Source organism: Solanum dulcamara, chromosome 4 (assembly GCF_947179165.1).
Source record: "Solanum dulcamara chromosome 4, daSolDulc1.2, whole genome shotgun sequence".
In the NCBI taxonomy this organism is placed as follows: domain Eukaryota; kingdom Viridiplantae; phylum Streptophyta; class Magnoliopsida; order Solanales; family Solanaceae; genus Solanum; species Solanum dulcamara.
The window spans coordinates 764046-835142 of NC_077240.1; the positions used below are offsets into that span (position 1 = coordinate 764046).

At 33.5% G+C, this 71097-nt stretch overlaps 7 protein-coding genes and 1 pseudogene across 9 annotated transcripts in view; 4 read left to right on the forward strand and 4 right to left on the reverse strand.

Annotated features, from left to right (window-relative positions):
• The first annotated feature begins 14403 nt into the window (after window positions 1–14403).
• LOC129885295 (probable polyamine transporter At1g31830) lies at window positions 14404–16354 on the forward strand (annotated as a pseudogene).
• Window positions 16355–16918: 564 nt separating this feature from the next.
• On the forward strand, window positions 16919–18820 carry LOC129887315 (serine/threonine protein phosphatase 2A 57 kDa regulatory subunit B' kappa isoform-like). The gene is made up of 2 exons (XM_055962369.1): window positions 16919–18206; window positions 18386–18820. The coding sequence occupies exons 1-2, from the start codon at window positions 17136–17138 to the stop codon at window positions 18677–18679; spliced, it is 1365 nt and encodes a 454-aa protein (XP_055818344.1). The 5' UTR covers window positions 16919–17135; the 3' UTR covers window positions 18680–18820.
• A 277-nt stretch (window positions 18821–19097) lies between these two features.
• LOC129885294 (transportin-1) lies at window positions 19098–36237 on the reverse strand. 2 transcript variants are annotated; one of them, XM_055959524.1, is made up of 29 exons: window positions 35950–36237; window positions 35052–35339; window positions 34632–34721; window positions 34411–34488; window positions 34246–34326; window positions 33464–33514; window positions 32782–32867; window positions 30477–30543; window positions 30323–30379; window positions 30198–30227; window positions 30031–30090; window positions 29825–29938; window positions 29114–29227; window positions 28806–28904; window positions 28000–28125; window positions 27851–27925; window positions 27698–27769; window positions 27441–27551; window positions 26491–26574; window positions 25779–25886; window positions 25480–25581; window positions 25241–25303; window positions 25083–25160; window positions 22395–22466; window positions 22147–22271; window positions 21117–21168; window positions 20384–20452; window positions 20230–20289; window positions 19098–19850 (listed from the first exon to the last, which is right to left on the reverse strand). In XM_055959524.1, exons 1-29 carry the CDS (start codon window positions 36124–36126, stop codon window positions 19767–19769), a joined length of 2673 nt encoding a protein of 890 aa, XP_055815499.1. In that variant the 5' UTR covers window positions 36127–36237; the 3' UTR covers window positions 19098–19766. The 2 variants fall into 2 exon arrangements, with proteins under 2 accessions (XP_055815499.1, XP_055815498.1); XM_055959523.1 differs by having other exon boundaries at window positions 22147–22274.
• A 2939-nt stretch (window positions 36238–39176) lies between these two features.
• Window positions 39177–43009, forward strand: LOC129885296 (probable hexosyltransferase MUCI70). The gene is made up of 8 exons (XM_055959525.1): window positions 39177–39483; window positions 39579–39711; window positions 39988–40164; window positions 40540–40608; window positions 40690–40889; window positions 41435–41850; window positions 42233–42417; window positions 42549–43009. Exons 2-8 carry the CDS (start codon window positions 39636–39638, stop codon window positions 42923–42925), a joined length of 1500 nt encoding a protein of 499 aa, XP_055815500.1. The 5' UTR covers window positions 39177–39483; window positions 39579–39635; the 3' UTR covers window positions 42926–43009.
• Window positions 43010–43797: 788 nt separating this feature from the next.
• On the reverse strand, window positions 43798–50375 carry LOC129885297 (V-type proton ATPase subunit B 2). Of its 2 annotated transcripts, none has more exons than XM_055959526.1 (15): window positions 50227–50375; window positions 49688–49753; window positions 48348–48403; window positions 48138–48236; window positions 47576–47635; window positions 47063–47174; window positions 46762–46970; window positions 46114–46242; window positions 45869–46006; window positions 45541–45691; window positions 45356–45438; window positions 44823–44870; window positions 44682–44735; window positions 44493–44576; window positions 43798–44405 (listed from the first exon to the last, which is right to left on the reverse strand). In XM_055959526.1, the coding sequence occupies exons 2-15, from the start codon at window positions 49743–49745 to the stop codon at window positions 44220–44222; spliced, it is 1467 nt and encodes a 488-aa protein (XP_055815501.1). In that variant the 5' UTR covers window positions 49746–49753; window positions 50227–50375; the 3' UTR covers window positions 43798–44219. The 2 variants fall into 2 exon arrangements, with proteins under 2 accessions (XP_055815501.1, XP_055815502.1); XM_055959527.1 differs by having other exon boundaries at window positions 50103–50313.
• Window positions 50376–54542: 4167 nt separating this feature from the next.
• On the forward strand, window positions 54543–57690 carry LOC129885298 (protein CHAPERONE-LIKE PROTEIN OF POR1, chloroplastic). Its single transcript, XM_055959528.1, has 3 exons — window positions 54543–54976; window positions 55665–56022; window positions 57355–57690. Exons 1-3 carry the CDS (start codon window positions 54626–54628, stop codon window positions 57528–57530), a joined length of 885 nt encoding a protein of 294 aa, XP_055815503.1. The 5' UTR covers window positions 54543–54625; the 3' UTR covers window positions 57531–57690.
• A 606-nt stretch (window positions 57691–58296) lies between these two features.
• Window positions 58297–62450, reverse strand: LOC129885299 (protein ALTERED PHOSPHATE STARVATION RESPONSE 1-like). Its single transcript, XM_055959529.1, has 4 exons — window positions 60995–62450; window positions 60114–60334; window positions 59379–59602; window positions 58297–59285 (listed from the first exon to the last, which is right to left on the reverse strand). Exons 1-4 carry the CDS (start codon window positions 61908–61910, stop codon window positions 58445–58447), a joined length of 2202 nt encoding a protein of 733 aa, XP_055815504.1. The 5' UTR covers window positions 61911–62450; the 3' UTR covers window positions 58297–58444.
• Window positions 62451–69236: 6786 nt separating this feature from the next.
• LOC129885300 (probable protein phosphatase 2C 46) overlaps window positions 69237–71097 on the reverse strand; it is a 6296-nt gene continuing 4435 nt past the window's right edge. The window contains exons 4-5 of the mRNA XM_055959530.1: window positions 70510–70746; window positions 69237–69873 (exon numbers count right to left, since the gene is read on the reverse strand). Of these exons, the coding sequence (XP_055815505.1) occupies window positions 69634–69873; window positions 70510–70746 (477 nt within the window). The 3' untranslated portion in view covers window positions 69237–69633. The remainder of the gene's footprint in view (window positions 69874–70509; window positions 70747–71097) is intronic.

The following is a 71097-nucleotide window of genomic DNA, read 5'->3' on the forward strand; positions in this document are numbered from 1 at the left end:
TGAAATATTCTATAACTAATGTCCTAAAGGTAAGACTTTTTAGTCTAATATCTTTCAAAGAACAAGTTAATTTTCATGGGCAAGATTTGATACTATCACATAATGTATTAATTTATAAGATGTTCTATAACTATTACTTTAGAGACAAGATTTAACTCAAAAATTTCAAAGAACAAGTTGAACAGAATGGGCAACATTTTACATCATTTTACTACATCTAAATTTTGGGGAACGCAATGAGGTTAAAACAAATATATGCCTCATTGGCAAAAGTTTACATTATTTCACTATGTCTAAATTATTAGATGTTCTATAACTCTTCCTTTATAGGCAAGACTTAGATCAAGATCTTCAAAATAACAAGTTACTCCTTATTGTGCTGGTGGAATTCCTTATTTATTTATCAAAGTGGGTCGCTTTTGAATTCATTTGTTTTTTTGCTTTCTAATTAACGTGAATGGGGAACCAAATTTTGATACTACCACATTGTGTCTTGATTTATGAGATGTTCTTGCATAAAAAGCAAGATTTAGCCCAAGGACTTTCAAATAACAAATTGCGCTCCATGGACAATAATAGAAGTTAAAAAAAAATGAAAAGAAAAAAGATGAAAAAATAATAAATAAAAGGAAAATAGAGAAAGAGAAAAATGAAAAAAAAAAAAAGAAGAAGAAGAAGAAAAAAGTTGAGAGACATTTGAGCTTGGAGAGTTATTTAAAAAGTATTTAAGGTGTAGAGGGGCAAATATATACTTTGACTCAACTTAAAGTAGATGGGAGACCATGTTTGTAAGACTTCTTTTATGGGGGACAAAAAATCAAAACCACCATATGTAATTTCCTAAGCCTTTTCGAGTTCTCATTATTGACAATTCGGGTGGACATGATACGGTAGATATTAGATATCTATATTAAAATTTTAAAAAAACTGCTATTGTAATTTTGATAGTATGATATTTAGTATGTGTTCTTTTAAATTTTGATATTTGATATTTATAAAAAAATTGTTAAATATTATATTGAAATTAAATTTTTAATATTGTGATTTTGATTGTATGATATTTGATTTGAGTTTTAAATTTTTTTATATTCAATACGATATGCGTATTTATAAGAAGAATATCGAATATCATATTGAAGTACATAGCTATATATATAATTTTAATAAATATTATAATACTAGCAAATATATAAAATATTATGGGTATGTCTTTATACGTTAAAATTTTGACGACTTAATCTTGATTGAAGTATCTTTTTGCGAAATTGAATAACGAAGGAAATTGCATGCTTGACATTTCTTTTGAATATTTATACGCGTTTGTAAGATGTTAGTATGATTAATTGAGATATTTCATGAAAAGTCGAAGTCATAATTCTCTATTATATAAGTAAATGTAAATCCAAATTGAACAGATTAGATTATGAAATAATCGTACCACAAATTATCAAAAATTAAACTTTGAAATATTGAACTAAGCCTTATTAATTTGATATAATAATGATATAGTATTTTTAAATATGATAACCCGAAATTACCGAATAGTAATTTGCAGAATAAAAAAAGAAAATAGTGACAACACGCGATTTTTATGCGAAAAACATCTGACTTATAAGAGTGAAAAAAATCACATCCTATACTTATGCTGAATTTAATCCAAACTTCTTTAAAATCGTGAGCCACTAAGCCTTAACAGAATTAAGATTACAAACACTTGCAACTTGAAAAATTACCTCTAATCCCTTGCCTCTAAAATCACTAGATTGAATTGAACATCTGTCTCTATCTAATGTTAGTCTTTAAATTTTTTTTACTTTAACTTTTGATATGATAGGTATAAAATCATAAGATTCATATGCATTTTAGTGTATGATCACACAATTCGAAAATATCTTTTAATTATATAAATTTATATCAAGTTAAAATCAGTTAAATAAATTAAAATGAAGAGAGTGTTTGTTAGTATAAAAAAACTAGTTTATGAGAGTCTTATACTTCCTCCGTTTTAAAAAGAATGACCTACTTTTCTTTTTAGTTTATTTTTAAAAAAATGATCTTTTTTTCTTTTTTGGCAACACTTTAGTTCCAACTTTTACAGGTGACATGTTTAAGGCCACAAGATTAAAGGATATTTTGATGCATTTAACATAACTTTAATTTAGGATCACAAGAATAAAAAATCTTCTTATTTTTTTTAAATTTTATGTTAAGTCAAACTATATCATGCTTTTTGAAATTAAAGGAGTATTATATAACAGACGTAGCGTTCAACTTAGTAAAAGGTAGGCAGGGGCGCAGGGCGGCCGCGTTCGTAATGATTAATTGGTAGCTGCTGCCTGCTCCTCCATATCAGGATTTGCATGTGAGGCGTTGGTGTACATTCATTCAAACAAATTAGGATAACAGCTTATCAATAATACGTGTTCTCGTCATAACTTGTGCTACTCTCTCTCTCTTTTTGGTTCAACAACATCTTGCTTTCTTCAATGTCAACCTACAAAATATTATGTTTTCCCCTTTGATTAATTGATCAGAAGCGGAAAAATAGGTTCACAAATTTATACGGTCCATTCATTACTAATCAGAAGTCTCAAATTTGAGCTTTGTATGTTGTGAACACCGAATTCTGTAAACTCCGTTAACAAGGGTCAAATTAGGGGATATCCAATTATTCATGCGAGAATAATTAACACAAACTTTGTTCATATTCTATATACACTTGTTTAATTTAAACATCAAATTGAGCTGCTTCAGCTTCTTTTTTTGCAGCAAATATCATAACTTCTTTAAAAAAATAAAATCAAAGGAATCGCAGCTAGCATTTTATGAATTACTCCCTCCTTTTTAATCTGTGGTCTTGCTTCTTTTTTTTTAAGTCCGTTTAAAAAAAAGTTTTTTTTTTTCATTTTTGACAACTCGTTAATTATGCCGTATTTTTTTATGACATGTTTAAGACCACAAGATTAAAGAACATTTTGGTACATTAAACATATCTTTAATTTAAGATCATAAGATTCAAAAGTCTTCTTTAGTTTCTTAAACTTTATGTCAAATCAAAATCCAGACACATAAATTGAAACGGTGGGAGTAAAATTTTCAACGACTAGCATCTTATGATTCACATTTGGATGTATATTCGCGTTTGAGAATAGTTGACATAATGATCATCTACAAAGTCAAAATGTTTGGATATCTCAGAATGTGCTGTATTTATAAAACATACTATTAAATTAATTTTAATCAACAGACTTCGCTTTTTTTTGAATATTTTTATAGGTATTATTTATGTTTATTCCTACGAAATCTTCACGTTATATATAAGCTGTACCACTTAATCATATTCATTATTACAAGACGAAAATGGAAGTAAAATTTGCAGAAGATAGATGCGCGTGGCCAAGGAGATCATCAGAATCAAAAATCTTAAGAACAAGGAGCCAAAAAGCTAACATGATGAGCAATATTTTGGATGCAATTGCAAAAGTTAATAGAGATTTTTCGAGTCAAGAAAATGAAGGGGAGGTGGTGAGGATGAAAATTGTGGTGAAAAAAGAAGATTTAAAGCAAGTTATTGAAGCATTAGGAAATGGTAACAATATGAATGAACATAGATCAAGTCAAATTTCTTCTTCTTTGGAACAACGCTTGAATTTCATGAGGAAAAGGCAGTTAATTAGAAAAGCCAATCAAATCAAGGTGAGAAATAATTCTTCTTGGATGCCTGTGCTTCAAAGCATCCCCGAGGAATTTTAATCCTCGATTAATATACTCTTCTGCTTTTTTGAGAGGAGTCTCAAAGTAACAGTAAAGTTGTCTTTATTGTCTATAAGTCACGGGTTTGAGCTGTGGAAGAAACCATTAATGCTTGCATATAATAGGTTGTCTACATAATACTCTTTTCCAGACCTTCTAATATGGGATATTTTGTGCAGCGGATTGTCCTATCCTGTAATTCTTTTTTTGTTGTTGTTGGTTATTCATTTTTAATCTCTATTCTTTTTTGTACTTAAATGACTTATTCTCTACAATTACTGACTAAAAAAGAGTTGCACATTTTTATGTAGAGCTCTTTTTTTCCGTTATTAATTCTCTTTGCACTATTTTTTTTTTGTCATTGTCTTTGTCTTTCCATTAAATAAAATCGTTAGCAGGATATTCATTTTCTACAGTTTTCAGCATTTTGAAGAGAGATTTAGTTTGTGATTCCTTCTTCTGATTCCTTGATTGATCTTAATTTAGATATTTCATTCACTACTAAAAATACGAATTATCGATGGAATAATATTGCGAAATATTGGATGACGATAATATTAGATCCGATGCCTTCCCTTCAAAAGTTCGTCGGAATTAGTTATCTTTCTTAGTAGTGATTTCATCATCATTCAAATTAAGTTCCTCTTGATGCTATTTTTATTACATCCTTGCTTCTAAGTTGAGTGGATTCTTCTTAATTTATAACATTAACATTAAGTCACGAATATTTAAAGATTAACATAGAAGACAAGAGTAATCCTCAACACAAGTTAGTTTTTCAAAAAATTTCAAAATAAGGTTATATAATCGATCAAGTAGCTAATTTGATTGACTATTTGAACTATTTTCTTATTGGTGAAAATTCGATTCTCCTTCTTATAATCGCCCTACCCCAAAAAGAGGACTAGTCCTTGGTGTGATTAAACTCGGATAAAAGATGTACTTTTGGTTAATACTTACACTAACTTCATAATTAGGCAAGCATATATATGGGATAATTACATGCTTGAATCATTTAATTTAATTTACAAAATATGTACAATATATATATATATATATCAGTACTGATTGGCCAATTAATATATATCAGTAACTTTCCCAAATTATATCTCAAGACCAGTCTTGAATAGTTGCTCAGGCAATAGTCATTATAATATCCATAATCTAATTTACTATAGAAGAGGAGGTTACTTATAAAGAACTTAATTTTCCTTTTCTTTTACATTTTTTTAAACCTTATCCTTCTACTGGTGGGGTTTGTAATTATGATCGTACGAATTCATTATGCAATTCACTTTTTCGTTGCAGTTTATGCTTCTGCATTAGCTAAGTTCTTTTAACTAGGATTGCAATTTTCTAATCCCGATAACCAAGCAACTAATTAATATTCACAAAGTTTAGTTGATTTTTACTTCAAGAGCTACTATTGAACAATTAATTAGAAAACTATTTTTGGTAAGGTACTTAAATGACTAAATTAGGTACTTATGATTGAAAAGTTATTAATTGACATCACCCTTTTTATGCACTAAAAGTTTTGTTTTTGCCCAGTGCATTTTTGCAAAGATAATTTGACGTCGAAAAAGAGTTACTATTTGAAATTTATTCATTTCCAAATGAATTTCATTTGAGAAAAAACAAGAGAAATAATATTTTGTGAGTGAAATAATTATTTGACTTGAAATACCATTCGAATAACTTTTTAAACAAATTGGTCCCATTTCCAGAATATCTAAGATGTGTACATACATGGCTGAAGTAGACGCCTAAAAAACATATAAAGCTGGCTGAGCTAGCGCTGTAGACAAATTCTTGTCCTCTTAGGGCTCGTTATGGTACGCCGGATAAAATGGAATATCTCAAAATAAAAAAATTATTATAAATTAAATTAACTTAGCAATTTAATAACAAAGAGGAATAGTTAAAGAAAGAAAGAAATTGAGATAATTTCGTGTTCTTCTGTGTATGTGTGTTTTCATTGCCAGAAAATGGCAATTTATAGGACAGCCACTTGCTCTTCCACTTGCTTTCTAACACTCCCTCTTGGATGTCCACGTGAAATGTGTCTCATTAAAAACTTTACAAGAAATAATATACATAATTATCGTAAACATCCATAAATATGGTGCCTTGTTAAAACCTTACTAGAAAAAATCCAGTGGGAAAAACCTAGTGAAAGAAAAAGAGTACACACATCTGCTAATATGCCTTGAGTGCTGCCTTATTAAAAACTTTACCACAAAAAACTCAGTGGGACAAAACCTTGGTTAAGAAAAAAAGAGTTCAATGCGTATTTTACTCCCCATGATGAAAACTTCATTTGATATTTTAGAGACGACACATTCCAACCTTATAGCGTAGCTTCTCAAAAGTGGATGTTGGTAATGCCTTTGTGAATAAATCTGCAAGATTATCACTTGAACGAACTAGTTATACATCAATATTACCATTCTTCTGGAGATCATGTGTGAACAATAATTTTGGTGAAATATGTTTCATTCTTTCTCTTTTTATGAAGCCACCTTTCAATTGAGTTATACACGCGACATTGTCTTCGAATATAATTGTGGGTACTTTAACATCATTTTCCAGGCTGCATCTTTATTTGATGAACTGTATCATCAATCTCAACTACACACACTTTCTACTTGCTTCATATATTGCTATTATTTCAGCATGATTTGAAGAAATAGCAACAATAGACTGCTTCGAAGATCGCCATGGTATAGCAGTTCTTTCGTGTGTAAATAGATAGCTTGTCTGAGATCGAACTTTTTGTGGGCCTGATAAATAACTTCCATCTACATAATCAATAAGGTCTGCACAACCTTTGCTAGTATAAAATAGACCCATATCAACAGTACCTTTTAGGTAGCACAAAATATACTTGATACCGTTTCAATGTCTTCGCGTTGTGGATAAACTATACCTTGCCAACAAATTTACATCCACCCTCGCCGAAGGCTCCGCAACACGTTGGAGAGCTTTTAGATCTCGCCTTACCCTAAAACGCCCATTCCCCTAGAGTTCCGAAGTGATTCTCATTCTCACCGCAGCCTTCTTAAGCTGAAAGAAAGCCGGGCAAGAATCTCATGGTAGTACGAAGGGGGAGCAGAATCGTATCTGGGAGTGGTTCTTCGGATCGATCACAGATTCTCAGCCCCGTCTTTTGGCTTCCACTCCAGTTGACCTCTCTTGTTTCCGTCCCACCGTGAGAAGGTGTATATATATATATATATATATATATATATATATATATATATATACATATACTTTGTGCTTAAAATGCTATGTTTAATAAGTTGAACTCATTGATTGTGTTCGACCAATATTGATGTTTTCATTGAGTGGCTGCGTGCTAACATGAAAAGTCATTAAAATTTGAATCTATAATTGTAAAATCGTAATGAGCTCAACAACAAAAATCTAAAGGTTGAACTATCAAATTTAAATTCTGAATTTGTCTTTGCATACACTACTTAGATGATGTGTTAAAATTACCAAATGGCAATAATGAAAAAAACTATGTTAGGATTTTAAGGAATACGGTTGGTGTGAGATCTCGATGATTCATAGGTAAAACTACTCTAGCAAAACAAAAAAGTGACATTAATTATCTCCAGATATTACAATGGTTTTTGCTATTACTAATTATTGTATCTTGTCATTTTGCACTATTCTGGCCATTAGGGACTATGCATTTGTCGTTTAACATTATAAGAATGGACCCATTGTACATGTGTTGAGTGGAATTCCTGGTCAACATTGTTTTGTCTTTCTATCAATTTTTGTAATACAACCAATATCCATTATGGATATACTATTTGATTGGTTATTGAACTGATACAAAACCAATTTGGGACAAACATCAAATTTAGCTTGAGAATATTAAATGGATTTGAAGAGAAATGTTGGTGAGAATGATCCACATCGGACTGGGAAGAAAATTCTGGGCTTCTTGAAATGCTTGAATGATCCTCTTTCATTTGAGCTAGCTTTAGAATTGAGAGTTAAACTTAAATCCTAATTTAATATGGAATCAGATTGGACAGTGAGTCCTCCTTATAAAGTTTGAGCAATCCTCCTGATCCCTTTGAGCTAGCTATCTAGCTTTTGGTCGGTGAATTAGGCGTAAAGCCTACTATATATGACAAAAACACCGATTCATTTCGTTATCACTATTCACCGGTATTTCTTTTGTTGTATTTTATTTTTCGCTTGTTTTTAGATGAAACGAAAAATTCTAATTGTGCATCCTGTGAGCCTGCTTAATATATATTGCCGATTCCAAATCGATATGGAGGAGAAGGGTAGTGGAACACTAACCGCTAATGTAAAGCTAGTCAATTTATATGAATTGCCAACGAACATAATATAGTCCCCAAAGGGGTTATGTAAAAGAAAATACAAATATGAGTGACAAGGATACATGTGCAAAACTATCGTTGAAGTTTAATTATGTATCACATCATTAATAGACAAACATCAAGACATTTAATAGAGAAAGTATAATAACTGGCTAAAGCTGGGTTCCAGCTCCCAGGCTGGCCATTTTCTCATCCATTTCTATCTTTGGTTACAACTTACAAGCCAGCCTGGTAGAGAAGAAGCAACATTTTGCAGATTAAAGGAATTTTAATTAATTTGCATTTATTGTGGTTGACACTTATTTGTCTACAAGATAAGACTCAAGAACAAGGATAAAAATGTACAATTATTAAACCAAAAGAAGATAAACGATTAACAGTTGAAAGATCATATTAATCAAGATGACATCACCTTCTCGTGCCACCAAACTAATAAATAATGGTGCTATCCGAGCTACTTTGTGCATGTCCGGGTTATTGCACCAGATATCTGCTATCTTTCACTAAAACATGTATCCAATAATTTTGTCTATCAGAATTTAAAGAAATTAGCCGCTTTATTTTCTTTTGATCTATAGTTGAAATTTGACCTCTGGTCTTCAAGATTTGCATCAACTTTGCATGAGAGAGTCACATAAAGTAAAGTAAAATTGAAGATTGTTGACGAAAATCTCACTTTATCACGATTATTGACTACTAGATCGCACTTTCCCAATGATATCAAAATTATTAGAGTACCACTACCACCCAACAAGACACAAATTGGAGAAGATGGCATTTGATCAAGACAAAGTCGAAATTTTAAGTCAGTGAATACGAGAAACACCAGATTTAATATTTTTTATGATAATTAATATGACCAAAACAACAACAATATATTTAATTTATTTTTATGAGTGAGGACTAAAAAGGATAGTACATAGATCTTATTTCTACCTCGTGAATATAAAGAAACTATATGTAAACTTTCGGCTCAAATAACATATTACTTAGCAATTTGAGCCTGTAATATATATATATTTCAAATACTTTTAGACAGAAGATTACGTCTGAAAATGGAGTTTGTCATTGCAGCATTGAATGTTCCAACAATATAATAGAAAATGATAAATAGATAAATTAACTTATCCATCAGACAAAAGCAACATTGCTTCTTTTCAATTGATAAACAAATAATACACATGGAGTGTCCAAAATCCCTAGCTATTGCAACTTTAACATAGAAATATTGTCCAAACTGACCCTGTTTGGTTTAACTTATTTAAAAGCAACTTAAGATAAACTAAGTCAAACAGACTTAATTATATTTTTGAGTTTATTTTAAGTATAAAATGAATTTAAGTTGATCAATCAAACACTCAAAAAATTGAAAACAACTTATAAGCTAAGATAGAATTGATGACACGAAATCAAGAAAAAAACAATACTACTATGTCACAATATCTCTGTATACTAAGTAAACATAATATAATGTCATTTTCTGCAACATATTTTATCATATTAAAGTAACGAACAACCTATTTGTTCAGCTGAAGAAGAAAACTGAAACCTACTTCTGTCAGTTTTCTATTTCAAACCAAATAACAACACTTGGCTATCCACGAATAATTAATTACGTTAAAGTATAATTCAATTATCTTCTCCTTTTTAATGTCATGATGGCAGTCTATCTAACAAGAAATAATTAGCAATTATCTGTTTCAAAAGATTGACCACCTTTAAAGTACAAGTCCACAAGAAAAATATACACAAGACAATGATTTGCCTTGTAAGCACTACAAATTATTTTCTTTTGTTTTTTTAAGAATTCAGACATTTTTGACAAAATCGTGGAGGGGAGCCGTGTAAAAAGGAAGTCGGGATTTAATCCGTGAAAACAGTCTCCTGCATAATTGAAAAGTAAGGTTAGTGTACCACGCAACTCTTTATTTGATAAAATCATTTAAAGATAAATTTGTTTGACTTCTGGCATAAATAATATTCCCTTTTATTGAAATGCAACATTCATCAATCAATTAATCGCATTTCTATTTCATACTAATTTAGATTGATTATACATAAATCATCTATGGGAAAGAGTAGAGAATCGAATTAATCCTCATCAACAAATTGATCGAAAATTCAATAGACAACCAACTGAGCTTTTAAATAAATTTTTCCTCCTTTTCCATAAAACAAAGTTTTAGAGAAGAAGGTATATACATGAATTGAGCAGCCTAACACCCACTCACACAAAAACCCACTCACACAAAAAATGCCGCTTTTTTGCTAAATCAAAATCTGCTGACCGTCCACTATATCTTCTCCATTCCGATTCTCCGATTCTGTTGACGGTGAAAACAGACCCCTAAACATGGCGAAAATGACATCATTGAAGCAATCAAACAAGCCAAAACACTTCTCCTTCATTTTCTCAGAGAAACTCTGATCAGCCTCTGCTACCACCGAGGGCTGAAGGTATGCCCATGCCGCGTGCTGTAACAGCGGGTCCTTCATCGGGATCTCCCGCCAGCTGTCTTTACGGCCATTCTTCGGCGACATAATTGACGGCGGTGACCCCGGCAAGAGATCCTTGAGGCTGGTGTATGTTAGGGACTTCATAGTGACCATTTCTACGTCGGAAAACTGGAATTGGAGAATGCCTTTTTGTATAGGATCATACATGTACTTAATTAAAGTACCTTCCATATTTGCAAGAGATTATACTTTCCATACAAAACACAATTCTAATTAAGGAAAAAATTTAGAGGTGTTTAATTAGATGAGTGTGTATCCATTTTTTTATTTTGGGTTGAAGGGAGAAATATTTTATGGATGTGAAAAGCTGCTTTATAGGAAAAAAATGAAGGTTCATACTGAAATATTCTAAATTATTTATCCTGTTTATTTATTCATGCTCTTGGCATCTCCAAAAGTTTTTTTAATGAGGTCTTAGCATCAAGGGCGTTGCTCAATAGAATAAAGATAATAATTATGACGTGCTTTATCAGACCGTTTTATTCGGTATTTGATTTGATAGTAACTATTAATTAGTATTGAGATTATTTTTATTTTATATAAAAGTTAAATTGAAATAATTTCATGACATATTATTTATCCATTCCACCAACCAAACAATCTATAGGATGGAGTCAATCACTTTAAATTTTCAAACAAAATATCTATTTTGAATTTAAACTTGTACTTCTATTACTCTTATGGACTTTAGTTGTTTAAAATTAAGATCAATTTTTTTTTAAAGTTGATTCAATATTTATATTAGAATTTAATTAAATTTAAATTTATATTAAAAAATTATAATAACAATAAATCATTTTCTACTAAAAACAACTTTATACTTAATAAGAAATTCCATTTAGAAATGAAAATTGCTTAAATACGATGATATACGTGTGTATATATATATATATATATATATATATATGCAATTTGGACACCTTTTACTTGTTACATTTTTAAACAATGAAAAACGAGTAAAATGAGTGACGTAGCATAGCGTTTTAGGTGTGATTGTGGAATGATGTGGGGACCACGTCCAATGTGAAAAGGGTAAATTTAAACAGGACAGGTAGCGAGTGAAATTATGCCATGACCAATGGAGTAAATTCTTGTCCTCTATTGCAAATTGTGCCACGTCAAAACTTGTCACCTTGCTAAATTAGTTGACAAAATTAGACCACTTTTCTTTAAGCAAATGAGTTATTTTATTAAGTTAATAATTTAATCCATTTATTATTATAAAAGTTACAGGTGTAGATGTGAATAACTAATTAAGAAAATAAATAAATGAGCTGAGCAGGAATCGTGCATTAGTGTAATTATTTAAATTAATTAATCATTTTAAGAGGAACTTCTTAATCTTATCTGACCTTTTTTTATGCTTTTATTGAATCGAGGATCTCTCGAAAACAGTCGTCCTACCTTGGTAGGAGTAAGGTCTGCGTACACTTTACTCTCCTCAAACCCCACATTGTGGGATTTCACTGGATTGTTATTGTTGTTGTAGCCATTTTAAGAGGAAATTACAAACAAGGATGTGTCAATAAAATTAGCGATTTAAAATCAAATTACAATAAAAAGTCTTAAATTATATATATATACACAAAAATAATACTTACATATGAACTGTTCTTAGTTAGTATTTTTAAAGGACGTTTACTTTACATAGTAATATTATCATTTATAAAAATAAATATTATTTTAATTAATAAGAGGTCAGCCATTTATTTGTAATACTGATATTTGGATGTTGTTGTAAGAAGTTTATATATTAGTATAAAAATTTGAGATGTTTAATTTAAAGTTCTAAAATACTTATGATAAAAAGTTGATAGTTCTTTTCTTCTTTCTTTTTTTCTTTTAAACAAAAATTATATCTTTTTTGAATAATGTTCAATATTGTTTCAAGAGAAATTAAAATTATTAAATTCGTTATTAAAATCTTTTGGGGCCTTAAAATTTTGGAGGTCCAAGTAATGTTTTACTAGTCTCACTCTTGAGTCATCTCTGATTATGAAGTGGGGATTCGAATTCACACTAATAAGATGAATATTTAGACAATCAACTGGACTATTAAGATTTTCAATACTCTCTCTATCTTAAACTATTTACCGTTATTTTCAAAAATATTTTTTTAAAATTATTTGTATGGGTTCAATACAAAATAAATTATTCCTATCTCATTTTATCATTAATAGTTGTTCTTGAAAAGTACAATCACCTCAATACAATAAATATTTAATGAAGAGAGATTGTAAATTAAAATAATAATATAGGTAAAATATTCAAAAATCCCTCCCAATTAACGATTTCATAAAGAGCATGTAAAAGAGAAACATGATGGATAATTTAAGATAAAAAAAATAATATTTATGATTTCTTATTTATTGATAAATTATAATTTTAGTTCGTGTGATAATTCTAAACACATTAAATCTTCAAATAGTATTTGTATGCAATTTTGTTATCTTTACTGGTGAATATTCATAAACTTACTATAGTTATTAATTATTTCACCACTTAATTATTCCTCTATTATGTTTAATTTGTACTTCATATTTGACGAATAGTTCTATAAATAATCAAATATAATATATTTTCCACCCAAAGAGATCAAAATACACATTTAAATAATTAAAATTTTAAATGTGTTAAATTCATATATTACAGGGATTTAAAATAAAATTTACTAATAATTTAAGGATCAAAAGTGCAATTATACCTTTTAAGAATATAATGTACCAATTTTTGACAACACGATTTTGTATAATAGAATATGGATTTTTTGGAGTTGACTAATTATCGTAATTTCTCTTCCATATCAATTTGGTTCGAATTATTTTCGTTAGACTATCATTAAAGAGTCACATAAATATTGTTCAACTAAAATATTTTATTTGTATGGTGAACAAAATTAAATCGAAAATATTATTAATTGTAAATTGAGAAAAATTGATTAGTGATTTGGCTTGACTTAATTTGGCATTGAAAAAAACTCGACTATATTGGGTTGGTTTGGTTTTAACTTTAAAAAGTCAACCAGGAACCAAACCAATCCGACATTATATATATAATTTTTAAAAATTATTTTATACATAAAAATATTTACTTTGATATAATTTATAAATATTTTCTTATACTCTTTCATAGTTTTTATCTTTTAACAATAGCATTCAAGTTTGATTAGAATTTTGAATAATCCAATAAAAGTTATATTCCATAGATATTAGTAACTCTAATAAATCAAAATAAAATTAATTCTATTGCCAAAAAAAATAAATCAACTCACTACTACGAATGACAATAATTAATGTTGAATATTTGTTCTTTAGATAATTGCATTTGCATATGATTAAAGAATATTATATCTGTATAAATATTTTAGTGAAAAAATTCGAATTCAAAGTCTAAGTTGAAAAATCCGAATTTTTTATTAGTTTGATTATATCGAACATAAATTCTTTCTATCGAATTTTTTCAAGCTAACGTCATTTCTTAAATAAATCTTTAAGCGGAGATAGAAATTCAAAATCAGAGACATTACGTGTAATTTCTTTGATTTAAGTAAATGTTTATTAACCACATGATAAGATTCATCAAATTTCAACATGTGCTTATTCTTCCTATGACATAATCCGGGAACCTAGAGACCGTGATACATTTAACACTCCTCGCCGATAACTGACACGTGTCCCGATACTTAAAAATCACAACCGTCTATACTCCACGAGATTCACGATCCCCTTTGTGCAAAAATTCTTATCTTCTTTTTCTTCACATTATTTTTTTTACTACTAATAATTCTCAATTATGAACAGTTGACTTTGCTCTACTAGTGTGTGGATTTTCACAGGTAAAAATTTCATCTCTTTCTCTCTTCACGTGAATTCGTTATAGGAATTCAAATCCTGAATCCGATCTCTTTTAAGTAACCATTTGATAGTAGTTGATGGAAATTTGAAAATCTCTATACAGAAACAACGATTTCAAAGAGGGTGAAAAAAAATTGATCAAATGGGAGAAGTTGAATATTCGAGTTTAGATAGAGGAACTTCTTCAAATGTGAAGAACTTCACAAAGGTTTCATTGGTTCCTCTTACATTCCTTATATTCTACGGTGTCTCTGGTGGTCCTTTTGGTGTTGAAGATTCTGTACGTGCAGCTGGTCCATTTTTAGCACTTGTTGGTTATTTAATCTTTCCTATTATATGGAGCATTCCAGAATCGTTAATAACTGCAGAATTATGCTCTATGTTCCCCGAAAATGGAGGATATGTTGTTTGGGTATCGACCACTTTAGGTCCTTATTGGGGATTTCAATTAGGATGGGTCAAATGGTTGGGTGGTGTAGTTGATAACGCGTTGTACCCGGTTTTGTTTTTAGACTACATTAAATCTGATGTTCCAGTATTGGCCAATGGTTTACCAAGAACGATCGCGATTCTTGCTTTGATTATAGCACTCACATATTTGAACTATAGAGGTTTAACTATTGTTGCTTGGGTTGCTACCGCATTAGCCATATTTACTCTCCTTCCTTTTGTAATTATGGGACTTATCGCGCTTCCTAAGTTAGAGCCGTCGAGATGGTTTGTTGTAGATTTGGAAAATGTATAATGGGGGTTGTATCTAAATACGCTATTTTGGAATTTGAACTATTGGGATTTAGTGAGTACTATGGCAGGGGAAGTAGATAATCCTGGTAAAACAATTCCTAAGGCTTTGTTCTTTGCACTTCCTTTAGTTGTCTCTGTTTATATTTTCCCTCTTTTAGTTGGCACGGGAGCTGTTCCGTTGCATCGTGATCTTTGGAGTGATGGTTATTTCTCGGATATTGCTAAGATCATCGGAGGAGTATGGTTAAGATTTTGGGTACAAGGGGCTTCGGCTGTGTCAAATATGGGAATGTTTTTGGCTGAGATGAGCGGTGATTCATTTCAGCTTTTGGGAATGGCAGAACGGGGGATGCTTCCTGATTTTTTCGCGAAGAGATCGCGTTATGGAACCCCTCTTATCAGTATTTTGTTCTCTGCATCAGGTGTTGTGCTGCTGTCTTGGCTTAGTTTTCAAGAAATTGTGTCTGCTGAGAACTTTCTGAACTGTTTTGGAATGATTTTGGAATTTATATCTTTTGTGAAGTTAAGGATAAAATATCCAGCAGCATCAAGACCTTATAGGATTCCACTAGGAACAGTTGGTTCAATTTTAATTTGTGTCCCACCAACATTTTTTATTCTTATTGTTATGGCCCTATGTTCATATAAGGTCATGATTGTCAGTTTATTGGTTATTCTTCTTGGCCTTATTATGCAGCCTTGTCTAGTTTATAGTGACAAAAAGAAATGGTTAAGTTTCTCTGTTAGCTCTGATCTTGTTGATCTGCAGTCCAGATATCATCAGGTTGGTGAGGCTTGAATTGATGAATAAAAAGACAAACAGTCTGGTGCCTCTTCTACAAGAGGTTGTTTCCAAACCTGTGGCCAAGGCTAGCCTAAAATGAGGAATGAGACTTCTATTTTCTTGATAATAGAAGCATTGAATTTGTTGTATTTTTTTCATTTTTGTTGGAATTGGGATAATTTAGAATGTTCAGACCATGGCAATTGTAAACGTAGAGTAATTTCGTCTGCTTTGGTTTGTATTCAAGTGTATGAATCACTATCATTGTATATGCAAACAAGTTGTAATTCTGGATAAGTTTTATGTAAATTACCAATGCAAATATTTTACCAATATTTATATGCTTTTATAAGTTTAATGTTACACTTACACATCATGAAATTTCACTCATTTTACTCTTTAATATATTCTAGTTCATATACCGGGTCCAACTATTGGACATCAATGGTATATATTGGAGTTTGCTTCTTCAGGAGGGTAATTAAAGTGCAACAAAATGTCTTAAAGTTTAATATGGTTCACGATTCACTACACATCTGACTTACCAATTTTAATAGCTACGACATATCCGAAATGGGAGCTGAGGTGGTTAGATTATACACCGAGATGCCCCAAGCAGCATAATCTATACACTGAAATGCTCCCAACAGCATATCCACTGTATAGGAGCCTATGGTACCATTCTTCTTGATAGATTATGTATTGTATTGTTTCATTTCATAAATTTTAAAAAAATAATAGAAAAAGGAATATTCTTAGTTCAATGACTAAAGTAATGAGACATCAGTATCTATGAGAAGCCTATAAAGCAAAGAAGACCTGGCCATTAATATTCCAAAAAAAACAAAGTTTACCTTATCTTTACACATCTGTCTTCACTTTAAAAAATAAAAAAAAATCTTAATTTATCGGACATTTCCAAGAGTCTTTCCTCTTAAACATCGTATTTCTTGTCTAATGCTAATCTTTGCTTTAAATAAACCATGAACCATTCACTCCCACCTTCTACATTTGCTTCCAAAAACTCTTTTGTGGTTGGGACAGACATCCACTCATCTCAATCTTTAGTTCTTTTATTTTTTTTCCAGAAAATCTTTTTCACGGGTCAAAAGGACAATGGGTGGGTTCAATGGAAACAGCCCAAGAAACTCTCCAAAAGCTTCTCCAAGGAAAACATTTAGCCCAAAAAACTCTCCAAGAGCTTCTCCAAGAAGAACAAACACAACTCTAAAACAACTCCTTTTAGATTCAAGGAACATGACAAATTTTCTTGATTCTGAGACAGAGGAATTACTTTCTCTAATATCTTACTGTTCTTTCACTTACACTTTCATTGATCCACAAGAATCCCCTTCACAACAAGATTTAAAGAGGCTAAAACTCATCCAACTCCTCTCCATCATCAAGACTCTCATAAAACCACTTGATGATCAAGTTCTTTCACCCCTTTTCATAATGTTGTCATCTAATCTTTTTAGGCCACTCCCTCCACCAATTCACTCTGTTGTCTCAATATTACCAGACGACGACGATCTTGTCAGCAATCCAACACCTTCCTGGCCACATTTGCAAATCGTTTACGACATTTTCCTCAGGATTGTTAGTAGAACAAGTGTTGAATCGCTCCGTATCTACATAGACCATGCTTTCCTCCTTAGTCTCCTCACGTTGTTCCAATCCGAAGACCAAAGGGAACGCGACAACTTGAAGAATGTGTTCCACAGAATCTATTCAAAGTTAACATTCTACAGACCATTCATGAGAAAGACTATGCATGATGTTTTCTTGCACTATGTTTATGAGACTGATCAAAGGCACCCTGGAATTGGAGAGCTTCTTGAAATATGGGGCACAATTATCAATGGATTTAGTGTTCCTTTGAAAGAAGAACACAAGTTTTTCTTGAATAAAGTTCTTGTCCCTTTGCATAAACCAAAAGGGATGCAGGTTTATTACAGGCAGTTGGCTTATTGTGTATCTCAGTTCGTGCAAAAAGAGCCTGAGCTTGGTGAGGTTGTGATCAGAGGCATATTGAAGTACTGGCCAGTTACAAATTGCCAGAAGGAAGTTCTGTTTATTGGTGAATTGGAAGAACTTGTGGAGTCTGTTGATTCCCAATTGTACAAGGAACTTGCCCTGCCTTTGTGCACCAAAATTACCAAGTGTTTAAACAGTTGGAACTCACAGGTAAAACCAACTTAGACTCAAAAAATTCACTATTCAAGACTGAACGTTAGAAATGGTTCATCTTTGAATTTCTAAAGTTTATTAATGCTAATTCCAAATTGGATAGTGTTTTAATGAGGCTTTTAAGTACTAAATAAAAATGAGAAGATTTTCAAGCAAACTAATTGTTCTGATTTTAGGTTGCTGAACGTGCATTATATGTGTGGAACAATGAACAATTCTGGAAGATGGCATCACAAGCAATGGAAGAAGTATTTCCAGTTCTAGTTGAAGGGATGGAGAAGAATCTGCAAGGTCATTGGAGCAAAAGTGTTCGACAATTAACAGAGAATGTGAAGGGAATGCTGGAAGCTCTAGCACCATTTCTCTATTCCAAGTGCCTTCTACAGCTAGAAATCCAAGAAGCCATTGAACGCATAGAAGAGATGAGAAGAAAGGAAATTTGGGAAAAAATTGAAAATGCAGCAATGTAATAAGAACATATACAGCAAGTGCATTTCACAATCAACAGATACAAAAGATGCCTTGGTAGTGAGTGTTTCCACAACATCATGTCCTGACTTGCCACAATTGAATATCCTAGGAAATATCTTCAATCTTATGTGAGTATTTGTCGTTTAAATCAATGTGATCATGTTCTGTCTATGGCTAAAACATTTTCCCATATGGAGACAACGATATACACAATGTATGATATTTCAATAAAGTGGCGATACTTCATATTTCAATGAAGCAATCCTCAAACAAAATTCAATTGAAAATTAACACCCAGAATCTTCAATACAGCATCTTCGAATACAATTAGTCACTTTCGCATTTCATTTCGAATTATAACTATCAAATATTTTTTTTCATCTTCCTATAGACGGGAACTGAAAAAACAGAGCAGGATAAAAATAACATAATATTTTCTTTAAAATGATACATAAAATTTAAACCCTTCTACCAATAACCACAAAGTACAGACAACAATTATTTCTCTCGCCCACCATCGAGATCATTCATACCTCATTCGACCTCCCAACAGACCATCCCTTTCGAACCTCCAGATGAGAAAGTGGATCAACAAATTCTGAGACAACTAGCTATGATATCGTAGTCTAAAACCAACCAATGGGGCCTTATAATGGAAATAAAAAATCAGGAAAAGTTTCTCCTTAACCCAATATGAAATTGTCACACCCAATTATCTAAGACTTAACGATTGCCCCTTCAGGACAGAAACTGACAAAATCAAATATAATTGTTGCATAGCACACCTGTACACTAAATTTGTCAAACCTCAGCTTCTCCAATTTTCCAGCTAATTGTTGTGCCCAAACCAGCAGCCCATGCGAAGCTTTGAAAGAATAAAAATAGCTTCAATCTTCAATGAGAATGTTGTCCGGACGAAATTGAACCCAAGACCGTATGTTTGCTCAACATGCATGGCAACAATAACAATCTGACAATGTTAAGAGTGACACCAATACAAAGCCAAGAGATCCACAGATCTGAAGTGTCATACAGCCGAGATGACAACATGCATTGAAACTTGGAAGATTCACTGTCAATAATTAATTAAACTTGATACATCAACAGCTTGTCCTTCACTGAGGGCTCCAAAGCTGACATGAACTGTTCCCAAGCACCATCCTTGAGCATCTGACAAAATATCCCCAAGCTCAGTATAATACATTGGACATCTTTATACCCCAAATACTATACCACTGAGAGCTAATGAGAAAAATGAGAAGTTGTCTTCATCTCCAGATGAAACTAACAAACCCTAAAAAGATCTCCAGAACTTTTGGGAGGAAGCAACTTAAAAAGTAAAAAAGAAGAAGAAAAAGAAACAAAAAAATGTGTAGAAGAGTTGCTCTCCATAATTCTTTTCCTTATTAAGATAAAAAGGAAGAAGACTTACTCTGCTACAAAGGAAGACCCATTCACAAATTAGCGAGTAAAAATTCAGCAAGAAATGAAAAGATACCCGTCAAGAGCAGATGAAAAAAAGAGAACTATAGCATCAGGCAATGCTTACTTGCTTATATCCTTGCAAAACCAAGCAGATTTCATTGCGTAGGTCTTCACTTCTTATCTCCTGATAAGAATCACAACATGAGGATACAAAGAAAAAATTCTCGGAGTTTCTCTTCCACTGTTGAAAATACAGAAACTGAAAACAGAAAGCTTACATGCCAACTTGCAATGGCTTTGGACAAAAAGACGAGTGAATTTAATGCACCTGATGGATTTGCCTTTACCTGAATAAATTTGAAACCAAGTAAGACACAGCTGTTAGATAACAACTTTTAACAGGTTTTAGAAAAGAAAAATTACTCGTTTCCAATTTATGAGAACTTCTAGCATTTTTTTAGCATAAAGTGTAGTACTTCAAGTACAAAATCTAGATTAGTGTAAAGAAATGGATCTTGAGCCCAACTCAACCCAAAAAACTAGCTCAAGAGGTGATAAGCCCAAGTCATATAAAGAGAACGTCCATCCCATAATTGACCAATGTGGGACTTCTTCAACACCCCAGCTCACGCCCATGGCCGGATATCTGAAGCGTGGGCAATTTTAATATGGGGGCCCAATTGGGTCCTGCTCTGATACCATATAAGGAAATGGATCTCGAGCCTAACTCATCCCCAAAAGCTAGCTCAAAAGGAGAGATTGTCCAAGCCATATAAAGAGACCACACATCCCATAATTGACCGTTGTGGGACTTCTTCAACAGTTGATATAAGATCATGTATACTGTCCTAAGTTAATTCAGCTTCTAGATGCCATCATCCATAAGTGGTCCAACTAAAGTACAAAAGGACAGCAATTTAAAGCTTTCAATAATAGGAAATTTAAAATAAATTAGCAGTATTCAGTTCTTTGTGATCTGAACCGAAAGGCACTATCAGAAGACGAAACTACCATTGCACATAAACCACGAAATGCATCCTCCTTCTCAATATCATCACGTATCCTGCCACAAAGTGAGAACAAATTGGAATTCATCAGTGAGGCATTTTGAGCATTGTAATATGCTTATCAATATTGATGCAAGAGGAGAGTCAGGAATGGGTGGGTTCTCTCACATTCAATCCTATGAATTGGAAAGGATAAGAGAAAATCGAAGCTTCACATTGTGAAAGCAAGTTTTTTCTTATCAGACAAGCTTGACAAGTTAGTGTACTAGTAATGCAGCAACGAAGAATGGGTGGGTTCTCTCACATTCAATCCTTTTAGCTATGATTTTTCCTCTCAATACTTGATGAGCTTGAAAAGAAAAGTAACACTATGAAAGCTAATGACATTCAACCATCTGCACTAAGACCAACATGCACATGCGTTCACATTAAAAAATAATAAAAACACGAACGCATACGATGGCTTCAAAGAAGTTATTACTTCTTACCATATGGTATTATCAATCATCAAAATAATACTACCTCGGGGTTTTTCTTACCTGTCGATTAAGGCTTTGACACACCCACTAAATTATTCCCATCTTTTTCTTAATTGGGTAATTAATGATTATATGGCCCATCTTGGAAGAGAAAGGGTGAAATTGGAAAGAATATTATTAATGCTTTCTTGATTTTCTAAAGTGACCAAAGTTTTGGACAATTATTTTGGCTAAAATGACACATAAAAAGGACCAAAGGGAGTATTACTTGGAATTCGGCAAAGTTAACACAAAAATTTGCTAAAGCATGTGTCTCAGGAATTAGCAAACCAGCTTCAAAATGACAATGTTAGGATGGAGGTATTTCAAGTCTCACCATCAAATGTTTGGAGAAGATTAAGCCAAAATAACATGCTTCAGAAAAATTTGGTCAGCATGACCACATTACTCTCTGTTTCATGCAGAAAAGCCTACAGTTCTAGAGTTTTCAATGCATGAGCATATAGAACTACCAGTTACCAGTGAATGGAACAATTGCAGTTGAAGTTAACTTACATAGACAGAGCAAAACACCATGCTTGCAGAAAATGCTCCATATGTGGTGACACAAGCTCCGGACAAACCCATGCAAGTCTTCCGAGGGTGATTGCACTGTTCTCTATCAGTGACTTGTTCAGACCCTTCTTAGAATACATAAAACACATTTAAGCACAACATACATGCATTTTATGCATATATACAAACAACGGATCAACCAACCAATCATAAAATATTGCAATCTTAGATACGAAACAGAAAATTACCTCAGCATGTTGAAGGATTGGTACTAAGCATGAGACCACAGTCAGGACTACCGGAGATATCTCTTTTTGGACCTGAAATTATAAAGTTTAACATCACACTTGTAGCCCATAAAACAAGACAAAAGAAAATGCATATTATCTATTGGGAATTAAGTTGGCACAAAACAAGGAGCACAAACACAGTTGAAAGAAGAGCACCTGCACCTTAAATATTAAGGCAAAAAGCTCAGTGCAATCACAAATATATATTTTACAGCTCCACATCATTATCAATGATAAGAATCAATGTCGGATAATAGCTAACCAGTAGGCAGTAGTGGCAAATTCAACAAGACCCTGTTTACGTGGATTTGCATTAAGCTAGTATGGGTATCAGTATCATTGTATTATGTTTCATGTCGATAGATTACTTGAGTATAGTGATTTTCAATCTGTGTTGTGAAAGGGGTTGATTGATACAATTCTGGGAAAATTGCTTGTTTAGTAACCCCATTCACATGGGATAAAGATTATGCTGAAAAGATGGGTCACCTATGTATGTTATTGAGGGTTTTGTTTGTGTTGGATGTCCCAAGTTGCATGCTATACACCTCCACCAACATCAATTATTTGAAGGAATGCACCACCAGTGTTATCAAAGGCGAAAAGCGCAAAAAAGTTCTAAGGTCCGTTGGGTCTTTAAGCGCAAATAAAGTATGGGCTTTAATGAAAAAAGGCGCAAAGGGACAAAAAAATACAAATATATATATTTAGTCCAAGACTAATAATTATGAACATGAATGACAAATATATGACCAAAGAAATCGGAAAAAAAAATTATGATAAGGTCAAATATCAATTGTTTAGTGTCACTTCTTCAGAAGAGGCTTATTGGCAAGGAAAAGGTCGCCTTGCAACCTTGATGACGACATTGAAGCGCACATAAAGCGAGGTGGGGCGCTCAACATGTTTGAGCCTCGCTTCAGGGCTTAAGAGAGCTTAAAGCGCGCCTTTGACTACACTATGCACCACCCTAGGTGTTTGTTAAAATGGCCAACGTGAACTTGATTTGAGTTTTTAGTATAACCTAGCATTTTCTTATCCAATGGCATGCGCAGGATTTTTCACAATTGGTGTCAAAATTTGAACATAATATCAATGTCAGATCAATATATGATTAATTATCACTCAGTCCGCCACAAAAATATCCTCTAGCCTATTGGTTTATATGTTCCTTGCTATAAGGGAAAGTCTGTGTTTTGCATCCACTTAGTCTCTGTATTTTAGAAACAAAAAGGGAAAAAAGGCTCAAACAATGATAAAAATACGTATCTGGAAAGGAACCATCCCCTGAGTTCCACTCGATAAACTCAATGCCTTGAGACCATTGAAACAAGAAATGGAGTATGTTCATTGTTGGACTCATTGGTGGTGAAGTTGTTTTATATCTATATATGGTTGTAGTGTCTTTTTGTTGGCAAGGAGAAGGGTTTTGGGATGAAGAAAAACCATTAATGGAGGTTGTAGAGCTTCAGGCTTACGGCTCACTAGGTGTTAGATGAAATGCCTAAATGGCCTAAACATAAGTGTTGTTACTAATGCTAGTCCTACTTGGTGTATATTGATGTAGATTAAAGCTGCAATGGTGATTGAACGTTGTAGTGTTCTTAAAGGACGGAATTGAGGTATGTAAGGCAAACCTTTGAATTCGAAATCCCTTATTTCTAAAGTGTCATGTTCCTCTTATCTTGACATCCTCCCATTTCATGTATTTTATGACTCTTTATCTACGGAATGTTATTTAACCGCTCAATGGTTCAAGTATGTTAAGTTGATCCCTTCCCTGTAGAACTGTACATTGAGGCCGTTTGGATTGGCTTATAAGCTGTTTTTAGATTTTTTTGAGTGTTTGGCTGGCCAACTTAAAGTCATTGTGCTTAAAATAAGCCCCAATAAATAGTTGGGTTTATTTGGATGAACTTATTTCAAGCAGTTTATATGTTGAAAACAGCTTATAAGTCAAAAAAAAAAGCTGGTCTGCACCTACTTTTTTTTTAACGTATTAGCAATTTTCAACTTATAAGCTGCTTAAAAATAAGTCAATCCAAACAGGCTAATTACTATTGCACCTCATGGTGTCTCAATATGCCTATGTGATGGTATGGTTTTCCAAACCTTATATGTATAAGTAAGAAAGAAGAGTCATAATGTGCTACCCTTATTGCTTGAATGTTATGATTCATATGCTTTGCTTCACACGATATAAATGCTAGGAATGATTCAAGTTTTAAATGACCACAGATTTCTTACTTCTAGATAATAACATTTTCATATAGGCTCTTTGTTTTTGATATATTTCTTGTATACTGGTTTATTCCCATTTTTAAAAAAATTAATGTTTCTTGATTAAAAAGACGATCTTTTCAATTGAATTATGTACCCACGTGATTTAGTTACAAGACCACAAGAGAACAGATGCTTCTCTGACACTAGAACCAATTCTGCAAATAGGGAAATTGACAATAATCAGATATGAAATTGGGATAACAGAACACAAAAAGATCTTCCTTGTGTTTTGCTTCCTTAAGTTTCTCTTTATTTTGATAAATAGTGGATGTTTTCATGTATAACTACATTCTACTTACATTTAATTACTTCAGCTAATACTGATCAAATAATCTTGGAAAGCAACAAATCTGTCAAATTTACCTTGATTGCTAATTCTCCAATTGCCCAACAGGCATTGTTGGCCACAGAAATAGTTTCCTTCAGCTTGGAAGTGTTTTGCTGTAAGAGCATCTCTCAAGTAAATGACAGGGAATCAAAGAGCTGGAAACACGTCAAAAAAAGAGAACAGTATAGCATACCAGTTGCTTAGTGGCAGCATCAAGAAATTCAACCAACCGAGGTCGCAAATGAACGGGACAAACCTAAATACAACAAGTAAAAGTATGTTAGCAACGAAAAGAAAGACTGCATTGCCACGTCATACAGTTTTCCCAACAGATATCACAACGCTGACCCTATTAGGACCAGTGATAGTGAAACTCACACACAACCTGAAGCTATGAAGTGTGTTAAGCTCGAAGGTTACATATGAACTTACCCTTGCAAGATCACCAAGCAAAGCAAAAGCACTCTGTCGCACATCAGGTGCATCATCCAAGCAACATTGCAGCAACAAATCCCTTAAATTACTTTGTGAAACCTACAGAAAACAATTCCATATTGAAGCATAAGTTAAAATTTCCTATGCAGCTTGATATCACCATATTGAAAGTACTCTATCAAAGACAGAAAACAAAGCATAAAACATCAACACTGACGTCTGGTGATGGGAAGGAAAAAAGAGATAAGCAACTTGAAACTCAACGCATGCATCATTTTTGGAGGAAAAAGAATTACCAAACTCTCGACACCACTACCAAGACCTTCAGCAAGTCCAGACAGCAGGTCCAAGGAACAAACAATGAATTCTCGGTCATATTGTAATCCAGCTGAAACATGATCAACCTGCAACCAGACCCAGTAAAAGTGGACAGAGAAGAGAGCATATTAGAAGAGGGGGTTCAAAATATGAATGAAAAAACTGCCTAGTAAGAGCAAAAAGCATGCAACTTCCTAGAAGACTTAAGAAGAGGATTCACCAGTACCGTCACCATAAAATGCAGATATAAACTATATTAAGAGTTGAAAGGCAACACCCCAAATTCAAAAAGTTCCTACTATAACATACTATCTTAAAATAAATAGAAGACTTAAGAAGAGGATTCCCCAAATTCAAAAATACAAACATAATAGATTTATTAAAGAGATGAGAGGGAAAAAACAACAGAACACAAACTCAAGAAGGTTGCAAAACTACAGTCTTTGCTTCCAAGGCTCTCTCTTGTGTGGGTGGTGGGGTGGGGGGGTGGGGTTGTTGCTGTGCAATCGTGTGAATGCAGGTGACCTAGGAGGATTCTTAGAACATCTAATCAAAAAAGTGCAAAGTTGTCTTTCCTATAAAGTATTGGCCTAACAAGTGCGCGCAGCACAAACACACACAAAGAGGAGAAAAATGAAAAGAAGGTGGTCTGAGATCAGTGACAGAAAACAGTTTGGTATCATATGATACCTTTGCCAATAGTTGTGACTGGATGATGGTAATGCACCTCTGAAATACCGGTTGAGCAAATTGTGCAAATCCAGTACCCAAAGCCTGAAATAAGAGAATGGTTATCAACAATATATAGTCCTATGAGGCTCACTTCTGACTGTCATTGCATTTGTAGTTTTTTTCAGCAATAAACATCTATCCAGTACAAACAGTCTAGCATGGTCACATACAGTGAATGAAACAAAAGGTATTCTTCGAGAATTTCAAGGTATGGACCAGATTGACCAGATTCAGGACTAAACGGGGAGGTGGGTTCTCCTCCAAATAATGGAAAAAAAGCATCAACCTTAGTTTGGTGAGAAGGTAGCAAGATTGATGAAGATCCACCTAGCCATATAAATAGCATGTAAACCTCCAAATTTTGTCAAACAGGTTCATGTACCTCACCCACCCACCCCCCCACCCCACCCCTCCTTTTTTATATCACTGAACTTAAATGACATTTCAACAGTATCATTGACAAAAATACTGCAGTCATATGAAGCATTCAAATTAAACGATAAAGAAAAGCTCTTGATAATTTCTTAAGCTAGAATTTCCAGCGTAAATAGAGATGCAAGAGATCCACAACTCAATTAGTTTGCAGCTCTTCAACATAGGATGAACCAATTGTCTAGTAAATGACCATTACACTTTAAATTCAGAACACCACCAACCAACCAACCCACCATTATACTTAAAATTCAGAACTCCACCAACCAACCGACCCCACAAAACAAAAACAGATAAAAAAGACAAAAAAACAAACTAATGCTGCACCTATTATTGCCGTCCAGAAACCATAAGATGCAGAAACATCAGACCAAAGGCTCACAAATAACAATAAGTCCAGATATTCATGCAAAAGTTCATTCATACTAACAACCATAAATACCATGTGGATCTTGTTTCAATTTAAAAAAATCAACCTGAGCAATTGAGGTAAAGCACTCAAGCAGTGGGAAAAGATCCTTGTCTGAATTTGGGAGTTGCTCCCACTTTCCAATTAATGGGGGCATTAAAATCTCAAGATACTTGGGCTGTCATAACCAACAAAAAGAATTAAAAGGCAACTATTAGATATCACAAGCCTACAAAATTTCTTAAACACAACTTGAAATCATAAATAAGAGGAGTACTAACACGTTAAATAAAAAAGAAGAGTGAGCTACATGATTAAACCAACCTGATTGAGTTCCCCTCCAACTGCATCTGCCAATGTTCCGATGGCATCATACACTATTCTAAGGTTCCGTCTCTATGAACACAAAAAAGGTCATACACTGTTAGAAAATGGAAATACATTATGGTGTCACCAATGTACGGAAGACAAAAGGACCTGGTATTTTCCGAAAGCACACATCAAGTGTTGCAAAATGATTTCCAAGCATGGGGCTAACTCTTCTGCAGCCTCCTGCAAAATGTAAACCATCAGTTAGGTACAGATAAAGCAGAACCTGAATATCCCAAACAGCTTGTCACTAAGACCTCCTCAAGAGTAGCAAAGGCTGAACAAGCAGCTTCCTGCACTCGTTTATTATCATCCAATACTCTCCGCAAAAGACCCATTAAAATTTTGTTGAATTGTTCACGCCCTTCTTGATGATCAGTGCCCTAAAAGAAAGTCAAAAAAACAGCAGGAAGGCTTAGAAATTATCTAGTGACATTGGCATATCACAAAAAAGGGATTTATATTCAGTCAAACAGAGGAACCGTAAATAACGAAAAGGTAAAAAAAACTCAAACATCAAATAGAACTTCAACAATAGGACAAGAGAAGTACTGCAGGATATCTTTTTTATTAAGAGGAACTGGTGCAGAACAACTTACCCAAGCTAACATATAAAATCAAGTATATTTGATCATTATTTGATAATTAGGAAAGCACACAACTTAAAATAACATTCAATATAACGGCATCCATATTAGTCAGATGTGCATGACCACATTGGACCAGTTCATCCAAATCTCACAATACTTCTAACCTTAAGATCAGCACATGCATGATGTGTCAGCAACAGAAGCAACAACCATACCCCTGCCGCCAGGTCAAGGCCGAAAACTAATTTCCAGTTTGTTAATAACGCTACATGCATGCTCTATAACAACTGAACTATCAAAACATTCCTACAAAATAAACCCTGAAACCAGAGCATACCATATCATTGCGGAGAAGAATTTGACCCAAGAAGGGTTGGTGTAGGATTGCTAGACTCTATACAAATATGACGGTCGACACAATCACAATTATGATAGTGTAGCTTTGATCTAAAGAAGGAGTACTAATTACCAACCTGAACAATATATTTGCTGAAGCGGGACAGCGTCCAACAGGAAATGCTTCGTATTAGAGGAAAGTTGTCATCTAAAAGTGGGATGAGAAAGCTAATGATCTGAAAGGGAAAAAGAAAAAGAATGAAAAGCGTGAAAGGAAGATATTATAGAAAACAAGTTTCTTCAATATGTGCATATCTCAGACAAAATCTATTACATAATGTGGCGGTTCACTCGGAAGACGAACCGAACCTTTCACACATTTTATGCACAAACTCCTCCATTAATATGAAATTCTTCATTAGGAGCTTGTCAATAATAGGTTTACCTCCGATAAATGAGGAAAAAGTCCATTTATGCAGCCCTCGGCTATAGCACCAAGAACTAGCACAGCTGCTTCCCTTTCCTTCCAGGCTTCATCATTTGTACTTGACAATTTAGCCTGCCCAGATACAAAAAAATTGCTGCATATCAGATCCATTTACGGTGAACTACTAGCTCAAAAGTTAAAAGGGCAATAACTTCAGTTCCTAGTTTCTCTTGTTTCCTTTAGTATGATAAGAATTTCTTCCAAGATGATAAAACTTTACTTCTTCAGATTCATTTACGGCTTAGAGGGAAGAGTTCTGCATTGCCATGGCTAGCAACCACGAATATGATGAGAACAGATACACTATAAATGACAATAATTTCTTCCCTTTATTTTGAATGTTAAGGAAATGAACCTTGGGCCTAACTCAACCCCAAAAGCAACTCACGAGGGAAGAATTTCCCAAGACCATATATAAAGAGACCAAGGACCCCTTATTCCACCGATGTGGGATACCAACAAAAATTGAACAATACTATCTTCACAAACATCATTTATCTATAAAATAGTGACATATAAAACCTAGAATTTTGACCAATTTCATGGAATTAATACAAATCAACATCAGGATGCACTCACCTGAGTGAAGAATTTCCTTTCTTTACACACACAGACAGAAATGAAAGAAAGGGAAGGATAGCTGGGTTAATATTAAACATATTCAATCACCTGAACAACAGGCATCAACGTGGGTAGAATATCATCACCAAACACGTTAGAGAGAATGTCCAGAGCAGCCGCACTACACTTGCGTAAATTCCACACATTTACGATGTCTTCATCCTATAATTAGAAAAGGAAGCATAACACAGTCAAGGCCCATCCAAAAGTGAGCATTAACTAAGAATTCATTGGTTACAAGTAAAACCACATACATCATCTTCACCATCCTCAGAACCATGAAAACGTGAGGAATGAAATCGAGGTTTGATGTCCTGTCCACAATGATTTCCAGTGAAATTATTTCCGAGTTTCCAAAAGGGTAAACATCAGTTTTTCAGCTAGAGAGAGAGAGAGAGAGAGAGAGAGACGGCAACCAAACCTGATCACGATCTGGCTGAGATCCATCCTCCTGTAATAACATAATAAGGTTTGGTTAAGCAAAAACAAATCACAGCATACTATTTCAGACTTATTTGAAATCTAAATATGGAACAGACACCAAACCTCAGCCTCCAAAAGTGACTCGTCGTCATCAGCATAAACCATGTTAGACAGCAAAACCTAAAAAGTGGGGCAGGAAATATTATGCTGACGCATACGAATATGCTCTCACAAAAACCGAAATGGTTTTGGAAACAAAAGACAAAAAAATAGCTACCGGAATCAATCGTGGCAAGAATTCTCTCAAGTCCTCAGGTGGCAACTGAGCATCACAGTATGCGGACCTGTCAATGACGCCCACATCAGATCATATTTGACAAGTGAAATAAATTCATAACAGAAGATTCCCAAATAATACACAATCTGTTCAAGACATAATTAAACAAATAAAAATGTAATTTCCTCTAACAGCTTAAGCTTTTAGATGAGATGGTCAAGCATTTCAACATGGCATCACATGCTCTTTGTCGTAGTGCTTCTCAATATTAGCACCCTGTATTATGTTGTCCACCATCCAGTTGTCTAATCTTGGGCGTGCAGAGAGTGCCAAGTCCCACATTAGTTGTGGGAATGAGTTGTGATCTCCTTATATGGTCTTGCCAATCCTCCCCTCATGAGCTAGCTTTTGGGGTTGAGTTAGGCTCAAGATTCAATTTTTCACATGATATTAAAGCAAGCAGAAGTCCTGTGTTCGAGTCTTACCGCCACTGGTTATTAAAAAGAATTTACGTGTTTGGCCCATAAAAATGTTCAGGCCCGCGGGTGAGAGGAGAGCGTGTTGATGATATAACTAAGCAAATAAAAGTGTGATCTTTCTATCAGTTAAACATTTCAGATGAAATAGTAACACTTCAACAAAATCAACAAATTCTCAACCAGAAATTGAGATTTTTTCAAAGCAAGAAAAAATAGGTAAAAGCAAAAGACAGCAAGCACCTAAGAGCATAATCCCTTCATGAAATATAATGCAACCCCAACCATTAAAAAAAAGGAAGACATAACAGGTAGAACTAGACAACCTCAAGCAAATCAACCCTTTTGTTCTAATAGGTGAGATCCTTAGGTGCCATAACATTTTCTACGTAATTCACATAATGAAAAATAAAGATCCTTGGGTGGGAACTCTTTTTTAGGTTCTACCACACTTCATTCCTCACATTATTACTTTTTTATAAGGTAAAATGATCATTCCTCACATTATTAAGGTAACTGAATAGGTTAATAATGCAATCAGATCAAACTTCAAAAAACCAGTAATTTTAAACTCATTATCCCTCTACCATAATATCAAAAACAACTGCTCTGGCCCTTTCCCCCCAAATAAGTATTTCCTTATTCCTTAACTCCCTATTCATAGTTTAGAAACTAATTTATTCTCCCCCTTCATCAAAGAAAAGTACTTGTATAAATGATACTAACTAGTTGGGATAAAGGTTAGTCTTTTTGGACTCAATTACACTAACTACCACACTTGACGAATATTTTTCAAGATTACAGACTATATGATAATAGATTTAGAGAATACCTTTGGGTAACAGATAAATTATTGATTACTAGAATAAAACGAACCAAATGTACCAAAATTAATATCAAGGATTGCTATCAACGACCCCAATGAGCTTGACATTAAGGCATAGTTATTGTATGTTCTCTCTCCATCTGTCCTAATTTATTTTCTATTTACTCCTTGTATCATAAAATGATTCAACAATTGTTTTACAAACATATCCTATGATAGTCTAGTCCAACTTCTTTGCCTACTCCCCATGCTAGCTAACATTTTTCTAACAATACGCACATATCCAAAATATATCATGTTGAAAATGTATGGAGCTCATGTGGGATCTAATATTTGCATAGCTTTGGAACAAATAAATTTGAAAATTGAATTTGGTTCACTCAGGCAAATGAAACCTAGGCATGCTTTAAAAATCAAGACAGTGTATCTCTCCATCTGTCCTAATTTATTTTCTATTTACTCCTTGTATCATAAAATGATTCAACAATTGTTTTACAAACATATCCTATGATAGTCTAGTCCAACTTCTTTGCCAACTCCCCATGCTAGCTAACATTTTTCTAACAATACGCACATATCCAAAATATATCATGTTGAAAATGTATGGAGCTCATGTGGGATCTAATATTTGCATAGCTTTGGAACAAATAAATTTGAAAATTGAATTTGGTTCACTCAGGCAAATGAAACCTAGGCATGCTTTAAAAAGCAAGACAGTGTATCCAATTACCTAAAGGCTATAAAATCTTACCGCCAACATAAGTACATAACATGTCACCAAAGCCTCCCAAATGATGTTAACTAAAGTACCAACTTTATCGTTCTATCATTCATTTTTACCAACAAGAGAAATGAAATATATTGCATAATTGTGAAAGATAATTTGTTCTCAAAGCAAAGGTTACTAAAGCATCCCAACAAAATCTTCTTCCTTCCCCGCTTGACATGCTATGATGCCAGTGAGAAATATGGATATTTTAAGTGAAGCATCGAGAGGAGATACCAAAATTCACAAGCTTCAAGCGCCACTTCTTCATCTGGATCCTTGTTGACTTGCAATATATATTCCATAACATTCCTCAAGTGTGGCTGTGTCAAAGCATCAAAAATTGATCAAGAACATGTAAAAATAAGAGTAGTGTTCCATGATACTCTCAAGGCCAGACTACAAAAGGCTGACAAACTGTTCAGTTTTTTCCTAAATCTCATTGCATATCATATGTATGTAATACTTCCATAAATGAATTTAACTTCCACGCAGTGTCCTAATATAGAGGATTCATATCACCAACACTAACTATTCTGAAAATGATGCATAGTTGATTGTTTAATTGATTGACAGTGTACAAGTGATGCTGCATTTTGCAACCAGCCCCTGAAACCCAATAAGACGATAACTAGACCTTCTTGGTGCAGTTCATTGACATCTTTACTTATTTAAAGGAAAAAGAGAAATGAGAGCACAAGCAATCCAAAAGTGCAAATCATTATACGGTTAAGAAATTATTTACCATTATCCAAAAAAATGTGGTTAAAAACCTATTTCTTCATAATGTTTATTATACTTTATTTAAAATTTCACTACTACTTGAAATCTGGAACAATTGTCCATACATAAAAGCAAGTGTGAGCAGATATGAGATGTGACAGAGAATAGATACAATTTAGAATGGAAAGAGATGCACCTCCAAAACGGCAGGACGAACTTCAATTAGTTGAACAAATGCCGCACAAACCTGTTGAACAACGCAAACTGAGTAATTGGTGGCACCAAAAGAGAACTCTCTACAATGGTGAAATGTGTGATTGACATCGCATAAAAAGAGTTCTAAAACCTCTTTTGTAAGTGAGCATGATTGCAAAACATTGCATTCAGTAGAGAAGACTAATACAGAAAAAAGTGATGAGATAAGCAGAACAATCGGGTCAACTGGCAAAACACTTTCCCAGTCAATTAACAGACAACTGAATGTCCAACTCCCATCATCCTTGACATGGAAATCATAGACTAACACGGAATACATCTAAGTTTAATAGACATACAAATTTACCATCTTATGACCAAGCTAAATAACTCAGAAAGCAACTGATTAGAAAATACTCAGAAAGTAACAGCCCATCCTCCAGATGTACTACAAAGGACCGGTTTAAATGTTAAAATTTCATTAGAAACATGATCTGTGAACTAGAAGTCATAAATTTCAGGACAGAATTAGTTCAGTTTTACAAGATCAATCCATCTTGCTGATATGTCATTAATAACTGTAAGTTGAATGGTATTAACGGTATCTTTTATTAAGTGCATCACTATACTCTAAACATGCAACTCGTAAGCATAAGTCACACCACCCAGCAAGCAGGAAATACAACGTACTTGTAGTCTAGTACTAAACCAAAGAAATTACAGCAAAGACAAACTCGACATCGATGAAAAGAAAGCAAACATGCAGATAAGAGTGTCCCTTACCAATTTCCGCACTTCTGGAGCAGGGTCGTTGGCAAGAAGAAACAAGCCTTGAAGATATTTATCCATGGATAGATGCAAAACCTAAAACAAGAACACTAGCCAAATGAGCAAAGAGGTGAAAATAGAGCACGGCAAAAGAAAGGAAAACAACTGGATGGTACTCACTTTAGGCATCAGCATTATATATTGATTCACAGAACTCAATGACAGCTTTCTGAGAGAAGCATGAGGAGACTGGAAAAGCTGTCCATTGAAAGATCAAGTTAGAATGATACTATAAATCCAGCACTGAGTGACAAATTAACAGCAAACTACATGATAAAATAAGCAACCAAATCAAAATTTGGACAAATAAGTGAATAACAATAAGGAAAGAATTAGCTTACCTGGATAAACCTAGGAAGGAAAACAGTAATGGGTCGTTCAGATAATCCAGAAATATCAGAATCAAGAAGTTGTGGGACATCCTCGCAGATCTGCATTACTAAAGATGTTCAGCGTGCCAATTAAGTATTAGTTGTACAAAACACAGATCTGACACATGTCCACTTTGGCAATTTTTACCACATTGACTGACAATGAAAGGAGAGACAAAGATCATTACCTTTACAACATATGCTTAAAATAGAACTTAACAATCCTGAGGGTCTCGTGTAATGAACACAATACAGAAGGAAAAGAATTTGCTTTCATTATAGTTGTGCAACAATTAGCAGTATAGACATTGTCACCAAGGTTCATACTGTATCCACTGTCCTGTGGGATACTATTGAGTGAAATGCATGATAAATAACAGAAAATGGTACCTTTGATAAAGCATCCATGGCTCCTTCCACATGGTTTACGTCACTACTATCCAAGCTACTGACAAGTGCCTGTAGCAACTCCGGCCATCCAGCAATTCCGTCTATCTGTACAAGAACACTAATGATGGTTCCAGCTGTGGACCTAATGTGTCTATCTGCTACCCCTAGAGAAGGTAGCAACTCTGATTTTATGTATTGCTGGTTAGCAAGAGGCATGTTTTGGAATGCAGATCTCAGGTTATTTTTCAACAGCAACCCAGCTGCTTGCCGTATGTCAACTGACTTCCCCTGTTATAAAGACCAATCAGACAGTTGAGAGAAAAAAAATTGTAGCTTTCCAAATATCATAGCACTTTTAGGCGAAAACCAATCCCCATTGCAATATGCACGAGACCACCCTCCATACATTAAATCATCACATGTCAGTACAACCCATCACCTTCTTACTGTTATGAAATCTACAATATGCTGGGGACTAAGAAAGTTAAATTCCTATAGAATATCAGGGAATGAAGGAAAGAGAAAGAACTGACAGTATCCCATAAAGAAAACTTGCGACTAAATACAACATTTAAGTCTCATTGGTATTATCCAAAGACCAATTCAACTATCAAGAAAGCACATAGGGATGACTTTTCTCACTCCATAAATAAGAAGTGTAACTAATGCAACAAATTAAGTTCAATACACATTGTCAAAAAGTCAATTCAGCTCACATAGCGACAACTTTGCTAAGATAAAAATCAAATCAGAACCATTTCAACAAGTAGCTTCATACAGGAAAACAACCTCACTAAAAAGGTATCAATCCCCTAAAAAATTGAATTTACTCAGTAAGAAACAGAGAAATTAATCAATAATTAAGAAAAAAAGAAATTGAAAATAATGAGTAAACTACCTCAGCACGAGCGAGGATAAAAGCAAGATAGTTATTGAAATCTGGAAACTGAGAGTAGTGTTGAAGTTGTTGCCAAATCTGAGACTTATCTGAAGTCTGAGACATTTGTTGCTCCAATAATCCACAGATCTCTTTGAACCCTTCCTCTTGTGGCTGCCATGTTCCACTCACCGCCATCTTCCGATAACAACAGTGATCGGAGCAACGGGATATTATTTTTTTTCCCGACAAGTTTTTTACAGAGAGAAAAAGACGAGGAGGCTTTTGTGTTTTTCAAAAGAGGGGTTTGGGGCATTTGTAGAAAGTGGGATCAGGTATGTGAGGGTTTACGCCTTTACGGTGTGACTTGGTTTTTGAGTGGGGCCCGATTAAGGGACCGTGTGGGTCAATCATTAGCCTCCGAGACATGTGCGGAGGTGTGTAGTGGAGACCGGAGCCGCCCTTTTGTCCGACTTGTCTTCCCCTTCTTCTCATCTTTTTTATTTTTACAACAAATAGGAGTAATTAATTTTGAAATTAATTTATTTCATGTTTTCTGGAATAAAATTACAAAATAACTTACTTAAAATTATACTATTAATTTAAATTCATGTTAAAAAAAAAAAAAAAAAAATAACTAATTTCGTAATAACTTATTAAAGCTCCTTGATTTTAACCATAATTACTACAACTTTGGGGAAATTCTTATTTTATTTTTTTTATATAGATTGTCAATTTTGAAAGCACATTGATGAAAAGCTTGTTATATTTATTGGTAAGCAGCATCACTTATAATTCTAAAATTATGAATTCATGTCAGGAGACCAAAAAAATATGAGCTCCAAAAGGAAAGGAAAAAAGGGTTTTAGTTTTATATTTTCATCAAATTCAAATTATTTTATATATTTTTTTTGAATTTGAATTTAAAATTATTAGTACCAAACTGACGAATTGTTGCACGAATACCATTGAAATATGCATTAGTGAGGCTACCATCATTTGGGTGATCGGAGAATATGAAAAATGCGAACATCTCGTACCTTTGAATTATATTTTTTCATTCTATTCTTTTATTATAATTTAAAAATTAAAAATTGTAGCTCAAATTTATAAAATGAAATTTGAATTAAATCTCTCTTCTAAATTGTTCTACACATTTATTGTCAAAACAAAAATTTGTGTGACATTTTCACCAATATTTTTATTTTCTTATTTTTTTTAATTTATAAACACAAATATCAATATCTTGAGAGAGTGGAATAGGAGAATGAAAGTATCTTGAAGATTAAGGAGAATGCTGAGTAAAAATAACAATAATGATGATGAAATAGACACAATAAACTTTGGAATTAGAGTTTTACAAGAGATACTAGTGATCTTGAATGTTATAGGATGAAGATCTCACACGAACAATAAGGCATTGGGATGTATTTATTGTTATTTTTAGAGAAATTAATTGGCGATAAATTTATTTTGCCTAAATAAATTAGTGAATGTTCATGCACCGCGAAAATATACTAAGCATGTGAATTAGAGTTTATAATAACTGAATCGTCATGTTTATTGATCTGTAAAGATGCTAAATGAAGAAACAAATTTATTCATACAATTTTTTCAATGTTTTCCTAAGAAATGCAAAAATTGATGATACGAAAAATATTATACAATAATATCATTATATCGATCAAGCGGGTGTGAAATGTCTTAAAGAAATCGTCAATGTAATTCGTACTTCGTTATATTTTTGGTTTGAGTATCATTTCGATAACATTTTTTCAAAAATAATTATTGTGCGATCATTATTAATGTTGAGATTATTGTATATTTCATTATTAAAAAAAAAGTTTTTATCTTTAAATGTTTTAATCCTATCATATATTGCTCCATAATTTATTTTATGATATGTATACTTTTAATAAGACCAACTAAGTGCTGCATAAACAACTATTTCAATGTCATTAAACCAAATGACCCCTGAATATTTTGATCATAGTTACCTAGACTTTAGGGAAGAATCGAAATTATTTATTTGTTGAAATAAAGCGAAACACGTAAGAATGGGAGAATAAAGTGAAAGAAAAAAATTGCACTTCCATATGAAAAGATAGAGACAACTTTTGCTTGATAGATAGCCAGATCGTTAAATTTGCCAGAATAATATTTACATACATGATTAATTTTTATTTTAATTGGATATCTCAATTCATTATAAAATATTTCAATTAAATAATTTTTATTCAGATTTTGAAAAAAAAATGCGTGCTCTCATTGACTATCTTATCATTAAATTAGTCATATAAGATGAATGTGCATAATTAAAATAAATATATATTTTACGTGATTTAAGTTATGCCTAATGAAAATACACACACAACATTTTACTAGTTAATGAGTAAATGACGCCCCTTCACGCTAATTTTTAATATTACAAATCTTATCAAATTCGGACTTTGGATATATGTATCCGACGCGTCCAACTACATGTATCTTGCATACATGGGACAAAATTATGTGTAATTTATTCTAGATATAATGTATCAAAGTGGATTCACGTGTATATCTCTCTCGCTCGTCTCTCTTCTATCTCTCTCTCCTCTCTCCCTCTGTACCTGTATTTTCAGAATGTATCTGATACCCACATACATGTATCTAGTGTTATTCATATATATTTGAATACACAGACTCTCTCACTTGCCTCCCTCCTCTCTTTCTCTCGCCTCTCCCTCTCTATGAATATGTATTTTCAAAAGGTATGTGGTAAAAAATGTATGTATTTATGTGTGTCTAACTTGAAATCTAGTATGAAATTATTATTTGGTGAGATAATATGATTTTATTTTTTCAAATTATAGGGAGAATGAAGGCATGTTGGAAATCGACTCCGATAATTGGATTTGGTGTAACTTGTGTAATTACATTGTCCGGCATATTTGATTAGTCATGTAATTGCTCGGTGGTTACTTTTCTTTTATTTCTATTATTTTAAATTCTTTTTATTTTTATTATTCTAATAGTTTATAATTATTTTTTTACTTTATATTATTTGTATTTCATTTTATTCTCATTCTCAATCTTTAGTTCATGTGATTCCATGTAATTTTTTGTATTATCTATTTTTTATTAACATAATTTTGCTAATATTCTACTTTTTAAATTAAAGTTGAATTTACTGTTGAATAAGTTAATACACTTATGGCTTTTTTTAAAAAAATTATATTTATATTTATGTACCTCATGTTGCACAATTTTTTGCCTTATGGCGTAATAATGGCCATACCATAAACGACATCGCTTAATGTTCTCTGTAACAAGATTCGTCGGCGTTGTCCTCCCTCTAATTCAAGAAAAGTGCATTGAATAATAAATCAACTAAATTAATAACTGCGTCTCCCATCCAAAGCCAGCGTACAACCTCAACAAGCAACTAAATTTCAGGCCATTTCCAGATCGTATTAATACTCACCTTTTTTGTTTCAATTTTCTACAATACGCCATAGATTGACACAAAATCTGGTAAAAAGAAGCTGCTTTCTTCGATTTTTATCAAACTGAAAGGTAAAATACTCAAAACCCATTTCAAGAAAGTGTTAATCTTGATTATTTTTCGAATATGGGGTTGTAATATTATCCCTTTTTTGATGCATTTCCAGGATTTGCTCAGTTCACCATTCTAATCAGCTCGAGGATCCGCTCATAATGCATTGAGTATGGACAGCAATTTCTTGCCGTCCATTTCTTTAAGAGCTAGCCGAAGGGCAGACCGTAACCATCTTCAATCCAGAGGTAAAGCAAAATGTTGTCTTACTGGTTAGTAAGACACCCCATTTATCATAATTCACATAAAATAAATTTCTTATGTTGAAACTGAATTTGAAATTAGTGCAAACATGATAAAGGGTGTCTTGCATTGTGGCACTTCAATAGTAGTACACTGCGTAACTGTTGAACCTGAACTGGAAATTAGTAGTATAATTATGATAAAGGGTGTCTTGCATTGTTGTAGTGGTAGTGTCTGTATTACTGTTGAAATTGAAGAATCAAAATTATTTGTGAATGTAGATGGTAAGGGAGGCCTTGCAAGTGGGAAGTCATACCAAGACTCCCCTATGAAGATTATATGGAAAAGGGGTTTCATTCGGTTGGTTCTTGTGGGCGGAATTATTTGGGGTCTGCTCATTCTAACCGCATTGTTATTTCATGCTTGGTCTTGCCAGTCGTCTATTGCTTTCTTTTCAGGTAACTGCGTTACACGTTCTTGGTTTCTTTTCCTTTGCTATATTTATGGCAGCTTTTGCTTTTGCTTTTGTTTCGAGTTACTTTTGAGGATGAGAGGATTGCAGTAATGAACCCTGTGGTTTATCATTGCCAATCCTAATTGGTAAACCTGGCATATTTAGCACCTGGACTCTAAATATGAACTAAACATTACCCTCTTTCACAAGTTCTCTTAACTTTATGGTTAATGGAACCATGACATTTTTGAAACTGGAAGTAGTATACTAGTATGTATGATCTTGTTAGTGCCAATTTTGTTTCAGTAATTAATTAGCAACCTAAGCATTTTACATCTCAAAATGAGTTCTGCATTTATCTTCCTTTCTTGACATGCAGCCCTTTGTAACAAAAGCAGTGTAATTTATGGAGCAATACAGAGCCTGGGACTCGTGACGCCTCCACATCGTGAGTTTCTCAAATTTATAAATTCAAATCTTGTAGTGGAAAAATGTTAAGGTTACTCTTTTATCTCTTGTATTTGTGTAGGTTGTTCTATTCCTGTAGCAGATGACCCAAATAAGATTGTCATTCCAAAAAGGAGATCTCCGGAAAAATATGTGCAGTCACTTTCTTACATTATGGAGGATTTTACAGAAACCAATGGATCTCAGTCACCACCTCTATTTGGAGGACATATAACATGGCAACAGAGAGATGAGAGCTTTAAAGTAAAACCAACCATGAAGGTAAGTAAACATACTGTCTTATCTAACTTAATTTTAGGCTTCAGTTGTTTCTGTACCTGTTTGTTGCATTTTCCTAGCCCAGTGTCCTCTCCATTTTTAGACTTTTCGTAAAGACCAAATTTTGCTCATAGAAGGAGTAGTGGACAATGATTTGAAAATAAAATCTACCTTTAGCTTTTGGCATAGTACTGTAGTTTTGAGGGCAAATCAGGTTTTGTACATTCCTCCTTCTTAATTACTTACTCCATTTTTGAGATGTGTTTGCATGTTGTAATCAATAAAGTATTTTGAGATAAGTGTGCACCATTCCCCCAGTGATAGCAGTAACATTATGGTTTGGAAAAGACTACCGTACTCACCAAGTGAATGTGATTATTATTCTATTAATAATCCAATTTACCAGGAAAGAGGAATGAAAATATGTTACATACTTGGGGCACCCTATACCTAGCTCTTGAGAATTTGGTTTCCTTTTATTATTCTCAAGAACAATTTGAGTTTTACGGCTTCATATCCGTCCAGTGTTGATATATATTCATCTGTAGGTGCACTGTGGATTTATACGAAATGGTGGTGCAGAAATGTCTCAGAAAGACGTCAAATATGTCAAGAAGTGTCGGTTTATTGTTGCCTCTGGTATTTTTGATGGATATGATACACCTCACCAGCCATCAAATATAAGTTCACGTTCGCAGAAGCTCTTTTGCTTTCTTATGGTTGTCGATGAAGTATCTCTTGAGTTCATCAAGAAAAATGTTACTGTTAGAGAGGACAACGAAGGGGGAGAATGGGTTGGTATCTGGCGTTTGATTCTATTGAAGCATCCTCCATATGATGAGCCCAGAAGGAATGGAAAAGTTCCCAAAATATTAACCCACAGATTATTTCCTCAAGCACAGTACAGTATCTGGATTGATGGTAAAATGGAGCTGATAGTTGACCCATTGCTATTACTTGAAAGGTATTATACTAGTTATGATATCTCATGGTCCTGTCCAGTTATGTTGCTCTTGTTTTATGTTCCTTACCCCCCCACCCCCACTCCACCCCCCTTCTCCCCTCCTCCTCTTGTGTGAAATTGATTGCTAGTATTTTCAGATTATTGGATTTACTGGAAGAGTATGTGGTAAAGTAATAAATGGGTAGATTCAGGACTTGCTAAGCGTTACTCAGTAGAACTATTTGCCTGATACATAAGCTGATGCTTTTACTTGTACATCGATTTGTCTTGTTAATCTCCTTTGTTAAATTTTAACCAAACAAAAGAAAAGTCTCCTTTGTTTAGAAAATATTGAATCTTGATTGAGCATGAGTGGTCTAACATAGACGGTGGCTACTTGAAGATACTTGTGGCGCGAGAAGCATACATTTGCAATTGCTCAGCACAAGCATCACCGCAATGTGTACGAAGAGGCTGATGCAAACAAAAGGAGAAAACGATATGCTCGTCCGTTGATTGATCTTCATATGAAGATATATCGCTATGAGGGAATGGAACCATGGAATCCAAAGAAAAGTACTCCTAGTGGTAAGCTAAAGGGCTTTGCTGTGTGTTCTAATCACTAAGAGGAGTGTCAACTTCTCCAGGACATTAATTCTTTCTCGTTAGTCACTTCTCATATATTTCTGTTAACAGTGAAAACTCTTTGGTAATTGCAGATATTCCAGAAGGAGCTGTTATCATACGAGAACATACTGCACTGAGTAACTTGTTTAGTTGCTTGTGGTTCAATGAAGTTCACCTCTTCACACCGAGAGATCAGCTGAGCTTTGGATATGTTGTCTATAGGTTAGGAGGCCTGTTCAAATTTTTTATGTTCCCTAATTGTGAGTATAATTCCATCTTTATTTTGCACAATCATACCCGCGAACATTCATCCAAAGTAGAGTGGGTAAAATCTTTGGATGAATTTAAGAAAGATAAAACCGGTGGTTTGAAAGAGAGTAGGGGAGGATTAGGCTTGTGGACTCCTTACCCTGGGGATCTTGATTCGGTTGTGTTACCATCTGTAAAGAGAACTTCAAAAGCTGGATGAAATTGGAGTTTCTTTTTCAAATTCTGAATAACATTGTAATACGTTGTGTTTTATCCTTCATCAATTTGAGGTTTTGTTTGGAAGCAAACATGTCTGAGTCTATTGTTTGCTCATCTGAAGAACTAGTTCGCGTAGGACTGTCACTATTTGCACAGAGCAAGTGCATAACCCTGCATAAAGATGTTTCATAGTTGTTCATTAGTCCATAAACATAGTGGCAAATCGGGACTATTTCACACCCAAAGAGAACACCTTCTTATGGATTTTTTTTTATAGAGTTAGTGACATTTTCTCACTTCTTCTAACATTGGTTTTTTATATTAGTGCCAAATACAGTTCTTTTTAAGCTGCTTGAATTATCCGAGCAATATCTATGTCTGTTATCGCTCTATCAAATGTGGTGTTCCTAGCACTTTTGGGAATAATGAAAGAAACGATCTTGCTTTGATTAACGCAACATCTTTCCCTGGAAAAAGGTTAGTATAAAACAATCGAAGGAAAACTAAGCACACGTGATATACATTATTTGCCGATCAATGTTTGATTTACAGTAAATTCTTGTCCAAACACAATTCTCTTTTCAACTTCAATTTCAAATTACTCATTTTTTAAACTTAAATCAAATATGATGGATCCATGGACGCAATCCCTTAGTAATTGAATTTGAAGTCCATCTGGATTTTTGATAAAGATGTATTACCTCACAGGCAACAGAGTATAAAGAGAATGCAGATAATATTCAGTTCTATGTTTCAGCTCTGTAGGTTGTCACAAAAAGTCTGAACAAGATGTCTGAAAGAGTATAAAACCAATGCATAATAGACTTAATTTGCCATTATTCAGAAAGAGTACATTTCTATGTTTACCTGAAATATCTTAAACTGAAGTTGTCATTATTAAAGAAGAAGCTCACAAAAGGCAGCATTATTCAAAAAGGATGCCAAAGAATTAGTTCACGGTCCAACATGAAACAAAAAAAAAGAGCACAATATATAACAAAGGTTTTGTAATTCCTAGAAACCTCAACTGATGTAGAATTTTAAAAGGAACCCAAACCCTGCCATATCTGCAGATAACACAACACAATAAATTACACCACGACTTGACTGGTTCTCAAAAGAATATAAATGTATTGCAAATGCCGGACAGCCTTGGTTCTGGGAACCCAGTAGAGAGAGCTTTTATTGTTGAGCTGAAACGAGATTCATATTTTAACGAGGAAAACCACATTATACGTATCATCAAGCTCATTCCAAGGCAATCACACAGGTAGTTAACTACAAAGCCGGCTCCTTCAATTAGAAGCATCACGGCTGTAATACTGATCCAGGGTCTTTGCAGGGATACGGTGGAGAAGCTCACGAGGGAAGATACGAAGGAGTGTCCAAGCTAAATCAAGCGACTGGAATATGTTGCGGGTGTCGTATGCTCCTTGGCTAACAAACTTCCTCTCGAATTTGTCAAGAAACTCTAAATAAAGCTGATTTATTCAAGAAAGATTTAATTAGTGAAAAGTTGTTGACATTAGGGCGAAACAAGCTCAACTAATTTATCTGAAGTTACAAACCAGGTCCTCAGAAGATAAAGCTTCTTCTCCAACCACAGCTTTCATTGCCTGGACATCCTTGCCAATAGCATAATTTGCATACAGCTGAATTTTTTAAAAAATATTACCATTAAGATCATTTGTTGCAAATAATTGTCAAGTCTTACTGAACATATGATGAAACACATCTTTACTGAAAGTTCGTCTTACCTGGTTGGATACATCAGAATGATCCCTCCTAGTCATACCCTCACCAATGGCACTCTGCAAAAGTTTTAAGGGTGATTTAACATTCACACATTTGGTGTCCTCTCAGTTTGTGAAATGATCTAAACAGATCCATAAGCTCACCTTCATCAACCGAGACAGGGATGGAAGCACATTGATTGGTGGGTATATCTGTTACAATTCAGACAGGAAAAACAACAATTTGATATTTTTTTATATTCATAAGCCAAACACTGTTCAAAATGTAAAGATATTCAAAACATCCACACTCATATTTATCCCCAAAGCAAAACCTTTAGAGTAAATTAGTTTTAGTTTCTTAAAAATGGTAATGCTAAATTGCATCCTCCTAGTAATGCTGGATCATAAAATGCTGAGGTTTTTTATCACTTTCTCTGCTGAGACACTAAGTAATCCAGTCCAGTGAGAAATCTCAGGTTATGCACAATCTTAATTCAGATGATCTCAAAATCAAATAAATAGAAAGATCTAGAATAAAATAAAAAGAGCAAATCAAGATAAAAAAATATTGAAAAGGCAAGAGGCATCCACTTCCTATATTAATTCGAACAATAGTTAATTTTCTAAATCTTCTCCTCTAACAGTCCCCTTCACTAGTGTGCGTAAGTAGTCAGTCGATGAGGTTTGTAACATACCTGTCGATTGTGAAGCTGTCGATCAATATATATTTGTCCTTCAGTGATATAACCTGTAAGATCTGGGGTTGGATGTGTAATATCTGCTCGAAATAATAAGAGAAATTAGAGATTCATCAAATATATATTACAAAGCAAAGTAGTAGTAAACGAAAATTGTTGCTGGCTAGGATTTAGTGATTTACCATCATTGGGCATGGTCAGAATTGGAATTTGTGTGATGGAGCCCGTTCGGCCTTCAATACGTCCAGCTCGTTCGTAGATTGTTGCCAGATCGGTATACATATAACCAGGATATCCACGTCTTCCAGGCACTTCTTCTCGGGCAGCAGATACCTGTACGACAGTTTATAGTTTTATGGTGCCAGAAGTCTAAGAAAAAGAAGTCCCCCCCAAAACGGTAACAACGGGCGAACCATTTGTATCTCTTTAAAGGTCCAAAAGTGCTCCAAAAATACAGAATCATGATTGGTGCAATTGAAAAGGTTGCAAGATACACTTCATGAACAATACCTCACGAAGAGCATCAGCATACGAACTCATATCAGTTAAAATTACAAGCACATGCTTTCCACATTCATATGCTAGATATTCTGCAGTTGTCAGAGCAATCCTGGGAGTAATAATACGCTCTATAGTAGGATCATTGGCCTGCAAAACCATAATATTCCAATCAAACTTGGCATTCACTTCCAATAGCTGCATTTGTTTTCACAAAAGGAAATATCACTATTTGTTCAAAAAAATCCAAGCATTACCAGGTTTAAGAAAAGTGTTACTCTCTCCATAGATCCATTTTCCTCAAAATCACGTTTGAAAAACTGTGCTGTTTCCATGTTGACTCCCATAGCAGCAAAGACTATGGCAAAATTGTCCTCTTCACCACCCTTTGGCATCAAGCAAAAAAAGTGAGAATATTGCATACAATAATCAACATGCATAATGAACATGGATACATACAAGCGCCTGTCCAGCTGTCCATTGGTAGATTACAGAAGCAACACACAGAGGAACTAACTTGTTAAAATTTCTTAAGTGTTAACCTCTAGTTACTTTGGACAATAAATGTGACTGTTTTTGAGGTATACGTTAATGAACTCCAACAGAAGGCAAAAATAAAAATAAAATGTGCACACACATATTGGTCTTGCGGCACTTGGACATAATCTGGTGACCAGGCCCTCTAAAATGCAGCAAATGTAAGCCAATCAAGTCATTGATAGTGGTAAAGTTTCAAACAAAAAACAGAAACATTTAGCTAGGTGGAAACACAGTCTTCAAAGGCAATTCGACTCTCAAGCAATGTAGCAAACCTCCATTATCAAGGTATTTAAACAACTCCATCATAATAATCCATACACAAGCTGACCTTGGTACGATTGGGAAAAAAATGACAAACTACTAACCTCGAGAAGATTGTCAGATTTTTCCAACCTCTTCACCAGTCCAGCCTGACGACAGATCTGGGCGGCAATTTCATTATGAGGAAGACCAGCAGCAGAGAAAAGAGGAATCTTCTGCCCTCTAGCAATTGAATTCATGACGTCTACTGTGGAAATTCCTGTCTGTATCATTTCTTCAGGATATGTTCTCTCACTAGGGTTGATAGAACTTCCTAGGGTTGATAAGTTACACATATGATAAGGTTAGAGAGAAATCACAAATAAAAAAACTAAAATAATGGACTGTCCAGAACTCAGTGCTTGCCTGAAATATCCCTGTAAGCCTCAGGTAAAATAGGAGGACCATTGTCAATTGGTTTGCCAGAACCATTAAAGATGCGTCCAAGCATATCCAAAGACACAGGTGTCTTTAAGACCTGAAAGCATATTTGATACTATTAGTAAATGGAGTAGTATAAGTACAAAATGACAGAACCACAAAAAAAGATATTCAGTACTGTATATAAAAAAATAAAAATCCAATTGTCTCCATCTTAGGATCCATCTGGTTTTCCACTATTTTCTCCAATTGCAAATACAGAATTACTCTAGCAGCATTTTCATATTTACTATTGACTGCTTTCTGTAATACAAGAGTTCGTAAAAAGATGGAAATGCAAGTGAGAAAAGTAAAGGCTAAAGAATGTTGAGAATGTGAAATTTTCAGACCACGGTTTGTTAACCACAGAGACACGAGGAACTAAGGACATATACTCAGGATTTACATATTTGGAGTCCATGAAATGAAGTACAGAAACAAATACTAGCTGCTGCGTACCTCTCCAGTAAACTGCACAGTTGTGTATTTGTTGTCAATTCCAGATGTTCCTTCAAAAACCTGGGAAGAAAGGAAAAAATGACCATGCATAAAGAGATTGAGTTACAGTGTTATCAAAGGCGGAAAGCGCAAAAAAGCTGCAAGGTCCATTGGGCTTTAAGCGCAGAGCACAAATAAAGTGTGGGCTTTAATGAAAAAAGGTGCAAAGGGAGAAAAAGATACAAATATATATATATATTTAGTCCAAGACCAATAATTATAAACATGAATGACAAATATATGGCCAAGAAATTGAAAAAAAAATATGATAAAGTGAAATATCAATTGTTTAGTGTCACATCTTCAAAAGAGGCTCATTGGCAAGGAAAAGTTTGCCTTAGAACCTTGATGACCACACTGAAGCACACATAAAGCGACACGAAGCGCTCAACACATTCTGAGCCTTGCTTCAGAGCTTAAGCGCACCTTTGACAACACTAAGCTAGCTGATAAAAAACGTAATATAAAGGAACACATTTATAAATTGCAGACAACTAAATCAGCAAAAGTGATTCCAAAGAACCTGGACAACTGCTTTTTCACCATCAACTTCCAGAACTTGTCCACGCCGGGTAGTTCCATCTCCTAAACGAATGTTAACAATCTCCTGGTACTTGGGTCCCTGATAAGATCATACATGAACATTCCAGTTGCATCAACACAAACAAGTACAATAAAGTAGCACACTAAGGAAAAACCAGAAAAGGACATTAGCAAATCACACAAAAATTACCTTCACTTTGTCTAGGATGACCAGTGGTCCAGCAACACCTGAGACAGTTCTATATTCTGCAATTGTACATATGTTAGAAATCTGCAACAAACTTTTAACTGACATGTTTAATAATTTAAGAGTTTATATATAATACAAAAACAATGCAACGACATCAAACTAGTTGAGTTTGGCTACATGAAGCCTCAATATCCACTCCGTACCATAGGAACCTGTTTCATTCGAATACCCAAACAGTCCTGACAAACATTAGACCTATGTAAGAGTCTCAAAACGACTAAGCATTAATCTCTACTTGTTAGTGTTGTCATTTTGCAACCACCACGTCTTGTCCTTCACTAAGTGCCTGTTTGGATTGGCTTATTTTAGGTGTTTTTAAGCCAAAATAGCTTTTAAACAATTTTGAAGTGTTTGGGTAAAGTTAAAAAGTGCTTAGAAGCACTTATTTTAAAGCCCAAATAACAAAAATAAGCCAAAAGCCATAAGTTTGAAATCCTAACTTATGGCTTTTGGCTTATAAATCATAAGCTATAAGCCAAAAGCCAATCCAAACAGGCTCTAAGTCCAAAAAAATTTCAAGAGATTGTAAGACTTTTGTGAACTTCCATGTGATTTTAGCTCTACCTTGTTCACTTTTAACCCTTTCAATCACCATAGTGCCACCCTCCCTTAAAAGAAGAAAAAGAAATCACAGTATCACACCTACTTAGAGGTGCATTCAGAAGTATATGTATAACATAGTCAACCCATCTCAGACAATTTTCTCTTATTTTATCTATTATGTATGCTACTAGTAACTCATGCGTGGCACTAATCTTGACATCAATATTTCTACAAAATTCATCTAAACATTAATACTCCAATGACATTGATCCTGTGGATATATAGGGTCTTAGAGGCCCAACTCACTCCATAAAACATTAAAAATATTTACATCGGTTATCAGAATTTGCATTGAGTTCAACAAAAACGATAAATAAAATAAAAAAGAGCTGCAAAATCGTCAGCTTTTACTTGATGATCCACTGGATAAATCAAGTACAATATGAATCGTCCCCTCGATGACATCCCATAATGTTGGAACCACAAAGAGAAGCTCAAAAAAATTGCATCTGAATTTACAGAATCCCGTTGACCTCAACAGTCAGAAATATTCACTTTGTATCATATAATCATACAAGAAGAAGGTTACCTTTAACATCAATTTTTCAAGTGTTATTTTCTACTCAAGTTATTTTTTAGCCATAATGCACATACAACATTATCCCTATGCTAAATAGACTTTCTAATCTAGCAAACAGATGGATTGGAGAAAAAAGAAAAGGATCAAACAAAGTTACCCATTCCAACCTCCAGGGTTCCCTCCTCCATCTCAATATTGTTTGGTGCAGAACCCATAGTTTAACCTGAATGTCACAATTAAACAACAAGTTACAATTAGCGTCCACAAAAGGAGAGAAATATTTCATCCTCGATCGTCAGATCACAAACATCTACACCAGTGGTGGAGCAAGAATTTTCACTAAGTATAAACACTGTAATTTTCAGCAGAGGGGGATTCGGATGAACTCCTCAGCCGAAGCTGGCTCCGCTCCCGATCTACAGATGATCAAAATGCGAAGGAAGAAATGCAGTTCAAACAGTCCACAAACACATCTATTTACTTCATTTAACATCAAATATCAATACAATTTATAGCAAATTAACGCAAACACAAAAGTCAAACAGTGAGATGGAAGAATAGTGGAACCATACAAGTAAACTCAGAATCAGTAGATAACAACCAGATGTGAGTAGAAACCAAATCGGATTTCGGTGAAATCGAATTGCAGAATGAAGAAGAGAAGATTCGAGAATGGATCTATGAAAGGAAACATACCTGTTCTTCTCAATCACAAATTGAGAGAGAGAGAGAGAGATATTGCAAGGTGGACCGTGGAGAAACGATATTGAGATCTAATGGCAGAGATAAATAATTGGGACCTTTTCTTATAATTAGAAAATAAAGAAAATATGAGAACGTGAGATGGGTTAATACTGTAATATGGAAATCAACATCTTACATGAGTAAAGAGCTGTTACCGTTGAACATATTTTTTTTTTATTAAATAAAGGAACCTTTTATATATAGAGATATAGAGCCCGTTTGGATAGCCCCTTTTTAGCTTTTGGATGTGTTTGCCTAATGCTGACTTTAAGCCATAAAGTTCTTAAAGTCAGTCAAAAATGAAAAGTTAGGATTTCTAACTTTTTTTTCCAAAGTGCTTAAAGTCATTTTCTTTGACCATGGAAATTACTTTTATATCCCTTATATTTTAACTAAATTCTCAAACTACCTTTTTTTATTCTTTTAATCCTAAAATTCACATCATAAGCACTTTTATCCAAACACTCAACTGCTTATTTATAAAAATAACTTTCAGCACTTCAAAGTTCTAAAAACACTTCATACATAAAAGCTACTTTTTTTAAGCCCATCCAAACGGGCTCATAGAGTCCGGATTTAAGATTATAATTGTTCTAATTAAAAAATATTGAATTCGTCTAAACTCCTGGATAATATGTGGTATGATGTTCGGATATTAAAGTATATATCCAAAATTTTAATTACAAAGTTAGTTTCTAGGACAACTTTAAATTCTGTTTATTTAAATAAATTTAAATTTCTCAAAATTATGCACAATTGTTGAATTGAAAAAGAAAGTAGTAGCAGTAGATAATGCAAAACTCCAAATATGTTGTTCAAATCAAATGGCGACACGCCAGTTGAGTGCTTCATTGGCGCGCGGGACCAACAATAAGCCGTGCCGCGTCCTCTTAACACTTGCAAGTTATTTGGACTGCTATGTTGTGATTTAGAAATGCTCAAAAAGATTTGAACATGACAAAAAATAAATTATGATAAAAATCCGATTAACTATACGAATGATCTAATCAAATTTTAGTTTTAATGATCTACTCAAATTAGAAATTAAATTTATATTTAAAGTTCAAAGACAAACATATTATAATAATTGAGGATTAACTTCTTGATGCTAAGAACTTACTTATAAAGATAGTAGAATAAGTAGAATGGATAAAAAATTAACCATAATGCAATAAATTAAAGAATATAAAAAATACAAAATTCTCTCCAATGAAACTATTAGACAATGTAACCTGAAAAACATGCGCTTGTTTGCTTATTACAAGTGGTAAGCTAATGCAAGTGTGATGTTTTGAAATCACATTGCTTATGAGAGGGGAAGGGGAAGGGGAAGGGGTGGGGGTGGGGAATATAACTTAATTTTAGTAGTATAAACCATGGGTTCATCTATTCGCAATGATCAGTATTTACACATTGACTTTGTTATAATTATGGACATATAAATGTTGAAGTGGACCACAAATTATGTGGAATTAATTTGTTTGTGAAACTTATCTTAATCGATCATTAAACACTCAAATGTCACTTCACTAATATTTTTTTGTTTCATTTTATTTTTGATATACATTTGGACAAACACATGAACTTTTTATGAAGTTATTTGAATTGACTTTGGCTTTTACTTTTGACTTTTTTAAAATTAATTAATTAAACACAAACTACTGTTAATGGTTCATGTGACAACTCTAAAAGTGGCTAATGATGCACCTTACGCTAAGATAAAATTATGAGTTCGGAGTCCAAAAGGTAATAAAATTTGTCAAAAAATTTCAAAACGACATATCAATATCAGATGATACCAAAACGGTAAAGGCGCAGGGTGATTTGCGCCTTACCAGAGACGTCATTAAAAACGTTAAATATAAGTCGCACGCTGTCATGCGCCTTATTTAAGGCGCACTGACACCTGCGATCTTTAGTGACAAGTGATGTGCCAGACCATCCCACTATTTTTCTTTTTCCTTCTTTTCCTTTAAATATTTTCTTTTTTTTAATAATAACTAACAAACATAATTAAAATGTAATAATTTATTTTTTTCCTTTTTTCCTTCATTGTCTTATTTTTCCACATTCTACTAAAATTATTTAAATTATTTTTATAAGATTATATTTTTTGTAGTAATTAAAATTAGGATTAATTTTTTTTATAGTATGTAAAAATCATATCTTTATTTTTTCTTGTTGTGATTAAAAATTGTGTTATTATATTTCAAATTATTAATTATTATAATGTATAATTGTTTTATTAATTTCGTTGTATCTTCCTTTCTAGAAAAATGATTTAAAACAAAATCAAGTACAAAATTTACTTTTATTTTTACTTTTTTCATCCTTTCTTATGTTGGTGTATTATTTTTTTTGACACACCAATTGAATAGATAGAGTTTGATAGGGTGAAAGTCATTTCAAGTTTCACCATAATACTTTGGGATAAAGTTAACAAAAAACAATTAAATATAAGAAAAAATTAGTGAACTAGTAAAAATTCTCAATTTATTTAGTGAAAATGATATAGTTTTAAAAAATTATCAATAATAGCTATATTATAGTTCTATAGCAAATTAATAATATCCCAATTTAGTTTCTAATTTTTCCAACCTGTTATGCACGCGTTTTTAGAGAAATAAAAAAAATTAATTGTAAAGTAACTCACTCTCTTAATGGTTACGTTTCTTTTCCCTATTTTCTATTCTCTCTCTAATTATTTTTTTCAATTCCTACTTATCTCTCTTTTTTCATCTCTATTTTTTTCAAAATTCCCAAAATTCTCTCCCCAATAGAATCCCATTGATTTAGGTAACAAAATATCCATCATATATCATGGTAGATTTTTATTGACTTGTATTATCTATCATTTTTCATTATTTGCATCCTACTAAATCTTTTTTTATATTTAGTATTTTCTAAATAATATTTGTATTCATTACTATTATCATTATATCTGTAGATTTTAGAATTATTGTATCATTTAACAAACAATATTCATTCCAATATATAGGCTTATTATAGTTGTATTCATATTAGTATGTATTCAATCCAGATGTATGCCACTCATATTTTGAATCTTATTTACAATATTATAATGTATTCAATTCCAATGTATGTCATTTAATTAGTTATATTAATTTGATGTCTTTTAAATCTGCATTTTTGTTAATAGTAATTGTATTCTTTAATTATATTTATAGTTTAACTGAAAATGATGTTCTTTATCTATCATTTATTTTGTATTTATCATTTACGATTGTATATTTTTCGTGCAAATTGTATTTCATTGAATTTTTGTGTCCTTTCTGAATATTTATAGGCAAGTAAATCTGCATTCCATTATACATTATTTGTATTTCATTATATTTTTATATTATTTTTGAATATTTATAGACAAGTAGATTTGTATTTCATTCTACCTGATTTGTATTTCATTTCAGTTTTGTATCTTTTCTGAACTATGGTCATTTTTTATCATCAGACCATCTTTTTGTTTTATGTATCATTTCTCTAGTTATATTCATTTTCTACAAGCATGCTTGTTGTATTTTTCGGATCGATCTCCTTTTTGTAGTCACAATTTTTAATAAACAAATTGCATTTACACAAGAATTAAAGATAATTAATGAAGGATGATGAAGAAGATTGAAGCTCCTTAATGGAGGAAGAGAGAAAACTAATAATTGAATTCGCCTATTTGGAGCCCATAATTTTCTCCAATTTATTTTTAATTACTTGTATTCTAGTAAGTAAAAAATAAAATAAAAATACAAAAAGTGTCTAAATAGCAAGTCAAATTATTTTTATTTTCAATAAATAATAAAATGTAGCTAGAGAGTCCTATTAAATACCAAAAAATTATTGTTTTAAAAATTTCCTCTAAATGTAATCTCAATAAATTTATACCAACACCATAATATGGGGGGAAAACTAAATTATGTTATTGTTCATTGGTTTGTAACCATCATGTGGAATAAAATAAGAAGTATGATTAGCCAGGCTCAAGCGAGTATCGATTATTTTTTCTAAAAAATGATATGAATTTATGTGTACTTTAATCTATCGTCCAAAAGATTCGATTTATCTAATCGTCATGCATAAAAAAAAACAATATTCTATAGTTGATCACAAATTTATTGAAGTACAAGTACTAGAATGGAGATCCTTCAAACTAGATGGATGAAGTCGGAATGAACACCAACTTAGTGGACCAGAATAAAAATTAGTTTACTTACACATCACCAGTTGCTTAACAAGAAACGCCACATATTACACACACTTGTGTTGCCTCAACCGTTTAGTTTCCTTATTTCTACGCTCGGATTAGTCACACGTTCAGATATTTACTGTGCCTAAACAAAATATGGCCACATCTCTCTCGGTCCGGCCCAACCGTACCATCATCGGTAGTGACCCGGCCGGTTCATCCCGGCCTACTCCAATTCGCCGCCGTCCAATCTCCGCTAATTTGCCGAAATTTCTGAACTCCGATTGTTCCCGGCGGAGGAGGCTGGCGTTTGCTTCCCACCGCCGGAAACTGGATACCGCCGTTCAAGCAGGTTCTAGAGCTGACGATTCGGCTCCTTTCGAGATGTCGGTAGAGAATGCCCTGAAGTTGCTAGGTGTCACTGAAGGTGCGAGCTTCGATGATATTCTTCGTGCCAAAAAATCAATTATCTCGTCTTGTAAAGATGATCCAGATACAATTGCGCAGGTAGGAGAGTTTATTCTTCTTATCTTTTCTTCAATTGCTGTAGAATTGTTGTTTTTAACTACCTTTTTTATGATAATTAGTAGCTTCCCTGCTTATCGTCTATGTTTTTGCGCATTTTGAAACTCCATAGCTCTGTTTGAAAATCTTATTGCTAAGAGGTATTAGTGAATGTTTTGGGTTTTAACCTGTACTGAATTGACTAGATTGGAACAATAGTTAATATACTGAACAGTGGGAACATTCCAATTTATGTTTTGCCTTGCTGATACTGGTTGTAGTTATAGAAATTTACTGGAAAAGTATATGCGTCTCTGCAGCAATTGCCATCATCTGTTATTTTATGTCAAGTAGTCATTAATAAATCAATCAGCTATACCTCAGTCCGAAACTACTGGGATATATGAAGAACCTTTCATCTGTTCTGCACATTCTAGCAAATTAAATGTCTAGAGGATTCATTATGGAGTATTATGACTATTTTATTCTGACAGTCAACCTACCTCCTTATTTATAATTGGGACCAGCTATTTGAAATTTGCCTTGGTGGAGTTATTTAAATAAGCCTCAAGTCAAAATTGTTAAAAGGAAAAGAATAGATCTTTGAGTTCAAATTAAACTCTGCCTTTTCCTCCTCCATATGTCTGTGTTACTGACTACAAGAAGCGGAACCTTTCAAAACAACTTTCAGGTTGAGGCTGCATATGATATGCTTCTCATGCAAAGCTTATCACAAAGGAGATCTGGAAAAGTTGTGGATAGTAGTGTACGCTTTGCTGATGTTAAAGCTGCAAATGCTTCTGGGATGGGATCAATGCCCAAGTGGCTGCAGACGACTGTTAAGAGCTCACCAGTCGCAATTGAAGCACCAGCTGCTAAAGAGCTAGGTGTTCAAGCAGGAGTCTATGGTGCCTTAATGGTCTTAACATATGTTAATGGAGCCTCAACACCTTTAGGAGTATCCTATGGAGCTGATGTTCCTGGACTAATCTTAGCCACAAGCTTTGGGGCCACCTTGTACTTCATGACCAAGAAAAATGTCAAGTTGGGTAAGGAAGATAGATTGCTTTTCTTTTTTTTCACTTCTAGGTTAGATTTAATAAATTTGAGAGTCCAAATATAAACATTAGTATGTGATTTCAGTCATGCTAAAGTAATGACCAAGTTGTTAGTTGAAGTATATAATAGCCCCCTATACGTGTTAAGTTTGCTCATTGACATTCTATACTAATTGTATCTTAAGCATTATCTTTGGATCACTTAAGCTTTCACAATTTCAACTTACTCCCAAGAAAACCATAACTCGGATTGTATTCCTTATCATATGCATTTCATAGATCTAACCAGAGCTAGTTACAATTTCTAACCTTGTAAGGAAAAGAGACCTTGTCTCGATGCACATGCTAGTATGCATAAAATCTTTTTGGTGTGTAAGTAGTGTCTTTCTCATCAACAGTTATCAACATAATTCACAGATTTTTCCTGTGTTGCTATTTCATTTTTTTTCTTTATTATTAGGACTGGGATTATTGTTATTAGTTGAATGTGTTTCTTCTAATTAGTTATGGATCTATGTCATTTATCACGTTGATAATGAACATACATTTTGGTCTTCAACTCCTAATACTCCCATTAAATTGAAGTTGTTGACTCTTTGATGAAGACTTCCTTTGATGTTTCCTATAATTCAAAAAACACTATGTGATGGTTTGATTTCACGTTGATAATGAACATACATTTTGGTCTTCAACTCCTAATACTCCCATTAAATTGAAGTTGTTGACTCTTTGATGAAGACTTCCTTTGATATTTCCTATAATTCAAAAAACACTATGTGATGGTTTGATTTGGTGAGAGTTATTAAGTTGAGAATTAGGAATATGTATCATGCAATTTCTGATTCTTCAAGTGTTATGAACTGAAGAATTGTTTCAGTACAATTATTTGAAGAATATAAAAAAAGTATAAAGTAGGTTCTTTAAAGTTTATATCTCGAATTTGAAAAATAGGTAGGAAAGATCACATTATACAATTTTTCCATTTTGCAGAAGTGGAAATCATTTTAAGGTAGTTGAGATTGGAGACCATGATTTTTTTAATAATTGAAAACAGGTTGATATAATTCTTATATATAATATGGTAATGACATACGTAGTAGCCAAATAAGAGCTGATGAAATTTTGAAGGAGTTGATATGTGGGGACATACTGGCTTCTGGATAATGCGAATGAGACTTTGGAAATACCAACATGGAATTGTACTGAGTTGTGATTCAGATTAGTGTGTTATTTCATCTAAACTGTATTTCTGCCAAAAAAATATTTGTAGGACTAGATATTGGCTTTCTGAGTAGAAGTGACATGACCTTTACTTTTGAACAGGTAAAGCAAGCGTGATAACAATTGGTGGGCTGGTTGCTGGTGCGGTGGTTGGTTCAGCAGTAGAAAATTGGTTGCAAGTAGACATTGTCCCCTTTCTGGGTATACACACTCCTGCTACGGTTGTGAGTGAATTTATACTTTTTTCACAATTTCTGGTCTCTTTGTATCTGATATAGGGTAACTCAAAGGCTTGTATGAACTGCTACTGCAATGGCTGTGGTTATTTGTTGCCTCAGGTTCTTATCTAGGACCAGTAATTTGTTAAATGTACAAAAGAATGTTCCTATAACTCTGAAAGTTCTGATATTTGTTTTATAAAGCTAGTATAGTTTCTCAGCTTTGCTTCTTCTATCAACTGTATTTTAATCCCCGGTTTGATGTAAATTTGTGGCTTACTATGTTTTAATTGGGATTAGACGGATTCTCCTTATTATCTCACAGAAGGGTACATTGATTATAACAGGCTGGGACTCCTGCAGTGAAGAGCAGTTGTTAACTCCTTTGCAAATTAATCCATTTAGAGTATGTTGTCATTTGTCTTTTTAAGATTAAACTCTGTTTGAAGGTTAGATGTTACACAAAGGCCAGGTCAAGAAAATGACTTAATTTTAATTTAATTAATAGTGTTCTCGATGACTAACTAATAGTTTGAAGTTCAGACACGGTTTTCTTTTTGGCTCTCAATTCATGCATATGGTAATGAAGTCTACATATGCAAACGGTAATGAAGTAATTCCATTTCTATTTCTTGCTGTCGAACTTCTTCATCACATGTCTGGCAATTACCACCTTTGAGCCAAAAACCACAGTAATGTGCTTGATGATAAGCACGGTCTCAATTTTTCAGTACCTTTGACCTAACGAACAATCCAGAAAATGCTCATGTATTTAGTTTATTGGGAGTATGGCCGCTTAAGATGTAAGAAAATGGGAATCAAAAACTGTCCAACGAAATCTGTCCTTTGACCTTCAAGAAACTCAATCATGAAAACAAGTGACTACATCTCAGCGAGCTGCTTTGATGCCACCATAATATACAAACTAACAATTCAACCTATGCATTAAATAAGGAAATCTAAACCAACTAAAGTCATCTTTTGACATCTTCACCAGCTTGGGAGCTCTCTATGGATGGCGGGTTACCGACATTCTCGGTTTTATCACCGATGCTTAGTAGCTCATTGTACATTTTTAGTGCTGCACTGGAAAATTCTGTTATAGACTCAAAAACTCTGCAAAACCCAGTCTGAAAGCCGTTCAGAGTGATCCTCTGAGTTTCTTGCATGCATTTTTGGTGTTCTTCCTTCTCTAGATCAACCCTTTTCCTGAAGTTGTCCAGCAAGTCTTTCCTCTCCTTCAGATACTCAGGTCTATGATCAATTTCGAGTTCTGAGCTTCGGTCCGTGAGCTTGAACTCATACAGCTTGTTCTCTACCTTTTGGAATGCCAGTGTTTTCCTATCTAATTCTTTGGACATGCTGTCAACTTTTCGCTTTTGTTGCTGTTCCTCTCCCTGCTGAACCCACAAAGCTCTTACGTCCTTCCCGCATCCTTTTAGGGCAACAGAAACTGCTCTATCTGGTAACTTGTTCATGGCAGACAACCAATCGTGACAAATCATGAGAAGTGGAGGACCATTAGCTCGACAAGCTGGAGTTGAACTACTACTTTTGGAGTAGAATTCAACTTCAGGGACTGTGAACTTGGACAGCCATCCATGGAGTGCCTCCAAATAAGCCTTCTGGGCAGCAATGTAATCTTGGAAGCGAGCACGCCAATTTTGAAGCTCCACGTCAAGCTGGAGTGTGGCAAGCCGATGAGAGTCATTGCAGAACTTTCCATATGTGGGACAGGTGAAACTTTTCACGTCGAAAATAATCTTGTTCTGGATCTCATGGGATTCCAGCATGATCTTCCAAGTTCTCATCATACTGTATCAAATAGACAAAAAAGGGTCCAAAAAAGTCAGTAAATGAAGATCTTGGATTAAGTGATATTTTGCTACCTAGCTAACTCCTCATTACCCCTGAAGCAGTTCAATGATTTGAGGCTGCAGTTCTTCATCTCGTAGTTCGTCAATTCTTTTTGATATGGTCTCGGCACTTCGAATGGTAACTAGGATCCTGCTATATAGTTCTTTAACTGCTGCTCTAGTTTTGTCTGTGGTCCGTCCTTCATCTCCTCTGGCATCATGATTTTTTAGTTGGTTGCATTTCTTCTCATATAATTTCCAAGTGCTATCTCCAGCCTGAGGGTGAGTCTAGATGTAAGGAACTGAGCCAAAATGATAAATGAAGAGTGAAATAAAGACAGCACTTGACAACTGAATATAGTAGTAAAGACTTGGCACGAAATTGAAGCATTGTTTTAACCATGAGGAGTGGTTAATAGAAAATCAAAGAATTGGTCCTATAGTAGGATTTGTATCAGTCTAATACCGAAAGTACTTGAACATATTGATAGCATATGCCAACTTATGTACAGACAAATACAGATGCTCTAGGTCCCATAACAACCAACTGGTGGTCATATCAGAGATCTCAAAGTATAATTAGCAATTCGTATTTATGTGAAACTCTTCTGTAAATTTGACAAGAATGCTGATTGACATAAGCGAGGCAGGCTTCATAGTGTTCTTGTATGACAGAAGATTTTATATGATTTGTTTAGGCTTAACTATTGCAGAAGAATGTATCTTGTCATAGAGAGCAAGTTTTAAGGATTCAATAAGAGAGTATGCTTGGTCAATATGCATATACCTTAACTTCATCATACAGCTTCTTCTCCCAAGCATATAGCCTTCCTAGCGTCAGCAAATGACTCCCAGAACCCATTCCAACATAGTCATCAAATAGATCATTCTTGAATTCTGTCCATGTGGAAGAACTTTTGGAACTAGAAGCCACAAGACTCTTGCACGATGGTGAACGAGATGCAGGAGACTTCCAAGTAATAGCTGGGATGATTTTCGTTGAGTTGTCTGAATACATGAAATAGTTGAACAAATTCAGAAAAAAACGAAACCTAGAAATCTCAAACATACTCCACCACTAGGTACAATAGATAAGATTAGCAATTAAACCCTGATCAACAGAACATCCTCTTTCCAACACTGACCAGCCAAAGACTATTCTCTTATCCTCAACTGTCCAGCTAGTGTGAAAAAAATGTGAAGTAATCATGACAGAATTAAGTTCTAAAGATAGATAATTGACTTTGCAATAGGTCAATGGGTGGATAATCTATCACAAAACCTCCATGAGCATCATAGGAATATGATGAAAGGCAGAAACGAAATTGTCACACAGGAGTTTCAACAATTAAATATCACTTTTTTCCCAGGAAAAAAGATTATCGGGTAAGACCAACCGCAAGAAATCCTTCTTAGCATTTCCTAGTGGAACCAAAGGCCAATTACAGATGCCAATAAATGTAAAGCAAAAGATTATCATGTAAGCCCAGAGGCAACATATTCTTAACAGGTAATAGTAGTGGAGCCAAAACAACTGAAGAGGAACATGTAAAGCAAAAGAAGATATTTCAAGAAAAGTAATCCAATGAAAGATTAGACTTTGTTGAAGAAGTTCAAAATGAAATGTCTCACTCAAAAAATGACAGTAACTTATTTCCTATGATTTACCTTTGGGTTCCCCCAAATTAGGCTGTGAATGTACCCAATTTGCCTCTAACATCCTTGATACTTCCTTGCCAGCATCATATGCCTTGACAAAATGGTCTTCAATGTCAGTCAATGCTTCAAGTAACTCCCTCCCCTGTAATGGATTATCCACAACTGTCAAATCTTTTTTCTGGTCCTCTTGGTTTACATTAGCAGTATGCACTGCTGCTTGTACAACTTCAGTCCCATTTTCTCTTTGCTCCATATTTTCTTTTTCTTTAGTGGCTACTACCTTATTCTCTTCCTTCATTCCATCCCCTTCTTCCTCATCTTCCTCTTCTTCTAAATCTGGAATCCCTTCTATCTCCCTCACTGCCCTTAAATCCTCCTCAGAAATCCTATGATACCCACTAATCATCTCTGGCCTTACACTATTAAAAGGATTGAAAAAATCCCAACCAAAATCTGTTGGTGGTGAATGCATCATCTGAGGCATTTCCATGTAAAAATAGCCATAACCTTGTGACTGCTGGTGGTGGTGGTCCCGTTTCACGACTTTCTCTTCTCTCTCTTCCTCAGAAGAATCTGATGGAGTTGTTGTAGATTTGTTGCATGGCCCACAGCAAATGGTTTCTTGGGTTGGCTCAGAAGGTGTTTGCTGAAGAAACAAGGGGTTTGAAACCACATTCTCCTTTTTTGGAGAAGAAGGGCAGCAAGGTGGTGGGAATGTGATGAGATATGGAGAAGTAAGTGTCGAATGTCGAGCAACAAAGAGTTTTAAAGCTGCTGAGACCCCATACAATGCTTGACAGTACTTGTAATGTGCATCAGCCAGTGTGTACCTCCTCTCTACAGCCAATTTCAGGTACTGTTTTCTCTCTTTACATATGGATACTACCTCTTCTTCTTCTTCTAACTTGGATGCAACACACCCCATTTCTCCCCACCACTCAGTTTTACAGCTTTGCAAAAAAAAGATACCAAAAATTAGGAGATTCTTGAAAAAAAGGTGGTTTCTTGGAGGGATGTGGGGGGGGTGAAAAGGGGTTAAAGTAAGTTCCTTTTTGGTTTATTTTGGAACAGAGATTCTACTGTAGAGAGAAACAAGAAGTCGAAAAATGTCCCTTTTAAGGATGGTTTCAAAACAATCCATTGAAACATAAAAAGAGGTTTTTAGGTAAAAAAGCAAGCATTGGGAATACCCACTTGGCCTTAACCAGCAGAGCCATAGCCACAGCCATTTCCTCTACAAAAGAAAATTTCTCAAACAAATGAACAAGAAAGAGAGAGAGAAAATTAAAAAAAATAAAATGTGTCAGTGAAAGAGGATGTTTTCTTTCCCTTTCTTTTCTTTTTTCTAAGAGTAAAAAATGCTGTAGGAGATTTCAGATAGAGAGAGAGGAAAAAAAATCAAAAGGTAAGTTAAGAAGAGATAGTAGGGGCTCGAGGTGTAAGGGAAGAGTGATGAGAGTATTCTTGTGTTTGGCAAAAAATAATTAAAAAATTTATACCCAACAAGGTAAAGAATATATATATATATATATATATATTCATTTTAGAGTACTAATAGTACTTATGATATTGATAATCTCATTGTATAAATACTTTTGACTGTTCAGTCAAAAGTATTCAAGTTTTTCGAGTTTATTCATGAATCTATCGCTATCATTCATATAGAGAAAAGAAATAATTAATAGTTAAAATATATTTTGATAAATAATTAATGATTGTTCATATAGAAAAACTTAGGCGCATCAGATAGTTTCAGTATGAAATGCGAAAAACTAGAATATGCCCTTCAATCTATTTTATTTTTTTCAATATTGCTTGGGTATAAAATTAAAATTTGTAAAATAATATTTTTTAAAAAAATTGTAGTTTTGCATTTAAATTGTAGGTGAAGTCCGTCACAAGTTGTGGCAGCTGAGAATCTAAATGAGCTTCTTTCTTTCTCACTGCCAGAATTTAGCAGAGATATTTTGTTTTTTTTTGGGGGAGAAGAGACAGAGAGAGTCAGTAACTCAGTGAGGGAATAGAGGAATCAAACTTGGGTCGAATCTCAAAAAGGGTATTATAGTCTATTCACTGTACCAGGTGGTACAAGAAAGAGCTAACTTTGCAATTATTTGAATATAATGACAGACTTTTTCCACTTGTCAGTTTCTTAGCTAGGGATTAATTTCTAGATTTCCTTAATTCATATGCACTGTCATTCTCAGTAATAAAAAATGACAATTTTATCCTCACCTTTGACGGCCTTCTTTGAACTGTTACCAATTACCATTACTTTTGGAAATTTAATTTACTTCGATTGTGGAGTTTATTTAAATTGAACCCAATCCAAATTATTTATTCTTAATAGACTCATTATCCAAGCTATTTACCCTTTTATCTCATTTTTTTCATTTTAATTTCGCGCATAACGTCGTGCGCAAGCCAGCATCACTGCTCCTCTTTGATACCATCCGAGTATAATATACTCTAATGGTATCAAGCAGTTTCGCTTAAGCACTGTCTTTTCTCTCTTGATACCATCAGAGTATATATATACTCTCATGGTATCAATCGTGTATTTATGTCAGTGTTCCATCCCTTGTTCTTTTTTGATACCATCAGAGTATATTATATTTTGATGGTATCAAGCAATTTATCAAGCAATTTCTTCTTGATACCATCAGAATATATTATATTCTAATGATATCAAAAAAGAAGAAATAGTACTTCAGCGAAACTGTTTAATACCATCAGAGTATATTATATACTCTCATGGTATCAAATGCGCGAAATAGTTAAAACTAAAGGATGTGAAAGTAATGGGTATTCAATCGTAAATAGTTTCTTTTTTTTGTTATAACAACAATTATCGCTTTGTTTTTTTACCTTCTTTTTAATATTTTTTTTTAGTTGTCGTTTTAATGGAGTAATGTCTTGTAATTGGGAATAGTGCATTACAAAACAGTGTAAAATATTAGCGGGAAGTGTTTACCGTTGCCTTCATTAAATAGTGGATGCTTTGTTAGTGGGATAACGTGTGTTTTTTTTCTAAAAATATTATTTTTCACAAAATGAAATGTACTTGCATTTTCACATTTTTATGACGTTTTTGAAATGTACCTTGTATTAAAAAAGTTATACGTCATGATTTAATAGGTTTCATTTTTCTTTCTGAATTTTGATTTGCAAAAGAAAAATAAGGTTCGTTTGGTACTGCATTAAACATTTGAATTGGTATCTGCATTAAAAATAATTGATTTTTAGAAAAAGGCTCAACTATGTTATCGAACTTTGAAAAAAGACTTATTTTTACCATTTGTTAAAAGTTTGACTTATTTATGTCATTTTCGTTTGAGAAAAGGCTCGTCCATGTCATTATTTGTTAACTTAAATGGTATATTTGAGCCTTTTTTCTTGATTTTTTTTACTTGTTCATTTTAGCAAATCAAGAAAGTTTTATCGGTTTAGTAATGAAACTTGAACAAATTTTGAAAATCTGACAAAACTTTATTTTTTTTTTGCAAAATAAAATACATGTCCAAATATAACTTTTTGAATTTTAAAAAATACATATTTAAAAATTTGAATTTTTAAATTTTAAGATCCAACTTCAAAATCTACGATGAAATGAATGCTTAAATCAAACTCAATATAAATGTACACACTCTATTTCAATAAATGTGTTTCTTTTTTTCAACTTTGTTTAAAAAAGAATTATACTTTGTATATTTAATAACTCGTTAAAGCAGCCGGGGCTTTTACAGGAGTTACTCAGCCATAAAAATAAGTAAAATAATCATGGTATTTTACATACCATGATGGAGTCGTTGATAATTGAGCCTTTGATTTATATAAGTTTTACCAATGTACTTGTTCCTTTCGTCTTACACTCTTACTCCTATTACATTTTAGCAAAATAAAATAAAAATAAAAATAAATATCATTTTAGATTAGAAATATATTTTTTCAACTATACTCTTATACTCACATTATTTTTATGGTATTCAATTTTCAAGAAATATATATTAAACAGAAATAATTTAATAAATTATATATTATATTTAAACATGATTTCACTATACGTTTATACTCATCGTTTTAGATGCGATTTTTATTAAAATGCTTGTAATTTTGACCCTGCTGACTAATGCATAGTGTGAAGAACGTCTTCTTGTCGTAGGGGGGATTATACCTGACATTTCTGACAATTTGTATGTATGTTAATCTTTTAAAAAAAAATAAAGAAGGTCTCTCAATTCTAAAAAATAAAATTGGATACAGCTATTAAAGTTATTCCAAGACAGTAGTATTCTTTAATTTTTAAATAAACATATATTTAAAAGTACATTTGTCCTGGACAAAATTACGTCTCTGACCGGGACCTGTAATCCGAATTTTTGATTTACAAATTCTAAATTATAGTTCTTTTTATTTATCGAGCTTCGAATAAATTGTTTATATATATTAAATAAATTTTTAAATATAAATATAAAATTTGAACTAAACTTGTTAAATTTTGCCAAGCTTATAACTAGTATATTTGACTTTGCCTCGGCCTTTGGCGTATAGAGAGTTTCAACAATAATAATATACTTTATAGGAAAAATGAGGTAAAAGGGATCTTTGAGAGTGGAACGAAAAATAGAGAATTTTTACTTCTTTTCCTTTTTTTTTGTTATAAATATTTAATTAAAAGTTAATTATGAACAGATGGGTTGAATTAGAATATTTAAAAGTTTAGGATAAAAATTAAAAGATCAAAATTTTTTAATAAAATCATAAATTCCATTCATTTACTCCATTTTTTTAAATTTCTGTTCTTTATTTTTCTCCTCTCTTCTCTTCTCTTCTCTTCTCTTCTCTTTTCTTTTCTCCATTTTTTAAAACATTCTTGTTCCTTTTTCCTTCATCTTCTTCTTCCTTAATTTCTTTACTTTTTTTCTTCTCTGTTTTTTCCTTTCTTTTCAAACTTTTTGTGTTTTCATCTTTTTCTTCTTCGGATGTTGTCATTTTCATTTTTTTCTTCACTCCGATTTGATTTTAAAAATAATAAAAAAAATTGATGAAAAGAGAAGAGAGGATATGTTGTTTATATAAACACGAGTTGTTCAAGCAACCAAGAGATGCTGGTTAAACAAACCTAAGTTGTTTAGTTCAAACAACAGAAGTTGTTTAAACAACCAAAATTATTTAAACAACCAAAAATTGTTTAGTTCAAACAATCAGAAGATATTTAAACATCCCTAAGTTGTTTAGGTGTTTTTTATGATTCTTTAGTTAAAACAATGAGAATATTTTAAATATCAGCCAGTTGTTTGGAGAAATATGAAAATATTTGCTAATTATTTTGGAGATCGAGATATGAAAATATTTATTTGTTGTTTAGATAAATGTTTAAACATCTATTAGTTGTTTGGAGGTGATGATGACATGGAGGAGGGGAGGTTGGGGGAGGATGGGGCTGAGGGGTGGATGAGGGGCAGGAAAAAAAAGAGAGGGGGTATTTTATAAATTAAAAAAAAACTTGTGAATTTTTAAAATATGTGTCATTATAACTAATTAAAAAAGAGTCCCTTTTTATTTCATTTTTAATACTTGTGTCCTATTTTTTTTATTTACACTCTCAAAAATCTCTTTTAATTCAATCTCCCTACTTTATATAATTTTATAAGTGAAGTTTGAAAAGAGAGTTATTGACTTTTGCCGAACTTATAAGTAGTATATGAACTTTGCCCCCGCCTTTGGCGTATAGAGAGTTACAACGACAATAATATACTTCATGTAATTTTATAAGTGATATTTGAAAAAAATAGTGTATATGTCTTGACTCAAATATGAAAAAAGACAATACAATAGTGAAGTAGGAGTAAATGGCCAAAAACATTTCTCAATTATACCTCAAACTTAAACTACATCCTTGTACTACATGATTAACAAAAATCATCCCTAAACTATCCTCAAAAGTTGCAACTTACATCCCTCTGTTAGATTTCGTCCAAAAACTAACGGCTTCAACCAAAAATACATCTGTTCTTCACCTCAGCCATGGATCAATGCATGTGTTGTACCAAATTCAATAGGTCACAGAAATTTGTTACTTGATCAACATCAATATTTACCTTTCTGTTCTTTGCTTCTTTCCAAATAACATTATCCTCCTCAACAGAACTTCATCGCCAAGAAAATAATAAACTGATAATTGTTGAGCTTATATTTTTCTTGAGTGTTGCAAATGATGCATATATTAGAAGCATCAGAGGCTTGCATTAATATAGATATTGATGGCAAGTGATAATCTTTTTCTTTTGTATGACATTTCTTTTATATTTAATAAAAGCTCACATGTTATTCAAAAAGCAAGTATGGTGATTGGCGATTCGACGTTCAAAATTTTGAGATAATTATATCTTTTTTAATGATATTCGAAAGGATGGTCGAGTTGGTTGAGCAAATGATCCAAATGGTGGTCATAGGTTCAAAATTACTTACATGTTTGCTCAGTCGAGCTCGTCGTCGTATGTGATTTTCTTAGTATATTTTACCTCACTTCAGTGGGGTTTTCGAGTTATTACATTGAAGCGGGGGTTATCCTATACACATTTGAACCCTGAAGGATAAATTGACTGCGAGCTTTCTTTTCAACAATAAAAAAAAATCTATTTCAGTGGCATTACTATTCGATCAGTTCCCTGTTATATAACATGATTTGATCCATCCTACATCTTTTTGCCTATGAAAAATTTGCCGGTCAAGCAACGTAATTTGTAAGACCCATCAAATTTAACACAGGCATTGGTCCATGGCTAAGGTGAAGAATAGATGTATGTAGCAATTTTTGGTTGATGCCGTTAGTTTCTTGACGGACTCTAACAGAGGGATGTAACTTGTAAGTTACAACTTTTGAGGATAATTGAGGGATGATTTGTGTTCATTATGTAGTATAAGGATGCTCGATGTAGTTTAAGTTTGAGGTATAAATGAGGAATGTTTTTGGCTATTTACTCAGTGAAGTAGTCATGGTAAACATATGGAGAAGAGAAACAGTTACAACAACACAACACGATAATCAAAGAAAAGAAAACAACATGTAATAAGTAGAATCGAAGAACAACATAGTATGTGAGTAATAATAACAAAACGGATAAGGAAGATCAAACAACGTTTGACTATCTACTAACCTTCTACCTTATCAATTTTCGACCACCATATCTTCTTATCTAGGTTCATGTCCTTGATAAACTGCAAGTGTGTTAACATACTAATTTCAAATTATCTTCTTTGATACTTCTTCAATTTACTTCTACCTCTTCTCATATCCATCATCGCCAACTTCTCACTACATCCTCATGACACGCATTGGTTATAAATCACAGCCAGAAATATAAAGTTGTTGGTTGCTTGGTTACAAGGATATAAGTAATAATTAAAAGAGAAAAAGGACATATATACCCCGAATTTTCGAAAATGGTACTAATATACCCTTTGCTATATTTTTGATACAACCATACTCCTGCCTTCCAAAAACTGGTGCAATAATACTCTCCTCTTTGACGGACAGACAAGTGGGTGGATTTTTTTTTAAAACGGGTTTGAAAACAAGGAATATATTTTAGGGAAACTTACATAAATATACAATATTAAGAAAATATTTACCATTTATAGCAATAAATATTTTTTTTCAGTGAACACTTATAATACATTTATAATACAATTTTAATACATATTGCAGAGAACTATTTATAAAACATATATAATACAAGTTTTATAGATGGATAATACATTTATCACATATTTTAATAGATTTATAATACATTATGTTAGTTTCTTACTACACAAACATAATATATATTTTAAAACACTTATAATACATTTATATTATATGCATAATTCACTTTTAATACAAGTGTAGATTTATCATAGTATTGCTATATATTGCTATAAATGGTAATAAATAAAAAATATCGCTAAAATCGATAATTAATTTTTAAAAAGCACTCAATCAAGTAATTTTTCCTATATTTTATTCCGTGTTTGGTTAATTTTTTTGTGCTATATAAACAATCCCAGCATTATTTTACCATTATCGTGATGTTAGTTTTGTAGAAAATACAATATAGAACAACAATGCTGAAATAAAAAATTAAATGACAAAATTTTCCTTCTTCAAAGCTCTTCTTCCAAAATCCTATAGAAAATCCAAACTTATCTTGGGTAAAACCAAATGCATGTTTATATCAAACCTTATAAATGTCATCTTTTGTCCAACATCTAACAATACAAATATATCTATTGATACTTTTGTCATTATTTAGTTCCCATAATATAAACAATCCCAATATAGCTTCTTTACAAACCAAAATGTCTACTCAAAAGATAAAGAAATAAAATTATAATATTTTAATTATACAAAAGCCAAATGAAATTAGGAAAAGGAAAATGTGGACAACCCGAGAAATAATAGAAGCAAGAAGAAGTGATATTTGTAAAGATATTCTTTTTTTTTTTTTTTTTTTTTTCCCAGTACCTTTCTTAGGCACAGGAACTAAATTCAAGTACTAGTCTCAGTTAGATTACATTTTAAAAAATTGTTGACCTGCTTTTGAAGCTACCTGGTATTCACAACATACATATTAGTACAACAACAGCTTCATAAAGTTGCACCAACTTTATGTTGGGGTAGTCTTTGTAGGCAAACTAATGCCACCTCCTTTAACAGAAATATTAGGACTCTTGACAGAGCTAGCCCGGCTCACGAGATTCGAGTCCAGGAACACAACCGCTACTGAGATGTCGTCGTGGAAATGTCGACGAACTCCACGATCGATTTTCTTCAAGTCTGAATACCTCATTTCCCTTTTCTTTGCTGCTTCTTGTAGTGCAGTTTTCACTAACCTTCTAGCTATCCCCTGTCAAGTGGGGAAACAAACCTCTAAGTTTTGATCCAACAGTGTTTTTTTTACTTCTACATATCTAGACTAAACGACACTACACTAAAGGCACAAAGCATCACGTATTAACGGGGTCTAGGGAAGGCCGCACCCCAACGGATGTGACGTAGACAACCTCCCCTAATGCAAGCATTAGTAGTTGCAAACCATGGACACAACTTTAGTGTTGAATCAAGGTTCCCCTCCTAAACGACACTACACTATATTACTTTTACATAGTAAAGAGCACTACACTATATAAAAGTAATAGAGACTAAATTGGTATTCATGCAATCGACAGAGTGGCTACAGATTTTAGTTAAGTAGCTTCTATTGAGCGGCATTTCAGTGGAAATAAGATAATGAATTTCCCCTGCCTACAAGAAATTTAGATACAATATGATCAATTCTAATACGAATGCATCACTAGATTATTTACTACCAGCTATATGTCACTAACTCTTTCTGTGACCTATCATGTATAGGAGAGAAGCAGGATGTCATAGAGTAAAATGGATGGATTAAAGAGCATTCAACAGTTGAGCAATCAAAAAACTATAGGTAGAATCACCAAAAGACTAGACAGATCCATGAAGCGTGATGGGGATATCTTACATTTCGTGGGTGATTTTGTACAATGTCAACTGCTCCTTGGTTACTTAGGTGCTCCCAGAGACCATCCGATGCAAATATGATAAACTGATCGTCAGGTTGCAAATGGTGCACAGAAATTGCTGGATCTGAGCTCAATATGGGCTTTACAAATGGTTCACGAAGGCGAAACTTAGCATACAATGGCTCCCTGTTGAATTCAGATTTCTTTAAGTACACATCACCAATGGATCTTGAAATCTGCAAAATAAGGCATTCAGTCATCTTGGAGTGCAGATCAAAGTTCTTTTGAGTCGTGCAAGACACAACCATACTAAACGTGCTTCCTAAAGAAAATATCCTACCCCGTTAAATTGACATGCAAAAGATCAGTATTTCTCGAAGATTGAAACAGATAATGAATGTCAAAAGCCATTTATTAGCACAGGGAACACCTTATCAGAGGCTCTGCAACACTTAGAGAAATAAATTTAGTTCTCGAACATCCAAAAATTATGTCAACATCCCGGGCAGAGGGGAGCGTCCTTGTTCACCATACATTCATACAATGCATGATTTAAGGTGAAAAGAGTACTACAATAAAAACAAAAG

Excerpts from the sequence above, each read along its gene's own strand:
- LOC129885296 (XM_055959525.1), top strand. The coding sequence starts at position 39,636 with ATGGACAGCAATTTCTTGCCGTCCATTTCTTTAAGAGCTAGCCGAAGG. Across the intron at positions 40,165-40,539 it reads GTCTATTGCTTTCTTTTCAG|CCCTTTGTAACAAAAGCAGT; the intron begins GTAACTGCGTTA and ends CTTGACATGCAG. Across the intron at positions 40,890-41,434 it reads AAGTAAAACCAACCATGAAG|GTGCACTGTGGATTTATACG; the intron begins GTAAGTAAACAT and ends ATTCATCTGTAG.
- LOC129887315 (XM_055962369.1), top strand. The coding sequence starts at position 17,136 with ATGGGTGGGTTCAATGGAAACAGCCCAAGAAACTCTCCAAAAGCTTCT. Across the intron at positions 18,207-18,385 it reads TAAACAGTTGGAACTCACAG|GTTGCTGAACGTGCATTATA; the intron begins GTAAAACCAACT and ends TTCTGATTTTAG.
- LOC129885297 (XM_055959526.1), bottom strand. The coding sequence starts at position 49,745 with ATGGGTTCTGCACCAAACAATATTGAGATGGAGGAGGGAACCCTGGAG. Across the intron at positions 46,243-46,761 it reads AATCTGACAATCTTCTCGAG|GGTGGTGAAGAGGACAATTT; the intron begins GTTAGTAGTTTG and ends TTGATGCCAAAG. Across the intron at positions 44,871-45,355 it reads GACAGCTTCACAATCGACAG|ATATACCCACCAATCAATGT; the intron begins GTATGTTACAAA and ends GAATTGTAACAG.
- LOC129885299 (XM_055959529.1), bottom strand. The coding sequence starts at position 61,910 with ATGGGGTGTGTTGCATCCAAGTTAGAAGAAGAAGAAGAGGTAGTATCC. Across the intron at positions 60,335-60,994 it reads TAATTTGGGGGAACCCAAAG|ACAACTCAACGAAAATCATC; the intron begins GTAAATCATAGG and ends TCATGTATTCAG. Across the intron at positions 59,286-59,378 it reads ATCATTGAACTGCTTCAGGG|TATGATGAGAACTTGGAAGA; the intron begins GTAATGAGGAGT and ends TATTTGATACAG.
- LOC129885294 (XM_055959523.1), bottom strand. The coding sequence starts at position 36,126 with ATGGCGGTGAGTGGAACATGGCAGCCACAAGAGGAAGGGTTCAAAGAG. Across the intron at positions 34,327-34,410 it reads ATATAATGCTGATGCCTAAA|GTTTTGCATCTATCCATGGA; the intron begins GTGAGTACCATC and ends TTCTTGTTTTAG. Across the intron at positions 22,467-25,082 it reads TTGGAGAATTAGCAATCAAG|GTCCAAAAAGAGATATCTCC; the intron begins GTAAATTTGACA and ends TTATAATTTCAG.
- LOC129885298 (XM_055959528.1), top strand. The coding sequence starts at position 54,626 with ATGGCCACATCTCTCTCGGTCCGGCCCAACCGTACCATCATCGGTAGT. Across the intron at positions 54,977-55,664 it reads ATCCAGATACAATTGCGCAG|GTTGAGGCTGCATATGATAT; the intron begins GTAGGAGAGTTT and ends AACAACTTTCAG. Across the intron at positions 56,023-57,354 it reads CAAGAAAAATGTCAAGTTGG|GTAAAGCAAGCGTGATAACA; the intron begins GTAAGGAAGATA and ends ACTTTTGAACAG.